The following is a 72,089-nucleotide window of genomic DNA, read 5'->3' on the forward strand; positions in this document are numbered from 1 at the left end:
TCGGAGTTATCATATTTATGAGTGTCTGACTTGTAAATAGTGTTTGACTTTTCTAAAAGCTCCGATTTATCTGACTTGGGACTTAATAATAAGGAAGTCCCTGAAAACCCTGAATGTGGTGTTCTGTAGCTGACGTGAACTCTCGTAGGTCATTAACATGGGAATCTTTCCCAACTTGATTGGACAGAGCAGGTCCATTTCACACACATTTCCACATAACTGTTATTTTTATACTATGTGGGATGTCTATGTTAAACATGGTGAAAGTTCCAAAACTTCAGGTGAATGTACTGTATGTGAAAACACTCCCCTGCATGCAAAAGCCCAGACTTCAGCCTGCTTTGAAGGCTCCATTTGTCATGTTACCTCTACTTCCTCCTCTGATGACATCAGCTTGTATGCACATGCCCACAAATATATAGAAATATTCCAGTAGGGCCACAGAATATAAATACAGACCTGGAAATATGCGATGCATCCTCTTTAACCCATTCTAGATATTTAAAGTTGAACTAAGCACTGATACTTTGAGATTTACTGGTAATGTTTGTTTAATGATCTCATTTTCTCTGCCAGTCATCAGGTTCTCTTATTGTATTGTATTTTATTGTAGGAACCAGTTTAGCTTAGTTCAGCTTATCTGGATGGGCACAAACTATATCTTGATAAACAAATTTAAAGTTGTGACGTGTGATCGAGTCAGTCATTCAGACTTTAGAAATGTTAAAGACTCTGCGCACCCACACAGGTGTTGTCAGTTATTAGCTGATTAGACGTCTGCTCAGGTTCAAGTTGGGCAAAGCCACTGGTGTGTGCAAGGAGGGATGGGGGATGGTAATTGGGGGTGGGGGAGGTGTCAATCAAGCTCAATGTGTACATGCCGACACCGTCCTGAGAGGAGGTCTAATCAGCTGGCTGTGGGCACAAAGGACATTTAATATGTAGCTTCTTATAGGAATTCTTTTCATTTTTTTGTTTGAGTTTCTATAGTATTTATAGTATGTATGTCAGTATCATTACCAACAACCCTGCAGTATGATGCCCTTGCAACTATGGTATGAAGTAGAAAATTTCATTGTTACATTTAAAGCCTTACATACAGTTTTAATTATGAGGGCTACATATTGATTTAAACTGTTTGTTTTTGATTTTATAATCAAAAAATGCTTATTTTTGCCTCTTTTCCTAACAGCTGCCCCACTTCTACAGGTTATTCTGTAGGTCTCAGTTGTTAAAAAAAAAAAAAAAAAGAGTGTGTGTGTAAAAGGGTCCACAAGAGTTGGATGCACAGTCTACTGTTTAAAGTGTAGTCAAGAAAGAAGTTAAACACTGTTGGAGACAGTTAATGTTAACTGAATGTTAATGAGTGAGGAGGAAGCAGCATGTGACATCTTTTCTAAGCTGTTTCTGTGTCTTTACTTCACTCGTCTGTCTGTTTTTGACTATCTCTCTCTCTGTGACTCTGTCCCATCTCTGTGAGGGGTGGAACAAAAAATGAACCAGAGTTCAAAGTACTGTACTTTTCTAAAAACAACAGTGACGTATAAACCCTCAAAAATAAAAGCATCAAAAGTATTACATTGATAATTATTCTATTAAAGTTCAACTTGTTTTGATAAAGAAATGACAGTAACATGGTTACATATTCTGAATAATCAATTACACACTATTCAGTTTCATTCATTTGCACTGATGTGAACATGACTGGCTAGTATGTCAATGGTTCCTCATCAGCGATCAGTTTGGTTTTTCTCATTATTTGTCTCTGTTATGTAGGTATTGAAAACTAGCTAGGTGGGCGTGCAACGTGTTTTTGGCCACTAACAACATCACACTTGTAATGTGAGTGTCCTGGGTGTGACTTTAAAGTTCAAAATTTTAAAAATGTATCCCTTGACTTTATCATGGTGAACCGAGCTGTAATTAATGATAAGAGGTTAAACATATGATATGATAACATGTTAAAATTTAAGAGTAAATTGATCAATTAAACTATACTTTTGTCGGCTCTGTTTCATCTCATCTCATCAGTTCTATCCCATATATCTCGTTTTTGCTCCTGAATAGAAATTCAGATTGTTAGTGATTATATCTCTATAAAAAAAGAGGACATTGGAATATTGATTGCATTCATTGATCATGTAGTGGCTGACAGGAGGGGCTGCAGCCTGGACTGACCTTTATTCACAGCCTCAAACAAACATTTTGTAAGAAGTGGAATTCCTATCAAATTTTAAGGTTAAAAAGATCTTAAATCCACAAAAACAGTTTTGTTATCTCTCGTTAACAGGCATTGTTAACTGCAAGTTATGCTGTATGTTACTGGATACAAAATCCAAAGATTAGCTATACTCTTATCAGTATACTGGCTTTATTTATGGTGCAACACTTTGATTCTGGCTCTCTTCCAAGAGGTCACAACTGTCAGAGGATCCACATGAAGAAAGTTCATATGGTGAAAAGACACTAGTGCATTTCCCCAATAATGAATTTCAATCCAGACCTTATAATACATCCACATTCAGCCATGTTTATCTTTGAAATCGTCCAAATGACTAAAATTATCCTGCAAACTGACTCCCTCTTTGTAGAGGGCTTATTGGTGCACATGGCACAAGGTTTGGAACCATTACAAGAGGAAGATGATGGACTGGGGACTTAATAAAGAATAGTGAATAAAAATTAAATTTAATCTCATCAAGTCAGAGGGAATTTAAGAGAAATCTGATGCCAGGCTGAACCCATGAGGTCGGATTGTGACCGATAAGGTTCAGGCTTTGTAACATTCTGTACCTGAACCTCTGTACTTTATAGCTCTTCCCATTCACTTGGATGGAAAATGTGTCCACACTTTTGACTGGTGCTGTACATGGCTACTGTGTAACTGAGCTGTGTCTGTACACATGATAATGTTGACATTGCAGTTTTCCATAGCAACCAATGTTAACTCTAGTCTTCTGATTCATGTCTGTGTCTAATTAACTGGTGACTTTTTGGCAGGAGATTTTTACATGTTGGTCTTCTCACCGTGGTGATGATATGAAGGCAGATTTTACAGGTGTATTTGATGAGCAGGACTATGGAACCTACCCTTCAGTCACTAAGCTTTTGACCTGTTTCTAAGGACAGAAGCAGTGTTTCTATAGCATGTCTTGAAGCTGATTTGAACTTCCTGACCTCTGGCAAGAATCAGCCCCCTGAGTGCTTCATGACAAAGAACATTCAAAGGAAACTGTTTATGGTGTACACAACGTTTCCTCTGTTAGAGTAGCCGCCTATAGCCAGTCAGTCAGGGAATGTGGGTGTGCCCATTGGAAACAGTTATCCATTAGCATGTCATCCTATATTTCGTTAGCCACAACACACACAGACACACATGGTAAAGTGCTCTACATAATCAGTTGTTGAAAGTAAGGAAATCCCCTCTAGCAAGGACAAACGTCAGCACTCAGCTGCTAAGAAGTACTGCAGAGGCATGTATTTTGAATTGATGTATTGACTCTCATAGTACCCAACAGCACACAGCTAATGCTTTAAAACGTTTTGGCAAACTGGCTACAAACACAGGCTGATTTGTCCTGTACTGACTCCTAGGATAAGAGTGTGGGTTAATAGACATTCAAAAACTGGATGATGAAGACACAACTATGTAGAAAGGTGCAGATACTTTATATGTGACCAAGCAGGTCTACTGAAATAACCTGAAAGGACAAGGACAGATCTGAGTACAAAAACGTGAAATTTGAAGTGGTAAAAATCATAATGTCAGATTTTAAAACTTGACAGTTTACACTTGTCTTTATGATAATACTCTTACATACACAATTATTAAATTTACCACTTTTCTCATCAGATTCATCAGCACTGAGGATAGACTGTAGCTACATTGAAGACTTACATGTCAGAAAAGAGAACACACTTTATACCATTGTGAGTGTTGGTGCAGCCACATCTGCCACAGAGCATCAAACATACTGTATTGATTATTGCTGTAGGGTTGTCACACTTTAAGACTCGTGTTTGTTTGTATAATCTGTGATCTGATCAGGATGTGCTTGAGTTCATACACATACTATTTGTGGTTGGGTGTGTGGGTTTTTCTGTGTGTCATTTTTGTGGAGGTTTGACAGTGCAACACATTTCAGCATTCATGCATCATTCTTTGCATGATGTGATGAAGATATGATTTTAGTAGAGTTTGTACCCAATAAAATATATTTAAAAACTTACAAAAAATCGACATTTGAAAATGGATATTGGCCTGTTTTAGGTGTGTGTCCACAATCTAAGGGGATGACATGGTCTTATGATCTAAAGGTCTTAAGGAGATCAAGTTGCAATAGCAAAATACTCAGTCCACTGGCTTGACTCAGTCTTCAGCTGACCTTAGCTGTGGGTGGAAGGAGTTTTTAGTGTTGTTACTGACAGAGGTCTGGGTGGTACAGCTCTGTCTCCCAGTGAGCTGATAAATGAATATTTTTGGTCTGTTTTGTAATGGTCATAATGTTGAAGCACAGTAAGGAGTAACTGATTGACAGATTACGTTGAGAAATCATGTCTGACTGTCTTTTCCTAGACTCTGGGTAAAGGATGGATACATGTTGTCTTGACACTGTTTGACATACAGTAGCCTATTTTTTGCAGTCTATAGGAACAACTGAGGCTCCACCTTGTCCTTATGATTTGATCCATTAATTATATTTTCATCACAATAACTAAAGAATCAGATCCCAAAACCACATTTATGATGCCTGTAGGAAAGTTTTCTTTACACTTGCCGTGGAGGTAGAATAGATTCAGTATCAGCAGAAAAAGGATGCTCGCTAGTACAGGGACTTACACCCAGGTCTTGTGCTTGCAGATTGCTCTTCCTACACCACCTGTCAAATATAGTTTGCGTTTTTATGGGTATTACATCTATGCCCTATCGCAGTTGAGAGATGACATTATTGACATTAGCCAGGGCTGAATGTGTCCCGTTTTGGACTGAAGTGAAAGTCTGGACAAATAATGTAAGTCACTACATGAAACATTCACTAAACATTGCCAATACTTTTTTTTTTTAATTGTAACATCAACTGAAAGAAAGTGGAAAACCACACCTTGTCCTCAAGAGAGAATCTTTGTTCTTGCTCTATCAGCCCATTGAAATGTTCCACTTCCTCTAAACTGAACCCAGCCCTGTTGTTCTGAGCCCTGCTGGAGGACAGTACAGGGTAGGAATGTTGTGGCTATAACATAAAACGTCCTGCTACTGTTGAACGTTAACTTGGAAATGCAGGTCTGTTTGGTCAGCATCACATTAATGATTTAATACATATGAAGAAAAACAATGAAATAGGACTACAAATAAACATGAACTATTGTGTGCTGACTTGCAAAGCATTTCTGTGTTAAAGAGCTGTAACAACTTTTTTTTTATTTTCAGTTTTGGTTGAAATGATTAGTCAGCTCTGATATGGAAAATGTCTGCATCCACAAATACAATGGCAACAAGCTACATTTGACGGGTGTAATAAAGAAAACGTCATTTGCAGTCCGACTTCTCCAGCCTGGTACCCACTTTGGAAATGTCCCCATCAACAGAAATATGTAAAACCGATGTTCTGACCTACTGTATAAAAGAATCATGTCATGCAGCCTGTCATATATTTTGTATGGACTGTACGGTTTGTTGTCATTAGCAACAATGTTTGGGCATTTGGATATGCTGTACTCCTACATAATGGAAACTATGACCTAAATTCCCTTGAATTGAAACTCCCCACATTTGCACCAGGAATCTGACTCAATATGTCCAAGAAAGGCTCGGGTGGGAAAAGACAGATGGTAGAGTAAGAATTAGAAAGATGAGTGTAGTTAAGTAGAGGAGAGAAAAAGAGGGCGGGAGAGAAAGAAAATGTTAAGGAAATGAAAGACAGTAGTGAAACGGAAGGTGTGGTGTAAAAAAACCAGCTGTGTTTTGATGATGGTAGAAAGTGAGTGGAGGTGTACATGACAAGCAGCAAGTCTTGAGAGTTGTGTGTGTGTGTGTGTGTATGTATGTATGTGTGTTTTGAAGAGTTGACTATTAATAGAAACAAGTTCCTTTTCAATGCTGAGCCTGCAGCCTCTTGAGTGATATGATTGTGTTGTTCTTTTGTCCGTCTTTTTAGCTTATCATCAAGCTGCCTCTGTGATTGATACTGTAGCTTTAGAATTTGCTTATTAGTTGATCCTTTACTAGATAGCTTAATATGAGGTGTCCTGCTACTGACTTTTTACAGTCATTGTTTCAGCATAATCTTTCCTGCCCTTTAATCATCACGTTTAATCAGTCTTCTGCCTCCTTATGTTCACGTGCTTTATGCTGCTATATTTACCTGCTTCTTATTGCATCCTCTCTGTGCTATTTCCTTAGATTTAAAAATACACTGAGTTAAGAGTTTATTGAGGGCAGCTGATGTCTGTACAACATCTTTGTGAAGCGAATAGTGTTCAGTTTTTGAGTCACAGAGGTGTTGATTGAACTCTCTGGTCAACTTTTACGCTGTAGTTAGTGAAGGTGTTCTCATTATAATGAAATCCAATCCAACACCACCATTATCCAATATTATTTTCCCAAAAATGACCCTTGAAAGCAGACTCTAAACCTTTCACTTCTCAATGATGTGATTTATGACGGGGCCGTTTTTATGCGGACTGTATTAGATTATACACATAATAAACTGAAAATGCAGTGTAAAGTGAAATCATGTCTATAATTATCTACAGTTGAGCATGTGGTCTGTTTATGAACCAGTCAGCCATCATGCAGATGAGTGTCACACTTTGTCTATAAATACTACTGCTCCACCCAGTGCCAGTGACAAAAGAGAGGGATGTTTCAGTTAAAGCGTGTTTTCTGTATATTTGTATCATACATATTCAGAATCATGCTGTATTAGATATGCGTTTTTTTATAGGTTGTGATTTATGCAAATTAACAGTCTTCTCCTCCCATCTTCCTCTTCTTCTTGCTCTTTCAGGTATGCTGTGAAAAACCTCTGGACATCCGTGCGAGTAGTTCTGGTTCGGCTGTCCTGTGCTGTTGAGACATCCTGACCAGTTTTGTGGGCTCCAGTCCAATAATGCACTCCAGACAAATCTAGTTTGGCTTTGCTCCGTACCCGTCTCGGTGGGTCCAGGTTTTGTCCATGGCTGGTCCTGCCTTAAATCAGTAACCACTCAGTGCCAAGCTGGACCCGAAGACCCCGCCTCCCCACACCTGGTCCTGCTCCTCTGCCCTGCCCCCTAAACAGCCATCTGATCATATAACTCCACTACACGACCCAGGGCTCGGATTGGCCGTTGAGGAGGAGGAGGAGTATGTCAGTGAGGCGGGTCTGCCGGCTGCACTCGAGGAGTTCACGGCCACCTACAGAGATGCAGAGACTATTACTGGTAATATAAAATACACATGTTATAACATAGGTAGACAAAACGCACTGGGATCCATCTGGCAATGTTGAATCAGCATTAGATGCATACATATATAATTCAACTGTCAAAAATGCTCTTCATCTAGCTGCACTACTGTATCACATTAATCAGGATTTAACCCAGAAGTTTATAGTAATAACAGCCCGCAATCTGTCATGGTTTGGGAATAAGCTAAGAAGAACATAGCAGTCTGAGGAAGACGTGCTGTGAGAAACTGTCCCTCTCTCTGACCCTTTTCTAATGTCACATCCTGTCAGTAAAGCAGCTCCAGGGGACCTCAGCTCAGTGTATAAGCCAGCATGTGAAAGAGAGAAGAGCTCCCAGTGGATAGTCTCTGTCAACTCTCTCGCTCATCTCCCTTTCTCTTTTTTTTTTTTATCACCCCTTCATGCTTCTCTCCCAAGGAGCAGAGGTACACTAATGTCTTGTCTCCAGTGGTCCCATCTTCTCTCTTTCTACAGTCTGGATGAGCCTATGTGGGCCAAATATGAGTGAAATCACATCAAATATAAATGGATAGTGATTCTAAATATTCTTTTGCAGTGATAATCATAGCAGCAGTCGAGATTGTCCCAACCCAGAAACCTAAAAAACAAATGACAGGACTGGAGTGTGCCATAGTAGTTTGGACTGCAGACAATACAGTTCTAAAATAGGTGTCCATGACAATAAGTGATGAGCCCAGCACATAGTCTCCTCCTCTGTCTCTTGTGGAAGAAACCTCCAAAAAAGACTGTAATAGTGCTAAGCCTCTGTTTTATAAGGAGCTTAGGACCCTGAGGAACAGTAAAGAGTTGGCCCAGAGGAAGGAAAAGTGAACTGAATACAGCCTGGCCAAAAGCCACTTCAGCAGGGCCATAAGGGTTGCCAAGCACTTGTACAGCACCACACTAGCAGAGTCAGTCTAGCAGTGATTAAGACTATGGGAGTTGCTTATATTCACATGCTAGAGGAAAAGACCCTCCCACCCTTTACCATGACCTCAGTTCCTTTCATTATTTTAAACAGCAAGGTCTCCTCATCCTCTACTCAGTAACAGCCAGGAAGCAACACGTAAAGACATGTAAAGCTTCTAATAGAGTTTCTCACCTTAGACACTCAGCTAGGCAGTGCCAGGACTGCTAAGCCACCATGCAGATCTGTTAGCTGGAATGGAGAGAATTTGCCCGCACAATTGTTTGTGATAGTCTGTTACACATATGTTCAAGCATCTCTCTAAAAACAGTTATATGTAACAGTATAGCACATGAATAAATTAGCAGGATCAGATTTCCTCAGTCATTTTCTTTAAGCCACTGACACCAGTGAAGTTGAGAACAGTCATAGTGAAAGTTTGCACAGATGGTACTTTTGCACAGTCGATAGTCAGTTCTAATGACTTCAGTAATGACTTCAGGGAGGCAGAACCTCATCTTAATATCTCATCCTCTGCAGCGGCTTCACCACGCAGCCGGTGGTTGTGGCTTTTTTCCCTAAAATAATTCTGGTAAAGCTTGACTTAACACCTCAGGGCTTTCTATGATATGCTTTTTTGATTTCAGTTTAATTTTCAGCACCATGACATCAGAGTTTCTAAAGGAGAAGCAGTCTGTCTGCTGAATCTACTTGTAGATTTGTGAATTCCTTATTGCTAAGGGGCCGCTTGTTCAGTTGAGACCTACCTGGAAGGCCCTACACCTGCAGTAAGAAGGCCCTGGACTGGGAGGGGGCCCTAACTTTTTCATGGTCACTGGATCAGTGCATTAATGGATATTTCCTTATGCATGTTGTTCAGAAACACTGCATTGTGCAGTCAATTACAGTAGCCCTGCAAAGCTTGTTTGAAGCCTACATCTAAGTTTTGGAGAAATTGATTCCAACCTGTATTATCCGCCACACAGACTCATACTTGTCCGCATTAGAAACAGGCTGGTAACATGTTGGTGCAACAACCCCCATTGTGCAACTCTTAACAGTGCAATACTTGTATTTTGTAAATGAATATGGTGAAATGCCATGCTGGTAATACCTGCTGTCGTCATATGTCTTAAGGACAGGACAGTTGAGGAGGTGCTGCCATCTACTGGTATCTTAGAATTACTATAACAAACCTTCCCATTCAAAATTAAATATAGATTAGGTTACATTTAAGGCATCTTTTACCTCCTGTCTCCTTATTTTTTCTCCATCTGTCTTTCTCTCTCTCTCCGTCTCCCTGCCTTACTCTCTTGTTGAAAACTTCCACAACGAGAAGGAAAGTTTTTATGGGAGTGTGTGTGTATGTGTGTGTATGTGTGTGTGTGTGTGTGTGTGTGTGTGTGTGTTTAATTTCACTAAGTCTAGTGGATGAATGAACACAAAGAGCTGAATAGAGCAGCTCATTGCCATGGGGCAGTTCCTGGGCGTGAGGTTAATTCTCCGTGGTTACCAGCCAGCGGTGATGTAAAGAGTTGAGTAACTGTGAAATTATGGGATGCTTGGTGAGGAGAGAGCGGGATCGGGAACAAGCAGGCCGACAGAAAAGGAGACAGAGCAGAAAGACAGCGGACAGAGAGCTTGAGTGAGACTGAGGCAAAGTTATGTAAGTGGACAAACAGAGTAGAATCCAAACTGCTGAGCTTGCTGCCTGACTCTAATTCAATCACTGCATGCAAGAACATCCATTGTGCTGTAATGTTTGGAAGAGGGCTTGGTTCTTGTTCACTGTTTTCAGTATCACACACACAGAGTAGAGAGAGAGCCAAGTAACATGGGATTGAAACTATGCTGACCCAGTAGTGCTTCTATAAAGTGTTCAAAACCGTGCGTACGCGTTAAGAAAATCACTAGTGTGAGCTATTGCAGCCAGTCTGTCGGTGTAGTTGACTCTATTAGAGGGAGTGTCATCATTTTATAGGGTTTTGACTGAGGTTGGTCTCACATGTAAGCCAAACACTTAAACCTACAGTGTTGCCATAGATACAGTGTTTTTTTGTACATGAACAGTCTGAATCATCCACAGCGGAACAGTAAGGAGCCTGGCTGGCTGCATACTTGACAGACTTAACTGCAGTATGACGCTGAATGATAATCTTGACATTGTTTAATAGTCTTTTTCCATCTGAATAGAATGTATTGACAACACCGATGCTTGTGACACATTCAACCTGATGCTGTTTGTTTTCTCCTGTTGTTATTTTGGCTTATTTTTCAGTGACGTTGCGTGTTTACATACTGATATGGTCACATGTCCTGTCATGTCCAAACAGTATTTTGGTTGTTTCCAGCTCTAGTATCGGTCTTTTACTTCACTACACAAGCTATTGTAGTTGAAACGATATTGACAACTTGAAAAAGTATGATGATATGAAGTATTCATATCATATTCCAACAAAGATATTTCACTCATTTCTGTCTTTTCGTATTGACAGATAAAATGTATTACTCTTAATTCACTGGTACCCATCTTATGCAACAAGCATTGAAATGACTCCAAGGAAATGTCTAACAGATCCAACTCATCAAAACCGCCTGCTAACAAACGTATCCAGACCATCTTGTTTGTGCAATCAGAAGCTGATTTTTAGATAGGTTTCTCTGTCAGGGTCAAATGGTCAAACTTTCTGTACTTCCCTCCTGAGCCACATGTACTTAGTGCATCTGCCAATACATTCTAGATACAGAGTCCAGGCCAAAGTTTTAGGCTGGTGTCAGCGTAGTGTCAGTTGACCAAAGAGCAAAGATGTGCTTAGTTGGTGAGTTTTGTAATGTATTTTTGAGAACACAAGAGACGATGTGAAGAGACATATATTTTGCAACAGAATGCAAAGCAAATTGTAGAAAATGATCTTACTTTTCTGCTTGTGTTGATCCAAATTTACTGGTGGTTATACTTTTTATACAAGGGTAATACCTTGATGTCGACGTGCGCACACTCACACAAACAGGGACTCAGAGATTTACAGGGTTAGTGACATTTGAACACCTTGGTTGATGTTGTAGGCTGCCAGTGATATTTGACCATGTTGATGTACTCTCCTGTATTTCATGTACATACCCTCTGTGACCAGTGGCAGCTTTCAACCGTAGCCCAGGCTAATTCTGGACAGGACTGCACTGAAGCAACATAACAAAAGCATTGCAGTATTTGATAGATGAGGCTTCAATGGGGGAACTAAGTGTAAGTGGATTACACTTTGCAACTGTACAACTTCAGTGACTTTTCTCATGAAAGATACACAGTGTCTAGAAAGCTGCATCTTCACAATAAAGCAAAGATTACAAAGTATAATACTTCACACTTTAAATCTGTTTAAATTGTGAAAAGTGTTTCTAGATGAAAGGCTGCACATGGAAGATATTGGCCTCTCACCAAGAATCCACTGTCTAAATTTGGAAATTTTGGAACATACTGCTGTTCACCCCCCAGTTTTCCAGTTTCCTCTCAGCTCAACTCAACAAAGTCGGATTGTTTCTCTGGATTTGATCATTGATTCCTTACTTTCTGCTACTGTATATGTCTAAACTACTTGTGAAACACCCAAACCTCTCAGGTTTAAGGAGCAATTTTGTACATTTTAATAAAAAACTGATTAGTGTAGCAGAACAAATTTGAACAAAAGTGAACAAATTTCCTCATAATCAGGCACCATTCCGTGACAAACACACTTGGATCCGTAGGATTACATGGAAAGTACACTGAGTGATATTTTTGGCAGTTTCTCAGGTGCAGATCAGCTCATGTTGTGCAGGCAGTGATTATCGCTGTAAATGGGCTAAATCTGTTTCCTAACCTGTTGCAGAATATTTTACACTCGCATATACTCTCTCACCACCACAATGTTAATGTTGTCTGAATGTTGTCTTCATCACCTCAGGGTGTAAAAACTGTCATGTCTCTTCTTTCCTCAAACAGTTGGATAGGAAAGTTTAAAAAGCAAATACAGCGTCTTAAAAGTATCGTTCATCAGGTCTGTGTCTCTCCGTGTACGATTTTAACATGAGGAACTGTCTGCTGGGTATCAAGAAAGTCAAACAGTAAATACAGCAGGAACAGCTTCAGGCTTGTTGTTAGCTACAGTGTGTTTGTACTTGAGCAAGATAGGAAGAGAGAGAGAGCGCGAGAGTGCAGTTAGTACAGCTAGTTGGAAGAGTCCAGCTGGGTTTGTTGGCTGTCAGGAGGGAGGGAGAGAGCGAGTGTGGGGCGGTCCATGTGGATATCATCATTGGCATGTCAGGCATGACGAACCAGTTTGGCTCGGGTCTCTTCTCCTCTTTACTCCTCCCTCCCCTCTTTTCCTCTCGGTCTCTTTCTGTTTCTTCCACCCAGCGCCGTCCTCTAACTTTTAGCACCCTCTCTCTCTCTCTCTCGTGCTTCCTGTCTCTCACCCTCCCAACTCTCTTTCTCTCTCTTCTCTGTGTTATTTCTTGCGACCTTGCTCTCTCCCAGACCAGTGGAAAATGTAATTGGTGGAGGGCAGGAGGGCTGGTGGTTGTCGGGCTTCAGGCACCATGAGTGAGTATGCTGTGCATGGTGTGGTTTTCTGTCAGTTTCAGATAGGTTTCTGATGAGTGTGGCTAACATCTATATAGAGTTTCTCTCATTGTCTCTATCTCTCTATCTTTGTTTGTTTTTTATCTCATTGTCTCTCAGTGAGTCACTGAGTTATTTCCTCCCTTTGAAAACTTGCATAGTTGAGAAATCCTCAGGGATTTGCTCTTACAAGTTAAAAATATTTGTGTTTTCAAGCTTATTCTGAATTTTGTCAAAAGGCTGATAAATATAAAAAGCTCAAACATTACAGTGGAAGTTGTCTGCTACAGTTAAATAATTCTGTAAAGGTTAAAGGTTGAATTGAGTTGAATTTATCTTAGAAAGGTCAACTTGGCTCTTTAACCTGGCCACAAGTAGCACTGCTGTACTGTACTGGTTTACAGGGGGCAGCCATGTTAGACATAGGAGGTGTAGCATTTGTTTAGAAATGTAGAAAAGTCATATCTGTGTGATTCTACAGTCTTACACCAACACCACGTGTGGTGGGATTGTATACCCTTCTCTTTTCAGTGACCTAATTTAGGGTCTCAGTTCAGTGATACTACAGTTCAGTGTACTATACTTGCAGTGCTTGTGCTTGTGTTGGTCAGTTTGTAGAAGACACTTCTGTTTGAACACCGGCACTTCTGCATGATCTCGATGGTTTCTTTGTTTGCTAAAAGAACAACAATAGCTCCGCGTAATCGTCCATGATTAGCAGTATGTCTGTAGCCTTCAGAACGACCTGATCTTGATTTTTGCTGTGTGTCTATCAGTCACACGTTTATTGCTCAGACTGACAGTGTGACAGTGGACTATTCTTATATTTGAACTTGAACTTTCTTCCTCTGGTGGCTGCTGCTAATGTTGGTATGACCCTGCAGGTTGTGTTCTTTGTTCCAGCAGTCTATAATTACACTTGGACTTGAAGCTTCTTTTTGGTCGTATATCAGCTTTGTCTATTGATCCCAAAATATAAATTAAAAAGTTCAAACTTGAATGAGGACTACCAGGTGCTCCTTTTTAATAGATTCATGCTGCTGTTTTTTAAGTTGACCCAGAGTTGCTGGTTATCGGTGGTCTGTTAAAAACAAGAAACAAAAAAACGAACCTTTATTGTCTCTAAGGAAATTCTCACAGAAAACAGCAACAGCAAAAACAGCGTCCACAGCAGTCAAGTGCATCAAGAAATACTCAGAAGTCAGCAGCACTCTGTTTGCAGTCTGTTTACTTTGCACTTTGAACAGTCCTGGGAAAAGTTTTTTGTAGCCTTTGAAACTTAGTGACAGTATTTTCCATTTGAGAACTCAGAATAAAACCTTTGTAAATGAATACAGTCACGCAAAGTGCTTCTATTGATCTGACAGAAAGAGATCATTCTAAAACTGAAAAAACGATGGTTCGTCTTTACCAAATACAACACGTACGCACACTTTTTGGTGTCTCCATTGACCTTTTGTCAGCACACAGCACAGAATGCTTGTGCTATTATTATCCTCCTCCACATCCTATCAGTACTCATCATTTGAGGCTAAGGTACATTTGCCATATTTGATATCAGTACTGGGGGGAAATTTAGTCATTCTGACCAGCAGGATCAGCTTTGCTCAAATCTCATGTGTGTTCGTTTAAAGCTGTGCTCACACAATTTTAAGATGTGTTGACACCTTCAGAATGTTGATATTAAATTTTACATAGCTTCAGGCTTTAAAGAGGCACTTCTTTTGAAAAAATAATCGTATTAAATTAGCTTCAGGGGTAATGGTTTTGGATTTGACATTGGAGTGGTGTACAAGATGTGTACTTTCATACTTTATTAAAAAAGATTGAGAAATAAATATCCAATACAGTGTAGATGGAATGACAAAAAAAGCTTACCAGAGCTGTTGGTCTTCTGCCATACCAGTTACTGTGTCTAATGAAGAGTTTTTATGTAAAAGAAAGACTGAGTCATCATCACACTATTATATGTCAGCAAAACTAATAAATACTTTAACTCAACAGTAAAGTGTCCCATTTCGAATGCAAGTGGAATTGGTAGATCTTGTAATTCAGTGTTGAATCCTCATTGGCTGTGCTTGTTGAATGATTCCCCAGCTGCTCTCTCTCTCTCTCTCTCTCTCTCTCTCTCTCTCTCTCTATCTGTGTGTGTGTGTGTGTGTGTGTGTGTGTCTGTGTCTGTGTCTCCCTTGTCTCCCTTTTTCAGCACAGTCAGTCTTTCAGTCTGGATTAGCAAACTGTGAGAGACAGCATTGTTAGAGAGACATACACAGAGGGAGACAGACAGCAGAGAGCGACAGAGCCAGAAATAGCGAGAAACAAAGGACATTATTTTTTTACTGTACGTTTCTTCTCATTTATTCTGTGCACATGCTAGTTCTGTCAATCCAAGAGCCTCTCTATTCCACATTTTTGTAGTAAGAGTGATTTTTTTAAATCTGAATTCTTGTTCTGAACAGAGAGAATATACTCTTAACAGAATCCTAAATGGGTGCTCTTTTAATAGCACACTAAACTGATTTGTGAACAGAGAGGCACATAGCTGAAAGCTTAGGTAAGGTTATTTAGTTTTCCACAGCAGCACACAAATGTGGTTCTCTGGTTGACTCATTAGTTTTTAGCAGAAGGCTGCTCTTGACTTTATTCAGTCGGTTTGGCTGCCATGTCAAAGATGAGTTCATGTGATGTATGAATGATTGTAGTTCTATTTTTTTACCCAATAGGAAATAAAGGTAAAAGTAACAGTAGCTGTTTGTTTGTTTTTCACCATGAACACCATTTTCCTTGTACTCAAGTGAGAATGCCATACAGGCTACAACAGTTTCCTAATATGAGACAAACCCATGTGTGTATGTTTGTGTCATTGTTTCTTTACTGTCCCTTGGGTTTTGACTTTTGAGTAAGTACGGGTCAACTTGTTATAAAACATGGTCTATCTAACATGAGCAGGGTTGCACTGTACAGCCCCATTCCAAGTCTAAGCATTAGATTTAATTTAACTGATGATGCAAATTGACTCAAATGAACCTAACCCTCAGTTGGTCTCCATTTTTGAGTGCTACACAGCAGATGCATGTAGCGGGGGGTTAGTTCCTCAATTACCCACTAGAGGGCGTACTGTGCCTTCAGTTCCAACAGACTGCAAACATCCTGTTGGATTGCTTTGCAAATGAAGAGAGGTTGTCCAGTCTATAATATTAAACAATACCCAGAACTGACACTTTGTCACGGTGTCACGACCAGCCTTTAGTCCCTGCTGAAAATTGTATATGTATTATGTATGTTTACTTATTAAAGTTATTGCCAAACAAAAAAAAACAAATACTATACAGCATCTCTCTTTGTCTCTGTGTAGATGTGTGTAACAGTACTGACTTGCCGGAGCTTGAGATTATCAGCCTTTTGGAGGAACAGCTGCCAGTCTACAAGCTGAGGGCCGACACCATCTTCGGCTACGACCAAGATGATTGGCTGCACACGCCACTGGTGGAGCCTGACTCTGCCCTCGACCTGACTACCGAACAGATAGAGGAGACCCTCAAATACTTCTGTAAGTTGATCATATATCTCTTTTCTGGTGATTTGGTGAACAAGTACAGTATCCAATTTTCTTCTAAATATAATGGTGATGATTGTTGCTGCTATGTTTGTAAAGCAATCCCTTTCCGCCCAGTTCTGTGCTGAAGTGTCTTGTGAGCCAACATCATATTAGTATTACAGCCCCCTTCTCAATTATTATCATCTCCCAAATGAAGAGCCATTATTTCCTCTGGGTAGACATCAACATGTCTGTTAACATAAATCCTATGTCAAAAAACTAAGGATAGACAATTAGGTTTCCAGATTTAACCTTCAGGAGCTTTTATGAGAGATTAACAATGCACATTAAAGGCTGAGATTTAAAATTTATACTGACCTTCAGTGGGTAGGAAGCAGAGATGAGAGAAAGTATGGTCACAGCAGCTGGTCATGGTTGCCACAACAAACATGGGTCTCTCTCTCTGTTGCTTGATGTTGCGCTCTCTCTTGCACTCAGTCCTCTATATTTTCATGCACGTGTCAGCGCTTGTCTTATCAAACTAAAAGCTGCCTCGCAGTTGTCGTCTCTGCCAGCTGTATACCAAACATACACACACACACACACACATATAATAAATAAACACATGTGCACACACTGCACGTGGCAAACCAAGGGAACGTAAAGTAGATTTTTTTTTTTCACCATCAATAATTCAGTTCTTGATTTATGTCTGCGTGAACACTGACTCAGAGTAAAAAAAAAAAAAAAACAGTTTCTAAAAATAGTTGAATCATCTTTATAAATAACCTTTACTGAGAACTGTAACTTCACCTCGTTGCCCCATGCCGGCATAGTCACATTGGCCTTGACATTTCTGTGATAGCCAGCCAGGCTAACAGGGTACGACAAGGTCATGTTACATAAGACATATTATGAGTTGTTCTGCGGGGGGTGTTTTACTAAACAGCTTTATTATCAAATGAATTCGCCACATGCAGTACTGTTGGTTTTTTTTTCTCTCCCCCACTCCACATTGGAGTCATGTTTCTCCTCATTATTGCCTCAAACAGATGGCCGGGTATCGACACCCGAGGGGGCCATGGTGTATGAGTGCTGATGGGTCATATTGGTTTCATCCTGGCAGAGAAGATATGTTTCACATACATCTTTACCTCGAGCTTCATTTGTTTGACAGTGTTTTAAAGTAACAGTGATACGCACGACGTTGCAGCACGCAAGTACTGTAGTGGTTCATTCATTTAAATATGTAACCTGCTGCATGAGAATGATATGTTCAAGGAGCTGATGACATGGAGGCAACTGACCAATAGGGAGCATCTCCATGTTGTGATGACATCACAGCCACATGTCTCATCAGTCAGAGGAGAACAGAGGAGACGGGTTGTCTGGTGGACAGACATTTGATCTGTCATGTAGATGCTGGTGATAATTATCAACCATGTGGAAGTTTTTTGTGCTGTTGACATAGACGAACTCTTTCTTTAAAATGTTTTTGTGTACTTTTGTGAATAACAGATGTATCTCCTTGTCATGCAAGTTTTGATATATATACCAGACAGGTGGCATTGTTTTTAAAGGTTAGTATTTTGTCATTATTTGGGTGTAGCAACTGCGAGTGTTGTGGATTTACTTCTATTCATACAATATAGTGATATTTATAATGTTGTCATCCATGTAGTGACCACCATGTAGCCCTGTACAATGGCACACATATGAACTGTAACTGAATCTGTAAGCGGAGGCTGATGTAACATAACAGTTGTTATATCAGCCTCAGTTATATGACCCTTCTGGCTCTTTTAACATTAAACCGTGTGAAAGTCGCTTTATTAGCAGGATTTAGTTTTTCACACATTATCATAAACATGTGGTGTTGAAGCAAACTTGCTCCCTGTAAGCACCAGTTTTGACAGTTTGATGTTAGCCTGTTAACTAGTGGTCCCGGCCTTCTGTTAGCTCCATCCTGCTAATATCAGTATGTACAGAGGTGTATTTTCCATAACAAGCATTGCTTCAGTCTCTTTCTGCTTTTCCAAGCTGGTTGACATTGAATTTGTTCCTATTGTCATTGAAATGACCCTTATTTGCATGTGTTTTTTTTTTTTTGTTTTTTTTGCCATGATGACACATCAGCTTTTTGCCTCCGGTGCACTCTGTGTGTGCTTCTTTCATCACTCCCCAGCTAAAATAACCAATCCCCGCATACCCATTGTGTTCATTCAGTTAGCCACGTCACCCCTGCCAACGCTACACTCTCCTGCTAACTGCTTTTACATGCTGCTCATCCTCAGGCCTTGGAGTCTGAGCCTGTTACTATAGCAACCACACAGAAGGACAAAGTAGAGGAGAGGAGGGGGGAGACGCTGACATACGAATGGAAGGCGGGAGCAAGCCGGTGATACTGCTCCCTCTGATTGGTTATGAGCACTCTCAAACTCCGCCCATCCTACTGTGTCATGGTTCTCATCATTTCTGCTGCAAAACCCGTGACTGCTGCTGCTGCTGCTCGCTCTCAAGCTCTGTATCTCTGTATTTATTGAGTCATTGTTAGAGATGCGGTGGTCCATGTGTAGAGCCAGTGCTGTCACTGAGCAAGGAACGTTACAAAAGAGAAGACGATTTTCATGATATGACCTCATGAAGACGAAACTCGGCCAGAGGACAGACAGGTAGGAGCAGAGGAAGATAAACTGACCAGAAGATATAAACGGATGGGGGCATGGGAGGACAGAAGCTGACATGTTTGCTGAAGGTTTGGAGTGACTGAGTGGAAAACTGAAAGATGGCCAAAAAAGAAGACAGACAGAGAGACTGCACAGATTGAAGGAAGACTGCAAATCTCAGCTGGCACATATTGCTGAAACTGTGAAGAACTAAATGATGGATGGATGAAAGGGCAGTGAAGTGACACTGTTTTTTTTCTAATTACAACTGATGACGCAAGTAACCGTTCTGGGAGATGACATGCAGAAATGGCACCTGCTTCACAGCAAATATGGAGCATAATACACTGACAGTTTGCCGTTAATGAATGCGGGACAAAAAAGACATATGATGACACTGGACAGACTCTCACCAACAATAAAAACTGTGTGCCAGCTCGTAACTGCTAAGCATGCTGGGATAACAGAAGTAGGCACTGACTGACTGACTAACGGACACTATTAGTGGCTGCAAGACCCCAGTTGACAGCTGCTTGTCTCTTGAGCATGCTGGGACATTGGATTTGCCAGAGATGTTACAGCTAAGAATGCTGGGACATTGGAAACAATACAGCTGTGTGTCAGAGCGGTGAGGATGAAGAGACGAGGCCAGAGGTTTGTCAAGGCAGACTACTATGAACTGGACTGGTACTATGAAGAGTGTACTGATGGTAAGACTATTTCATGCAGTGACATCTAGTTGTTGAAAGGTCAACTCAAACCAGCTACTGGACTGGTGCAGATGATAAGAGATGGATTTTATAAATACTAAAGTACTTTTTGTTGGGTAGTTGGACAAGAGTAACTAGAGTAAAAACTAGAGTAAAATAGTAGTTGCTGGCCTGCTATTACATGCTATGGATGCAAAATGAATTTCATCGTAAGCTGACATTAAAGTTGTATTGTATATACTGTATATCATAATGAAATCTAGAGAAATATTTACAGGAGGGATGGCTGTAGTGTAACAGTACAGACAAAACAAGACAAGAGCTGTCTACAAACTACTACTAGCATAATGATAGACGTTTGTGGCAAGTTTATCAGATCTTGACGTATGTATGATGTAGTTATGGCAAGAAATTCAGACAAATTTGCTTTGAGGATGGAGCCTACAGCATATGTTGTAACACTGTTTGATAACCACTGGACAGGTTTTATAACTTGTCCTCTGATGACAGATGGGCAGACAGAGGTTAGAGTGAAGAGAGGTGCTAGTGGCAGGATTAAGGTGGATTGGTCAATATTAAACAACATAATAGAAAAAAAGTGGATTAAAAGATAAAATCCCTTTATTTTCCTTTGAGTAAACCCCTTAATGCAATCAGCTCAGACTGACATTTTTGTGCAAGGTTTCATTCCAATGAAAACCCAGTTAATGTAACCTTGTGGATTATCTTTCACAACAGAAAAAAAGCATCAAGGCTGATGTTACAGACAGGACAAACAGCAGCGTTAAAGCTGTGGCTGCTGGATACAGGAGGTGTTGTAACAGGTGCTGTGTGGCAGCTGAGTCAGTGTGGCTTCAAAAATAGGGCCGAGGAGTAGCTTATGTGACTAGCTGTGGGTGTACTGTAGGATGTGGGACTGGGGATTGTTGTGTTTCCTCTTTTGTTGGATTCAGATTGAAGAGTTGAACTAGTTGATTATCACAGCTGGGAAACAGGGAGACTAGACAGGGAAATATGCTGACTTGGAGAGATTTAAAGTTGTGACAAGGAGCAAAAACTCAATTTTAGGTAGGCAGGTAGATAATCTAAGTGACAATGTAACTGAGCTAAAGGAAGGTAAGTCAGTCAAAGTTTAGGTCAAACTGGCAAAAATACTGACTTAAAAAACACAGCAAGCAATAGAAACAAGGATGTATTGGCTGCAGAGCTGCTGGTCATTTACTCTTATGCATGTATTATAGAATTTGGTGCAGTGATGTCCATTTATGTAACATACCCTCATTTGTTACAAAAGCTTGTGGTATTGTCTTGCAGTAGCTACAGTACGTCTAACTAACCTGTGTGATAATGATTGTACAGATTGATCTACACACACACAGCTGAGACATGTGGTGTATTGATGGTGCCCGGTCATGTGATATGTGTTACAGCAGGGGTTGCTTTAATCACCAGCCTTTTGGCACTGCCTCTGGCTCTCTCTGTACATCTTTCTACCCCAGTCTGTGTCTCTCCTCTCTTGTGCATGACATTTATGTGCGATATAATTAATTTCATTCAATACATCGATCACCTGCTCTAATTACTTTCCATTAGACTGAATGCGGGTGCATTTTTCTGAATGCAACGATGTGTTAGGCTAGTTATACACACTACTATGCATGTGTGTCAGGGATGCTCAGTGGAGATGGTTACATAAGTTTGAGGCAGCTCAGCACATCCTTCAATGTGAGCTGTGCAGCTTAAACGCTGCAATATTATTCAGCTGTGGCAGCTAGCCCACGTTTGATTCCCAGTCTTTGTTGATTTGCCTTTTTGGAGACAAATGCTCCCTGTAAGACACTTATAGAAGGATTTACAACTGTGCTTGATGCTGAAATTATCAAATAACCAAATGACAAGGGGTTTCTTTGATCAATCTTCTGGTGGAGTATGGAAGCAGAAATAGAAAGCAGCTGGGTTTGGTGTTATTCTGAGATATACAAGGGAGGGATGTGGAAGTGGGTTGGCTTATATTTAGCCCAATGATTTGCATGTCGCTCTTAGCCTCTCTTGTCGATAGCAGCCTGCCAAATATTCTTTGGCACTTTTTGATGCCTTCAAAAGAAATGGCTGGGTAGATAGAGGACAGTGGACTGTGGCTGAGAAAGAAGGAAATTATCAATAAAGATGTGATAGTTGTAGGTCACAGAATGAAGCTGAGGCACAAAAGATGTGCTTTTGAGCACTACTTGGATCCCTTAGAGATGTCTAATCTGACTTCTCCACGTGATGTCAGTGTTTAAGTTTTAACCTGGTTTTGCTGTCAGGAACCACTGCAAACCAATTATGTCTTTGTTTGTAAGTTATCACTTAAAGAGTTATCACTAAAAAAATTTCAATAAATGTTGAAAGTTTTTTCAAATATCAGTAGGAAATAACCTGCTGCGTTTTAGAAAAGTTCAATCTGCAGGTAGGACAGAAAGTGGTTCTCTTCCTGTTGCTCTTTTGTTGGTAATGTTGCTATAAATACAGTGTCAAAGGAGACACTGAAGACACAAATCACTACAAACCTTAAAAAAAAACACAACACCAAAAGTCTCCCAGTGGATTTCATATATGTAATTATCCAAAGTGTGTAAATGTGCAAATTCCTTGTTCATTTGTGTTGTTTTCTTCGATACTTAACTGTTAAAAATAGACTATTGAGGTGAAAGGTGGAGGGGTTGTGTATGAGAGAGGGGGGAAAGGACAAACAAGTGGAGTGTAAAGAGTGAATGTGACCAGAAAAGCAATGGGAGAGGCTCAGAAGCACTGAGTGGTGTTTGTGCAGGACTCTTTTGTTGCCTGCAGCATTGCATCCATAGGACCATTGAGTGGAGTTACTCAAGCGTGCAGGACGGTACCGAGCTGACATCAGTTTCTAGACCAATTACAGTAATTATAACAGTTGAGCCGTGACTAATGGGCAGAAAATTGGACTGCTTTGATGTGGCACATACTCATTTATGAAATATCCGGTCTTACGAATCTCACTAGCTCAGCTCAAATGGATATGTGACATACCCACTGACATGCAGTATAGACTGTACACTTACTCATTTAGTCTTTATTAATTGAAAATATCTGGGAAGTGTGAATATATATTATAGTAACACTGGGTTTATGCATTTTAAAAAACCAAACACTAAATACTTATCTTTTTATAGATGCTGATTAGCAGTAAGACAGTTTGGTTTCATACAGCTTAGCAGCATTTACATGGATGAGCAACCAGACCAGCTGATTACTGTATTTTTATGAAAAAGCATTATCAGTAGACCTTCAGTTCATGTTTAACCACACAGCCTCAAATGAACCATTTACATGATGTGATAAAGGTCACAATGAGGTGGTGAGTTTGGTGATGAGTCATCAAGTCATAAGGAAGTCAGTTGAACAGTTAACTAAATAGGAATAACAAACAAAAATGAAAATACTTGCTGCAGTGTTTATAAAACTTTATTTTCCCTGCTAATAAGTCCATACTTTTTATATTTTTCATTATGGAGCAACTGCTAGAGACGGGCTTAGAAATTTGGCATTGGACTTTTTGTGTCCATTCCTTAGAAACATCCGTTGAACATGTTGCACAATCTGGTACACTTGAGCCAGTTCTGTCGTTTTGTGTATTTAAAGTTGACAGCATCATTCTTTTTGTGCCAGTTTTCAAAGGCAGTCTTTTGAAACATGTTTTCAAAGTGGTTTTGGGAGGATATCTTGTGAAATCAGATCACTTGATTACAATGCACTGAGCTTGTAACCCATTTAATAGATTTTGGCAAAGAGCTTACCTCTTAGAGCAAGTTTCAGCAAGCAGGTCTGTGGTTTAGGGAAGAAGCAGATTTAATGGGTGAAATCACTTTGCTATCATATCACTTCTGTTCTGTCCAGTTCATGAAGAGCATGGGCGTTCTTTTTTTACACAATGAATTATTCAACTAATTATACAAAAATGTATGACATTCATTGTCTCAAAACCTCTGCCTCTGTAACTGCTGCTGCTCCAGAAATAGTTCCTGTGTCTTTCTAGTCTCCAGTGTTCATGTTCACTTTTATGTTTTAAGATCTTATTCAGATTCAGGCAATATTCTTTTTTATTGAAATTGTGAGGTAAACATCTTTGTTGGGTTAAAAAGTTTAAAAGTAGCATTCAGCTTTACATTACATTTACGAGAGAGAGAGGATGTTTAGATTCTTTTGATGTTTGTCCATTATCATGACTTTACAGTATGGTGCTTATTATTTATTGATGTATTTATCAGGGCCATGTACGGTGTTAAACATAAATGTTACCAGTTGATGTACTGTACCACAGTTAGCTTATAGCTAATTTTCATCTACAGTCCCTTAGGCAGGTCACAATTAAAACGTATAACAGCACAGTAACAAACAGTACAAAGCAAAAAACACACAAGAAACATAATACAACTTAAACTGTGGTTTGAAAATCCCTTTATTGATTTGATCAAATGCCTCCTTCCAGCCCAAAGTAAGCTTATATCTCATGGATCTCACTCAATGCTACAGTCCGCAGGTTAAATGTACAAAAAAATTCACCTGTGGAGGTTTCACTGTGTCTAGCCCCACCCTGGAAACAGGTGCATGTCTGTTATTGTTTGCGCTGCCCTATTGTCACCATAGAGGCTGAACGGGACTGTACCAAGTTACTTCCACCAGAGGGGGGGTTGGGTAAGGACTGACCTAAGAAACGGATCTCCCTCAGTTTGATTTTCTCCTGTAGGTTTCAGCCTGAACCATTTCAAAGCTTGAAATGAGACGAAAGGTTGAGGATTAAAGGGATAAAGATTAATATTATATTAAATGCTCTCATCTGTTGTGTTAAATCTATTTTAACCCAGTTTTATGACCTTAAAAAGTTGATGGAAAGTGTGTATGTGTGAGTCTGTCTACCCCTCATCTGTGGTAAAGTAGAGTAGGCCATTCACTGACCAGTCACAGAGGAGAAGGGGAGGAGTTGGGTTATCTGGGCGTCTCATGGAGTTGCCACAGGACAAATGATACACACACTTTAACAGACTCACACAGCAGACATTATTTTGTACTTGACAGATTTACACACACAGACTTTGCCTGTCGTACACAATGGAGTGTTTAGAGAGACCTACTCTATACACTTCCTCTCTTCTTTGGAACAAAAACTTTGTCCGATGTGTACTTTCACATCCAGGCACAGACAGATTAGGTATTGATTCATAGATTAAAATTCACACACCCACAAGTGCACACAGCGCAGGTACAGTAGGAGTCATGGCGTTGCACTTGCAGGTTTTGAATTTTAGTAGTTAGCTGTAGTGCCCGGAGTGGAGGATGGCGCTGCTCACATCTGCTGGTTCTGAGGATGAACTGGAGTACTCCAACCAGCCGGAGGAAGACGAGGAATATGTTTGTCTGCCAAGTCAAGGAAGCACAGAGCAGGAGGAGGAAGAAGAAGAGGAATATGTATGTCTTGCCAGTCATGGAAGTACAGAGCAGCAGGAGGAAGAAGAGATGGATGAAGAGCAACAAGTTCTGTGTGAAGGTAGTCTGCGGTCATCTTTACAATCAAGGGCACACAGTCTTTTGCCTTTCCTCTTTGGTTCTCACTGTGTGTAGGCTGTGTGTTGGTTTGCTCAGTTGCTCTCACCTGTGTTGTAGTGCGATTCTTCTGTCTGTCTTTCTGTCATTTGTCCTGTAGTGATGTGGATTTATTAAATGGCATCTTGTCTCCTGTAGCTCATTCCTGCAGGTGTCGTCCGTCATATTAGTGTTGGATCTAATCCCAACACAGCATGGTTGATCTGCCTGCTGGGTTGACATGTTCAAATATGGGCTTGGCTCTTTACCCCGGCTCTCATTTCAGTGTTGTGTATTCAATGCCAACATGCTACAGTTTCATATTTGTTTAAAAAATGCACAAATATTCCCACTTGATATTTCTGTCGTTAGCTTGTATTTGATCACTTTGGGTTTTGTTTGAGGGATGAGAAACCATCCTGAATTTTTCACAGATGTGATTAGATAGATTGATGGATAACAGAGGGACGGAGGTTGATGATGAGGCAGAGGAACGTGTAATGTGAGAGACGTGTACATAGACTAAATGTACAGTGCCACGGAACGAAGGATTCTTCTTCAGTAGACAGTAAACTGTGTCAATGAGGCTTTACCACAAAATAAGAGTGAAATGAAGAGAAATTCAGTTATTTGTCAGCATTTGCATGTATAATAATATTTTCTTGGACAGAAGCATTAGACTCAGTACATGATTTTCAAGAGTTACTGTGGCATAAACAGTTTTTTATAGATGTAATTAAGATGCTATCATCCAAGGTCCAATAAGGAAATTGGGCTCGATGATATGAACTTGCATTACATTTTAGCAGTGCTTTGGAGCATTAGTCAGAATAACGATCGCTCCTTTGTGTCTGTTGTCTCGGTGTTTGTTTGTTGTCCTTGAACCTGTATGTTGTCTGTTGCCCAGTAGCAGCCAGGATTATTAGGTCGTCTGTAACTCCAGACTTCTGGCTCCGTCAGCCCCCTGCTGCAAAGCAGACAGGAGAGTCCGTTAACGGCTTCACATCACAACTCAGAGTCACCACTTGAGAAATATATTCTGAGGGTTTTTTTTTTTTAATTAAGATTTAGCCCAATCATTTGACTTCTGTCTCTTCTTTAACCTTTATCTGACATGTTTTAGGTTACTCTCTACTCTCTCTCTACTGTAAAAAAAACACCAAGATCACCTTCCAATATTAAGTTACATATTAAGTTTTATCCAGGTTACAATACCCTACATTAATCTGCACTTTCCTTTTTGCGTTTGCAGCCCATGTATGACCAAAGTGGATTAATAAAGTAAATCAGTAAGGGAATATAACCTGGTTTCCTGATCTCATTGAAAGAGCAGGAAATCCCAATATTTTTTTAGTCAAATCAACACTCAATTCCCAAATTAGCCTCAAGGGGCTTTTCATTCTGTACAGCATACAACATCCTTTAACCTTAGACCCTCAATTCCAATAAGGAAATACTCCCCCCAAAAAATCTTTAATGGGGCAAAAATGGAAGAAACCTCAGTCCATGTCATTACTTATTTATACAGATTTGCTGGAATTTTATCTCTGTTACAAGTGTTAAGTATCAGTCTGCCAAGTTTCACAAACATGTTGTCATTTAGTCAACCATGTCTTTCAACAACTGTGCCTCCCTCTGAATCTTTATGCTTTCTTTACATAGTGCTAAGAGAAGTGATCTTAATTGTCATTATTGAGACTCTCCGTAAGAAATAGAAATAAGTAGAAATAGAAATATATCTATTTCCATATCTAAATTCTTCAACAGGTAAAACATACACACGCACAGGGTATGGCAGGTAAACTGGCTGCTCCTTGTGCTATCAAGCATACAATCTCATTACAGGCCAGATAACATTGCATAGATGCATTTTTTTGTGTGTGAGGTCGCACGCACAGTTCATGTGTGTTTTCTGTCGACCATTATGCTGATTGTTCCCTTAGTGACTCTGTGCCTTCACAACTCACCCAGGAGAGACTACACTGTCATTTGTGTGTGTGTGTGTGTGGGGTGGGGGGGGGGGGTGGTTGTTAATATTTCATTCATCATGATTTTGTTCTTTACTGTGTATATGTTTGTGCGGGAAGTGGGAAGGAACTCCTGTATGAATTAACTTTTTGAACTTTGACTAGTTTGTTTTCAAGTAGAATCTCTTTCACACTAAACTGAGATCTCATAGAGTGAAAATGAATGAGGAACATGACAGTGAGAGTCCCTTGTTTAATCTCAAATTGCCTCTCTGTGAAGCTTCTCATGTCATGCAGCCTCATTCAACTTTACCCAGGTAGAAAAGAGCACCATATTTAGTAAAACATTTTTTTTCCCAGCAGCAATACACTGCTTGCAATATATGGGGATATGAAAATAGATTGTTTGCATTGGCTAACTCTGTTTTGCATCCTGGGAGGCCTCTGAGTTAGCCCTACTTTGTTTGAGCCTGACATGACGTTTGTGTATTCATTTTTTCAGTGAAATCTGAAATAGTTCGATTTTTTTCTGTGTTGTAAGTGGATGTATCGTATTATGTCACTGTGCCTCCTACCGCTATATGACACATTATGATATGCTTGGTATTACACCTCCAGACAGTGTGACATCACACACTTCCTCTCTCCAGCTGACAGTGTTGACAGTGATAAAACTGACTCCAAAAATAAATATCCTCACACTCTGATGTATCCCAAACAAAGTTATTTCATCCACATTGATGTGCGAATGTGACCTTTAGAAAAACAGATTTACAAGGATTTTTTAAAAATGAACCAAAGACCACAATGCTGGACACCAGTTACTCTCAAGAAGAAGACAAAATAGTCGTTACTTTTGACATGGCGGTGATAGTCAGAGCTCTGTGTGAGGAGGGAGGGAGCTGATAATGAACTTGTGATGATACAGCTGAAGTGAATAGCAGTGAACAGGCGTGGCCCTTCACATTGACCGCTGTATCTGTGTTCAATAATTAATCTTCTGAATCACTGGGCAGGTTGATAAATAGTGGGGCTGCGTGTGATTCAGTGTTAAGGTGTGTATACGTGTAATATGCGGGTGTGTGCGGAACTTCTTAGGAATATAATATGATTCATGAACCCTGAACAAGAGGGAAGCAGTAAGATGATAGCAGAGGGAACAGAGAAGCATTGTTTATTTGTCAATCAAGTTACTTAGAGTGTGACATCCAACACGTAGCGGTGTTGTGTGGTAGAAACACTGAGAATCTTACATAAGACAGTTAGGAAATCTGGAAATCTTCTTTTAAGGCAGGTTAATATTTAAGATCTCATTCCCATAGTTATCTCACATTATACAATTGAGTTAATTTATTTACACATGATAACTTTAGAAGACAGGATCAACAATATCAAATTACTTTCCTATCCCTTTTCATATGCCATTAGACGTTTTATTAAACCAGCTGAAACTCAGATATTTATCTTGCGTTCTGCTACAGACATTACAAATTGCAAATACATTGCAGGCTCATGCAATGTATCAGTTGTGACCTTGGGTCAAAAACTCAAACCACATTTTGGAGTGATTAAAGTTACTTGTCTTCCAACAGGACGACCTGTAGTGTAATCATGGAGTCTTAAATACTGTAAAGAAGAGCTGAATGATTTTGTATTGACACTTTAAATATCTTTGTCTTCCTCTCTGTGTCCGCAGTGCTGTGTGCAGACAGAGTGGGCCAGATGACAAAGACCTACAGCGACATTGACGCTGTCACTCGACTGTTGGAAGAGGTAAGAGCATGCCAAGAAAAATCAGTAAGAGTAGAATAAATGCACAAGACTACAGTTAATACAGACTGTAAGGTACTTTTAGTCAAATGTTATGTGGTCTGATAGTCTAAACACCGGTTGCTTTATGAGACTCATCACAAAGGAGGTTTGATAGAACCACATTATAAAACCTGTTTCCAGGTCCTGATATTCAAATCAAACTGATCCACATCAGCTGCTCAGAGACCAACAGAATGTCAAGCAGGACTTTGCAAATGAAGAGCTCAGCTGGTTTTCTCTGCATAATTAAACTGTGAAAATAGGATGGTGTCATTATTAAGTTATTATTATTATTATTATTATTATTAAATGAACCATGGAACTCAACAGCCAGCCGTCCGACTGTTGACTAAACATGTTATTCAGAGATGTCGCACCATCAACAAACAGACCTAACAATGTGAGAAATCATTATACTGACTTCCATTACTGCAAATAGTTTACTTCCTTTGGTGCAGTGTGTTAATATTCACTATTCAGAGTTTTTTTAACACTCAGCTTAACCTCCCCTGTAATCTAATAATCATATTGTTGATATTGATTGAAGTCAGACTTGCTGAATAACAGGAGTATCTGGTAGTCATCTGCACAGGTTTATAATAAGCTTTTAATTACAGTTCAGACATGAGAGTTTTCTGGTGCTCCAGTGGGTTCACACTCAAAAGAGATTTATGCTGTTGTGGGCATTACAAGGATTAAGTGTCCTTTTCAAACTTACAGTGATGGTTGTTAGTGAGTGAGGTGTGGACATTGTGTTGTCTCCTCATTTCCCTCTTCGATGGGATGTTTGAAATTAGCCATTGAGTTTTAAACTTGAATGTCCTTCACATACTATATCATTCCTAGAGGACAAGTTAGCACTGCAGTAATTTTATTACCATGTGCTTTCAACTGTTTTGCTGTAAAGAAAACTTTGTTTCGGTGCAGAAAGAGCGTGACTTGGAGTTAGCGGCCCGCATCGGACAGTCGCTGCTGAAGAAAAACAAAGCACTGAGCGAGAGGAATGAACTGCTGGAGGAGCAAGTAGAGCACATACGAGAGGAGGTACACAGCGAGAGTGTCTTTGTGTTTGTGTATTTTTTATGTTTGATGGAGGTTGTGAAATATGACATAGCTTTCAGTAATGTATTTATAATTATTAATTATACATGTCATGCTTAAAGCACCATATTGGTGGCTTAGACCATCTCCTCAAACCATTACAGACTATTATCAACATCCAAAAATATGTATTTACCTGCAGCTCATGTATATTTATGCAGGGCCATATTAAAATTAATGGAAGTTAAGATATCAAATCAAACTAAAGTCATTGTTTACATTGAAAAACTGTAGGCACATATGTAAAATATACTGCAGGCTCTCAATAGATAATGTCTTAACACATGCAAAATCATTTTTATTGTCTCTCTGGTGTTTGCAGCATGCAACATTAGAATTGTAGCCACAATCTCATTTTTTACTTCCTGTATCTACACATGTAGGTATCTCAGCTGCGTCATGACCTGTCCATGAAAGATGAGCTATTACAGTTCTATACCAGTGCTGCCGAGGAGAGTGAGGGGGAGTCTGCCACCTCCACACCGTAAGTCTTCTTTCATTGCCTTTCCCCCTTACCTTTCATCACGTCTTGTCTTCTTTCCTTATTAATAAAATATTATACAAACAAAAACACATTAAAAACCACTGCTCTATTAATATTTCATAAACTGTGCAAGGTATGAGAGCATGTCCCAATAATTTTAAAGATCTGATGATAAAATCTCATGAGCTGTTTGAGCTGACCGACTGATTCTCACGCATCTCACGTGTGTCTGTTTACAGTGTGCGTCCCAGTGAAACCAATGCATCAACTCCAACATTTTTCCCCCTGGACTCCTTGCAGAAGAAACTCAAAGATCTTGAGGAAGAAAACAAATCGCTGCGATCTGAGGTACACACACAGACACACTCGCACACGAGCTCCCGGAAACGCACAATGTTTTTTATGAATGTTTAACAGGTTCCAGTAAATCAATGTGCTGCATGCATTACTTAACAAAGTAATAAATAGTAATATGTGAATATTATTTCCAAAAATTGTAAAACTCATGTAGCTAATACTGAACCTTGCCCAAGTTTCCACAAGAATATTGATCCTCACAATCTAATTTTAGTGACATTAGTTTAGTCACAAATGCCAAACAATACACATTCTTGGAGTCTGATGAACATCCTGTCTGTTATATTTAGTTTCCTGGCAGAAATACTGTTTGTTTTCATTAAAAAAAGATTTACTGTCTGAGCATTACCTCCTGGTTTTAGGAAAAGTTATTTATCAGGTTGATTAATAATGTCTACAGTGTGTGGTATTGATCAGTATTGTCCATTTATTTTTTTCCTCTCCAGGCCAGTCATTTGGAGACAGAAACTATCTCCTATGAGGAGAAAGAGCAGCAGTTGGTCAATGACTGTGTCAAAGAACTCCGTGAGTATTTAACAGACTGGGGTAATATTATGTCACTGTTGTTATTAAAGTGATGTCTTCACTCTCTAAAGTAAGTGAAGCAGCTTTTCTGGCAGATTCTCACTGTTGCTGAACACCTGTTGATGTTCTCAGGTGATGCCAACATACAGATGTCCTCTCTGGCTGAAGAGCTGGCGAGGAAGACTGAAGACGCCTCCAGACAGCAGGAGGAGATCACGCACCTCCTCTCCCAGATAGTAGACCTTCAGAAAAAGGCCAAGCTGGTATGTGAAGAAGACATTAGTCATTTATATTTTTCTCATTTGTGCATGTTCTGTGTGTTCAATGTAGCCGAGACTGATTATTTTAGGTACAGTATTTTTCATACATGTTTGGGTTCCTTGCAGTATGCTGTGGAGAATGAGGAGCTGACTCAGCACTTAGGAGCAGCCAAAGACGCTCAGCGACAACTCACCGCTGAGGTAAGGCAATCTACAACCCATGGCCTCATTATTGCATCTTCTGCAGTGGTAGCCTCCACAAAGGAATATTAATGGTCCAGGAAACATAGTCAGAGAGCTGGTATACATTAAACTGCAGTAACATCATTCTGGAGACTTGTAGTACTACCTACTTACAATATCAATATAACCTGACTGTCTTCAAAACATTACGGCACCACATGTGACATCTATAACACTGTAAAAGCACATTTTACAGTAGACCTTCACATAACCATAAGGCCTTCAAACCTGCTGGACTTTGGAATCAAGACTTTATAGCCATTAGATACATATGAAGTTATGGATCAAAATGAATAATGGTACAATATCAGATATCCCACATCTGGATCACCACCAGTACCTAAATAAATCTTTGTAATAAATTCTTTATTTTTTCCAAATTTTCTTCCTTTCTCCTCCACCAGTTGCGGGAGCTGCAAGATAAATATGCAGAGTGCATGGAGATGCTCCATGAGGCTCAAGAGGAGCTGAAGAACCTGAGAAATAAAACTCCGCTTAACACACAGAGGCGTTTCCATTCCCTGGGATTGTTCCCAATGGTGAGTAAACGAGTAAAGGTAGTGGGGAGGGGTTACCACCATAGATAGCAACAGCAAATGTTACCAGTGTCTACATTCATCATCACCAACCATCTTATGGATTGTAATTTTGAATTTTTCACTTCATTATGCAGGACTCTCTAGCAGCGGAAATAGAGGGCACCATGAGGAAGGAACTTCAGATGGATGATCCAGATGTAGAGGAGCAAAGGTACTCACAATTAGAAACCTGTCTCACCTTAAAAAGAAAATATAGATTAATGGCTACTTATGATTTGGTCTAACTTCATAATGTAACATTTGAAATGTATTTATCAAAACTCTCAATTAAGCCAGATATTTGTATGATCTCACTTTCTCTCCAGACTGCAACCAAAGCGAGTGTTCCAGACAGTGAAAAACCTAAACCTGATGCGTCAGCAGCGTTCATCGCTGGCCCCCTCCCCTCTCAACATCCCAGGCTCCAATCAGACATCATGCTTCACTTCGGGGCGCTCCAGCAGGGTGGGCACGCCGCGCTCCAACTCCATATATGGCAGCGAGACAGGGAGTGGGATTTTCCTGGACAACAGGACTAGCAGTATCCTGGAGACTCCAGATGATGGGTACAGACAGTTTGAGTTCTAGCAACACATATTTTTGAGTTTTATAATTTAGTGTTTGGCTCTCAATGTGATTGTCAGCCGTTCGGCTCTGTCTTGCTGTCTGACTGTTGACATAAGTAACTGTTTTTTTCCTGTGTTTGTTGGTAACCTTGGTGTTTGTTAGTGAGTGTCTATGTTGGATTTCTGTTGGGCTGGAGTTACTAGGCACCAAGAGGATACATTTTAAAGTTTTGGATTCCAGTCATTAGCTGTTGCATTTATTATCATCAGGACTGAGATTTACTAAATAATAACAGAGAGGGAGATGTACAGTGGTGTAGGTTTTCTCATTCTCAATAACAATGTTAGATTTGTTTGATATTTGAGTTTTTAAATTCCTGTACCAATTATTTTTATATAATCTATACATTTGCATTCGAGAAATTATTTAAAATGTTGAGAGCTTCCCCATGAATTTAATTCTTGTCAGGATGAACAAATACGTGAACAGCTATAAAAGTCCTTCACTGAAACCTTATAATGTGCCTCTCCAGGTCTGAGGACTCTAACAAGCGTCCCCCTGGCACCCCAGGGACCCCAGGCAGCAGGGACCTGGAGGCAGCCCTGCGGCGCCTGTCTCTCCGCCGCGACAACTACCTCTCAGAAAAACGCTTCTTTGAGGCGGAGAGGGAGAGAAAGCTGGCTTACCTGGCCAAGGAGGAGGAAAAAGGAGGCGAGGAGGGTAGTGGAGACCCAGGGACGCCAACTGAGAGCCTGCTGTCGATGTGCTCGCATCCCTCCTTTGGAAGTGTCTGGTCAGGATACTCGTACACAGCGAGATCCTACCTGCCGGAGAAGCTGCAGATTGTAAAGCCGCTAGAAGGTGATTATTCCTCTCAGAGCCACAAGTCCTCTAATCCTCTACATAATCAAAAAGAGAAACAAAATCAGATTGCCTTGCACAATGAAAATAAGATTTTACAGAACCCCCCAAACAATCAAAACCAACCAAATCCCAATTCACTCTTTCTACATACTCCTCAAAGTTACACTCAGATTGGTCAGACCCAATCCCAGAACCAGTACCAAACCAACCTCAATCAGCAACAGAATCAATATCTGATTTGTGACAACCGCAGTCAGTCCAAAATCTTTCTAAGTGCCTCACATGATCTCGAGACCCTCCAGAGTAGCTCCAGTCTGATGGAGCTGAGCAGCCAGACGAGCTCACAGCCTCACCTCGGAGCTCCGCTGGATTTAGTCACAGGTCTGCTGGAGGTGTTGGAACAACAGGAAGATAGTTTGAATCTCCAGCACTCATTTTATTTCAGACACACGCAGCCACGCTGCTGGTTTAAAATATAGAGTACAAGACAGCCTGCTGCGCATGTGACAGCCCTACTGGTTTGAATCATAGTTTGTGAAAAAGCCATTTGCACCCCTTCACATTTATATATATATATAGACCTGTGCTACACATCTTTTTAAATGCAGATTTGAGTGTTTTTTTCTTACATTTGAGAAATTCAACAGGTATGGAAATGTTTGCTATACAGGAATATATCTTGCATAAAATGCCTTCATGTGAGTTTAGTGGCTGTGAGAAAACACATATAAAACGTTTTATATGAGAACATTGCATGTCCCCTGCAAACACATCACAAAAGGTGAGCACTTTACACTACATGTGCACTACATGAGTCAGTATGTGGTATATTAAATGGCACTTACTGTATTTTTCATTCTTGAAAAAATGTTTTATGACTCCTTGTCTTTTAATAGAGGATCTTTCTATCCTATAATTATTTATTTTCATACTGCCTGAAATGTTTGCAGAGTGAGTTGTTAATATTTTTTCCATCACATTTTTTTTTTTAATCAATATGATACCATTACAAACATAGTGTATACCACTATTACATACAGAGCAACTGATATCCCAGCACTGTAGGGTTGGCTGAAAAATCACTAACTGCCTAAAATGATTTTGTTAAATTGTACAATATGAAGCCTTCAAAGCATTCATCACTTTTAAAGTTGTATTCGTTTGTTAAGAGAAAAATTGCGACTGTTGTCACAGAAGTATTTTCTGTTTTGTGGCACCACCTAGTGTTCAATCTCAGTTACACCACTTCCAAAGTAACACTGGTAAGCAATAGTACTAACATGTCTTTGTATATATCTAAACATTACATAATGTTTAGGCAGAAAAATAAAGACAGAAACATACACATATGACATATTAAAGCTATCCTTTTGTCATAAAGTGAATTAAGAGAAAAGTATGTGGTAATGTTTTATTTCAAGTCTAATGATGGTTGGTAAAGATCTCAGTGTTTATTTGCACGACACTCTTCTGGCTATATAACTAAATCATATAGATACATCAGTATGAGTGCAAGATGGTACATTCATGCCCTACTTTGTACTGTCCACTCCTTTCACTCCCCTTTTGTTCGCCTCTTTTCTTCATTTCACTTTTGTCTTTGCACTTTCTGTTCAACCTTACTGTTTCCTTTGTTGGTAATTTCTTGAATAAAATCTTACTAATTTTCTCACCATCCTTTTCTCTCATTCTTTTTGTGTTAGTCTTATGAGTTTGTGTACTGACATCTCTGAAAGGACCTACGTGCACCATACCAGAAAACAACCATTCATTGGACTTGAAATTAGACTCCTTTACAATGCACAAGGACACTTTAATAGCACTCAATATAATGACATTGCCTACAGTGACATTGTCATTCACTACCACACTGTGTGAGTGTGTAGGAGAGTGAGAGAGTCCTTTTGTACGGCATTAAGAAATATTGGCTGTATCTAAGAATATACCTTTGCCTGTCTACCCATGTCTGTGTACCTATATGTATGTGTGACATGGATGGTGTGAGTGTTTATGTCCAGATGGTGTCCCCTCAGGGGTGTGTGTGTGCATGTGTCTTCATACATATGTCTGCCAATAAACAGCTGATGTATATTTGGATCTATTTTCACACATTTAAACATAGAAATGACATTTACTGAAGAGATACATTTCAATATGCATACATATGGTATACATATGTTATGGTGCTTTTTTGGGGGGATGCAGTTTGTTATGGTCGTTAAACTTTAAATCCTGTAGCTGTTAGCTCAGACATCATCCTATGAAGCTGATGTGATTCACGTTTGTTGGCAGCATTAAGTTCAGTGAAGCAAGACTGTAATCCCTTTCTTAAATATTGTATAAACACCTTTTTAATAAGACATTTTTAAATATTAAATTTAGGGGTAATTGTTTAGACTAATGGTATGAACCATCACATTGTTTATTAATTGTCTTTTCACAGCTACAAACATTGTAAACTTTTGTGTGATATTTGAAGTTTCATGAATCACCTTCACCTGTAACAGTTTCCATGGTTATAACCAACACTGTGCCCTTACAGTCACATTGAAAAGGCATTTTAAGCGCATCCAGTTTGACATTTTTGGTGTTTATTTACTGGTATTAATAATGACAAACGTTGAAACAAGGTAAGAGGGCAACATAAATTTAGTGGGATGCATTTGTGGCGGAAAGCAGCTTAACATGGATTTAGATAACATCAGTTTTTCCTCTGTTTTTTTTCCCAGGCTCTGCTACACTCCATGCATGGCAGCAGTTGGCTCAGCCCCATATGGGCGCTCTGCTGGATCATCGGCCTGGTGTGGTCACGAAGGGCTTCCGCACTTTAGCACACGAGAACGAACAGGACGACAGCTGGCAACTGGACCAACCAGAGGAGGACGAAGTCTCATGTGACTCATTTGCCTGCTTGTCAGGAGAGAGCTTGGCTCCCTTGGATCCTCCGCGCTCTACCTCTTCTCCCTCTGTCTGCTGCAACAAAAACGGCATCGCTGACGACAATAGCCAATCAGAAACACTGCACGGAGAAACATACGGGGCTAGAGAGGCAATTCAAGGAAAAGACGGACATGTTGCAAACATGCCCCTTCCCTCCTCAAGCCCAACCCTCTCCTCTTCTGTCCCGTCTTCTTCCGAGATGAACGGGCACGTGGACCTCAAGGAGCTCCAGGCCTTACAGTCTGGCACACTGGACCGCATGCCTGGTGAGGGAGCCTCTTAGCTGGGGTCACAGCACTGCATCCATCCTCCCCACCCTCACTTTCAACCCTGGAGAATGGGGATAGAGGGGATGGGAGGGAAGTGAACAGGAAAGGTGGGAGGGGGAGGGTTTGGGGAAGGCATTCACTGGACATCTCACAACCCCAATGCGACGTCCCCTCCCACACGATCATGCTCATGTGTACACACCCGCAACCTCACGCACCCCATCAGCAGTACCTGTGTGTGCAGCCATCGAACCCCATCAAAACAGAGTACTTGGTTTTTTTTTGTTCTTTAATTTACTTCCTTCTTAGCTCATACTTTCTATCACTGCCACACTTTGCTTTAATTCAACCAATCACACTTATTTTTCAGTCTTTTGCAACGCCTATCCTCTTCAGCAAATCTTCTGAAGTCTTAACTTTTACCAGTAATCTCAATCTCTCATAGTGGTGACCTGCAGCAAAAATTCTTTTCATGTTTCGAAATCATTCATTATCATTAATCGAAATTTAATTCAGAAATATTTCTTTAACATTATTAGTGTTTATTTAATTCCCTCTAGCAGTCAACACTCAGAAACATACACACACAGAAATATCATGGCTTAGGTCCAGTATGTGGACACGTACGTGTATATTGGGTGTTATTAGAGCAGCTGTCCAGGTCACATGAACACAGGACATCCATGGCTGGTTAATATTGGAGTTGACCCAGTAGCTTTGGTGTGGGGTCACCTTCATACACACATACACACACACACAATACTTTTCCTTGGTGCAAGTATTACATGCATTTTTTTCTCCAATGAATGCTAAAACTGAAAAACTATTTAAAAATTAAGTTGTGAAAGTCCCGCATTGACTAACAGAGCATGCATCCTTAGCATTTAAGTTCTTACTATAGCTGCCTTCAGCCTCTACATACAGTACAGTCAGCCCTACAAGGGGTTGTGATTACTCCTCATCTTTCCCACAATATTCTGTGAAGGAAATAAAAAGCAAATTTGTCAGTGTATTTAAAAGAAAGTACTGACAGTTACCTTCAGTTTCACAGCTCTGCTATTCTACCTCATTGTGGTGGGCTGTATTTTTTCATTATTTCCTTGTTTGTGAATCATCATTCAGTCTATTCACTCAGCACACATTTTATGGGAGATCATGCCAGATTAATTTGGGTGTCATTCTGTGTCATTCTCCTCTTGGTCTAATATCTGCAATATGTGGGCCATACAGAAATAAGTAATTTTGCCCTCAGCGAGAATAAGGATCATTTAAAGAATCACTGTGAAATGTAAATAGTATAATACAAATTATAAAGCTACATGTTCTGACCAAAAAATGTGTATACCATCAATTCTTGGAGATAGGATTCAAGTTTACACTGTGTATAATGATTAAATCCATTTCATTAATTAAGTGAATTTGATGAAATGATTCAAAATTTTCTTGAACAATGCTGTTGGCAAACTTACCTAACTTGGGGGGCGTACAGTGCACCCATCATCATTTCAATATCAGAAATTGGGGTGCAAATGTATGCTGGTATGCTGGTGCTTTTGCTTTGGGCTTGAACTATGATTATGGGCCACTCTTCTCCTCTTTGTTGTCAGTGTTGTTAAAGTGTTGTTTGGTACCGTTTGTCTGAATACTGACAAACCTACCCCTCTGTTCTACCCCCCTTCTTTCCTCTGTCCTCTCCTCTAGTTAATTTCCCAGGGAAGTGTATGTCCCAGACTAACTCAACATACACCTTCACCACCTGCAGGATTCTCCACCCTTCTGATCAGCTGACCTCTGTATCCCCAAGGTAAAAAAAAATTTCACTTACCTGAAAACTTCATTTATTACTGTTGTATTTTGATAATGTCCTGTCTGTAGTTGTATTATTTTGTCCTTGGTGTGTATAATTGATATTTGAAAGCGTAGTGATCTGTTATTAATACATAATGGCAGATGGAGTAATTTTTCTCTCAGGATTCTGCAGGTTGCATTATTTATTTCCCAAATAGCACAATAAAGAGAAAATGCTAAATGTACCGTAAATATGACAAATAACAAAAAAGTTAATTAGACCTACATTGGTAACTGGACTTTAAGGCAACCATGCTTTGATGCCACAGCAACTTCCTGACTTTATACTCTCTACTATGTGTCCGTCCCTGCTGTCTGATTGGCCTTGGCAGGTCATGTGATGAGGAAGAGGAAGGGGGGTTGTATCATATGGTTGTCATGGCCGGCGTAGAGCAGACCCATTGAGTGCACCCGCTGGGTTGCACGTGGGTGAGGCGATGCATGGGAGTGCGTTCCTTAAGACTGTGGGTGTGTGTGTGACCCAAAATAACATCAATTTGCTCTCAAACTTAGAGGGCAGTGACGTGTGCAGAGCTATTTGAGGCAAATATAGAATTTCAGTATCAAGGTGTAATGCTCTAGTATTTGCCTCAAGTGTGACCTGTCAACATGTCTCTTAACTAACAACCCAGATTTTGACTCAATGTTGTGCATCACTGATCAAATCTAACTACGTCAGGATTAAAGCATGAAAGTTCATTCTTGACCTTTGGAATTAGGTTTATGGTGGAAATAATCTAACCACAAAAACATCCACCTTCCAGCGTCTTGTTTCAGTGAATGGAGCTGGTTCAGATGTTATTAAGTAAACTTAATCTGGTGCTTTGGTCACTGGTTGTCTTGTAATTCCTGTCTCAAATCAAGGCTGGCCTTTGGCATCAGATGTCTGGAATTCTGCGCCTACCGCGAGCCATTCAACACTTTTAGATCTCTGCTGGCACCACAGGCCAGCCTTGAATCAAGACAGGGGTTACAGTCCTTGTTAGCAATACTTGTTAACACATGTTATCATCTGCAGGAACAGATTAAGGTCATGTGCTGACACCTGAGCCAACTCCATCCCGAATAACTGTGAGATGCAGTTGAAAGCTAGGAAGTAGATCTTTGTGCGTAGTTTTATTTCACCATCTAATAACCAACTTACTGTGTGATGCATTTTCTTGAGGGGTTCTCAGTAACAAATAATACAGTGAGTCTATTTTTCTTAGTAAACCTAGATAACGCCTAAACTGATCTGCACATCTCTGTTGCCAAAATAGGAAAAAGGTTTAACTGCCGCATGGTTATATTTTTGGTAAATACTGTCCTTAAAAATTTTAATGAGTCTTGATTTTCAGTATTGAGGCTTGATAACTAATGTCCACCTGTTTCTGTCCCTGCACCTATACTGTTTCTCATCACCTTGCACACCCAATGCCCCTGTTCCTCCTCCTCTTTCCCCTTTTCTGTACCCTCCTTCATCCTCCTCTTCACCTCACCACCTTCAGCCCAGCTGTGGCCTCCTGTCAGAGCAGCACTCTCATCGGCTCTTCTACCCCCACTTCCTCTCCTATACCCTTCTCTGCCCCACATACGCCTTCCTACACCCCCTGCTGCACCCCGCGCCGCCTCTCCCTCTCTCTTTCCCTGGCTGAGTCCTCCACCAACCTTAGAGACTCCACCAAGACCACCAGCACCTCTCTAGGCCTTGTGCGCCTCCTGCTGGAGCACGGGATCTCTGCGTCAGTGTATGATCCGCGCAGCTGGGACCGAGGGTTGGACACCAGCGGTGCTTCGACACCTGTAGCAAGTGCGCAGACACAGAGGTGCACCGACAGACAAGGGGAGACTGAAAACAGACGGTTGAAGAAACGCCCGGACACACTCATCCTCCAGCCCTCCTCTCTGCCCAACTCTACTCGTTACTGCTCCAAATCTGCTTCTTTTACCACCTCTGGCCCAGTTTTTCAATTCAGCCCTTCCAACGACGACCCGCCATACTACGACACTTTCCTCGCCTCCAAGCCGGCACGTACCATCCTGAGGGAAGTGCTGAGTGAGGCAGAGAGGGAGCGAGGGGGCCAGACAGATGACGACAGCCAAACAGAGATGATGAACCTGAGACTTGTGGACAAACTGAAACGTTTCCGCACTGTATCGCCTCATGCTGCTTCTGTTGCATCTGGGAGTACTCTATTAGCCCCCTTCGGCTCCACTGGACTGGGAAACAGTACACTGGGTGGGGGCCTTCCAGGTTTGAACGCAGGACTGAGGAGGAATCGAAGCTATCCTGCAATGGTAGGAGCCAGTATGGCTATGAAAGACCCAGGAGGGCCCCCCAGTACAGAGATACTCATACCACATACAATGCAAGCCCCACACACAGTGCACATACAGGAATTAGGAAAATTTCAAACAACAAACCACACACTAGTCACACAGACCACACAAATACCACAGACACTACATGCACTGGAAACAGTGGCACCACAGACGATAACACAGAATCACGTCAAGCCAAACAATGGACTGCAGGATTCAACAAGCAATGATGATGAGACTGGGACATAAATTGGAAATATTGACTATATTAGACCATATTACAACACACAATCTCACATCTCAGAGCACCATACATGTCGTTATTACACATGTACACACACATACAAATGTATTTACAAAGCCAAATACCCTACATAACTATGTAAACATCCTTCAGTATGGAGTTTCCCCACAGAGTGAACAACTACATCCTCAGACTCTACTTAACTTAACTCTCTTTCCTAACAATAATCAGTCTAATCAATGTAAACTGAATGAACCAGTAGTGGCTGACACTGTTACACTGTGTTATACTCATATACTGTCAGATGAATGATGATGGAGTATGTTGCCTTCCTCAGTGTCCATTGTAACTGTATATTGTACGTGCAATATACTGTGTCATATATAGTATAATATTAAAGGCCCAATCTGGTGAAAGTACTGCAGTTTACTCTCCTTTTCCTTCTCAACCTGAATGAGTGCGCTATTGAAAAAGGCAACACACACATTTTTGATGTACCGTACTGGCCCGAATATAAGATGTTTTTATGAAGAAATGGGGGTCATATCTTCCAGGACTAAACAAGATGTAATCTGATGTTACAGATACTCTAAGAAAGTGCTGCATCATGGGTCGTTTGTAGCAGTAATGTTGCTAGGCTAGCACTTTTCTCTCATAGCAAAAATGAAGCCTCGGTAAAGATGGCTGCTTGTCCTTAGCTAGCTGGACTAGCCTATTACCAGAGCCTTTATTCAGCTAAAAGATTTGTAAATCATCAAAGAGCAGGTTAATGCTGATCCTCTTTTTAGATTGTAAAATAGAATAAATGAAAAAGTATGATTAAATTTTGGGATTTTTATTTTCTTACTCTATTGTAGATGTGACAATACATCTAAATATGGTTAATTTGACAATCCTGGATCATTAAAAATGTCTAAAACCTTTTATATTCAGGCCACTATGGTATTTTTAGGCCTTTTCATGATTTCTGTCCGCACTGTATTGCACTGAAGTTGAACGGAAGTTATAACATACAGTACAGTGGCATTAGAGATTATTTTCCACCAGCAAATCTTTTTTCTCTCTGTATGTATGTAATCAGCATTTAAAAAGAAAAAAAAAAGTGAGAAAATCCAGATTGGGTCTTTAATGTGTGCCCTTGCTCTGACTGAATGTTCTTCTGTGCCTAAAAACAGCTAACATACTGTACCGTATCTCATTGGAGTATGGGTTTGCAATTGTTTTGTTTCTTGTTACTTTAATATTTTAATTTGTCTCTTGTTAAATGTTATGCAGTAGAGAAAGAAAATGAGAATAATCTTGCAAACACAATTTATTTGCATCTGAAACATGCTCATTTCTGTCTGTTTTTGTCTCCCAATAAGTTTGTGTGAAGCACCTCCTTCTTTTAGACTCCACAGGGAACATGTAGCACATAAACAGTTCCACAGACCAGGTCCAGCTATACAGACACCTGGTAAAACACTGTGACAACACAGACCTGCAGAGAACAGAAGACCTTCTTTTCCCACTCTTCTTCTGCAATATATCTCTGCAACACTGTCTTTTCAGTACTCGTCAGTATAGAACAAGTTTGAGGAAGAGGACACTTGTAGCGATTTGAGTCTATCGTGACTGAGGCATGACAGACATGACAGACATGACAGACATCCTAATCCAAAAAAACACAAATGGGAGCTGCAAGATCAGAAGGTAAAGTTTACCATCATAGTTATACCCTGAGCTGTCACTCAAAACCAAAGTTACACCCAAATAAAGAGTGGGTGGGACCACAAAGACACAGAATTGAAGCATGTCACAGGTCACAGAGTCACTTTTTTCCCCATCATATGCATTCATACTGTCTCTATAGAATTTGTTTTGTCAAAATCAAACAAGCTGTGGGTGGAAACTGTAAAGCAATATTAGGCAGTATGAGACTTGTATGTTTCTGAATGTAAATGTAAAAAAAAAAGAAGTGACTTGAAATATCCAAATGTTGCTTTGAAGAGCTTTGAAGAGCAAGAGACTGAGCTTTTTATCTCTAACACAGTTTGTTGCTGAAGGGAAGTTTTGAGTATCACTGACCTAGTTGCAGCGTCCAACCTCAGGAACACCCATCAGACCTTGATGAAGTCTCACGGTTGTCCCACTTTGACATCAACAAGTGGTTGAAGACTCTTGTGCTGACTTTTTTTTAAGCACTTTCAGCAAATCTTTCTGTAAATCTTAAAAGGTTATATTTGGAAAGAGAGCTACAATCACTAAATTCAATACAAACAGAATAGGAAACACCTCCGCCCAGACAAAGTGATTTCCTTTATTATACACCATTTTGATCCCTTCCATCCATCTGTAATTGGATGCTTGTGATCATGCAGGTGACATCAATTAACATTTCGGGGCTCTTAGGTTGGACATGAGAACTGAACCAGTGTCTGTTTTCTGACTGACTGGCAGTGAATGAGTGGTTGGAATGGCTGGCTCTGAAGCTGGCAGTGATCTGTTGAAATCCTTAATGATTAAGGGGTTAAACTAGCAATGCTGTTATTGGGAGATTAATGATTATTAAATATATTTATTAAAATACTTATTAGCAGCACACTTATAATGGAGTATCTATTGTTTGTGTTTAAGTGAAGGACTTTTGCTGATTTTATGTATATTTTGAAAGGCCACATTGAGAGTTTGAATCATTTTTTATTGAACAGTTATTATAGTTACATTATAAACATTTCTGTGGCACTTAGTAGAAGCATTTCCGTTTAAAACAATGGTACTGTTAGCTGTCCACAAGCTTACATTGATGATGCCATTACTTCATGACAGTTGCACATTTTGGAGAGAGAAAAAAAAAAATCAAACAATTCACAGTATTTAATAATGATACCAAGTGCTAAGACTGAAGTGATAAGGAGCTGATGTGAGCGTGTGTGTGTGTGTGTGTGTGCTTGTTTTTCTGTGTGTCACTTGAATCATCTGAATGTAAGTTATTTCAAACAGTAATCCTGCTGTAGGGCCATATATTTGTGTACAGTATGTTGATTTAACGTTTATCAGTTTGTGTTAATCTCAGAATGGGAATTATTACATTGTAAATGTATGAAACACATATTCATGCTAACTTCTTTTTTTTTAATAAACTGTAACAGTAGAAAAGAGACAGGGAATTCAGCTGCTTATATTGAGTAAAGAGGGAAAGAAACTTTTCTGTTCAGGGACTGAAAGTGTTCTGTTCTGCAGAACAGACTGTACTGTCAATAAAACAAATGCATAATAAAGACTGACCTGTCTGCCTTTTTTATTAAACAATAATGTTGGTATTTGTGTATAGCAGCCAACTTTAAGTCCACTTTGACAAGATGAAATGTTTTGCTGATGTTATATCTGTGGTTGCTGTAAAAGTCTGAAATACTGTCTTGGCTGTCCCAAAAGCCCATAATATCACTTCTAGTAACTGGACTGGGTGATATGGTGGAAATCAGTATCGCATTAATAATTTTCACATATATGCCACAATATGGCAAATGCATCCAAATAACATAATTAAAATGTTCAGTTCAGTGAAATGTTTTCCAAGGTTTTGCATTACATCTGACAAAACTTCACACATAATCACAAAACTCCAAGAACTTTTTAATAAGTTTGAATCATTAAAATTTGAAGAACTTAATTATATTTAATTAATCTATGACATTATATAATCATATCGTGATAACCCCACTGAAAGAGGATAAATAATCACTCTACTTGTCCCTTCACTACACTGGCTCCCTGTCAGAGCTGGTATTCAATTACAGACTCTGGTGCTAGTCTACAGGGCAGGAAAGGGAACTGCTCCCTACTGTCCCCAAGCCATTATAAAACTCAATGGTCATATACTCTGGCAACATCCATTGCCCCCCTCTGCTACTTCATTGTCTATTGGGTTACAAAAAAAAAAAAGAAAAGCAGGAACATCTATCAAAGAGCTGACAACAACTGCTGAAAAGGTCACAGACACCTGCTCAGCACCACAGACAGTGACACTCACAGCTTTGTAAACTCAAAATTCCCACATCACATCATTTTTTTGAACTATGATAACAAACATAGTTCTTGTTTGTAATCACAGAAATATTAACTATTTAGAGTTAATCAGCACATCTCTGAAAAGATCTGCTTAATGATGTATGCTTTGTGATACATATACCTGCTAATTTGAACCATAATAACAAGATGGTACTGTGGATGCACTTGGAGATGGATTTAAGAATTATTTTAAACTGAACCTATCATAATGACTTGCTGTGTGTCCTTTCACCTATTATGTGACGTGATACATCAGCTATATGACAAGTACAAGATGACAAGATTTTGTGAGGTATTCTACCATTAACTGCTCTGAAAAACTATTTGCATGACCAAACTTGTAGATGTGTTCTGCACTCTGTATTTTAAGGATATCCATCATTTCTCATCATAATCTCCTTCTCCAATCTTATTCTTACCATTGATTATTATTTTATGCTGTTGTGGCAAACAGTGACATTTTAAGGTTCCTAAATGTATTCAAGGTGATATAGTTTTAAGTTTCTCTGAATAACAGTACAGACTTCAGAGTGCGTTGAGTTGCTTTTCCAATTACAGCTTTATTCCACAGGGAGGCAGTGTGTGTCAGAGAACACAATGGGCAGCAACATAAACACCAACCATGGCCAACTCAGTCTTACTGGTTTTTGATTTCTTTCCCAGACTTAAGAAAGGTACCCAGTGTTGGTCTAGCAAACTGAAATGTGCTCCTCTTCGTCTCAGAATGAAGCCCAGCAGAGCTTTCTCCTGTTCATTTCCCATTATCTGACTTTCCCACAACCTGTTTCAGTGAAGACAATTAGACACAAGACCACACTGACTGCACCACAACTCTTTCTTGCTATAAACTATCGTTAATGAAGCAGGGGAAATAGGTCATTTTTTGGGGGAGGTTAATATTGGAAACGCTTATAATTCATTAAAATGATATATTAAACAATGATTATGTCGTCTTTCTTAATGACAGAGTCCCAAACCAGAAGTTATGAAAGCAGAGAGACAGAGTGAGAGATGACAGAGAGGGGCAACTCAGGCAACGGAAAGTAAGAGTTCTCTTTATCTGGATGATGGACAGAGATGAAGATGACAACAAAGAGAGGGGACAGATGGAAAGGCGGCACAGGATGGTTGTGGAACGGTTTTTGATGCTTAATGGAGGACTAGCAGGTGTGTGTGGTCCCACGAGGGAAATTAGCACATTCTGGAGAGTTGGGGCAGCCAGAACAGAAAAGCAAACACACAAGAGGAGTGAGACGATGATAACAAGGAAACTTTTTTCCCTTATTTCTTTTTTTTGCCATATTATTCTTTATGGTTTCTACAAATAACAAAACATACAAACACTCCTAACCAAGTCACATGAAATCCATCTTATCATTTATCTTGTATATGAGACATTCCAAAGACGCTGTTTCCACTATTATTTTTGCCAAGTATTAAACCATTTTTGATAGCTTGGAGATCAATCTTCTCTCCACTGCCCAAGAATAACTCGTTTAGCTGTTGTGGCAGCCACTTTTAACCAATTTAAGAAGTGCCTGCTGATTTCTAGCCATGCTAGAGATATGGCTCTACGGATGGCAGCGTACAGACCTTCTTCCCTGAGGATGAACCCAACTCATAAATCAAAACTGGTTTAAGCTATTGTAAGCAAACTTGGTGCACATGTTTGGATGCTTGCTGCACAGTCCTGGGATATTGGGCACCACAAATACTAAAAGTTTATATCACGTACACAGCTTAATGGATTTATATGAAATTCAATATACACGATATAGGTTAACATGTCAGTCAATGCAAAAAAATCTGGTTTTGATTTATTAAAGTGAGCATGGCTTTTTACAACAAACCTAAATTTCTAGACATTTCACATCCCAAATTTCAAAAGCTCAAAATAAATCATCTGTTCTTGTTACGGACCTGAATTTTTTTTTCAGTACATCCACTGAACTGTGACAAAAGTTTGCCTCACTGCAACATACGGTCAATTCAGAAGTCTGTCACTCTATATATCTTTTTCAAAATATGCAAAATCAATTAACATCTGTGTCTTTACAAGTTGGCATTCATATGCTACCAAAATTGACACATATCAAGTGTTTCAAATGGTTTTCAGAGCAGTTGGATGGTGAGTCCATAGTGATATTCAGTATTTTGCTGTAATTTGGACTGTATGCACGTTTTCTATTTTAACAAATTTATAAACAAATTTCACTAGAATATTTGACAGCACTCCCAAAACCAGCAGAATGATGTGTGATTCTTTTCAGAATTTTCTCTTCAACATTTTGACTGTTGTATGCATTTTAAGTTTAAACAGACAAAAATACTCGTTTCACGTGTGCTGTCATTGCCTCAAGTCGTGAGAAGGGCTGTAGGAATTCATATCCCCCAGTGGTGCAGTCAGTAAGTCACCTTTTCTGGGGACATGAAGGTCCAGGGTTCAAGTCAAACTTGTCAACCATGTGGCAATTTATGCATGTGGCATGTTTTCAAATTCTTCTCAAGGTCATTTTAAGTCGAAGACTGCTGTTTGTACCCGGACCCCATTACTGCTTGTGGCCATATTTCTTGATTTTTTTACAGCAGTAAAAGTTTCCCTACTTATTCAATTAATTTAAAAATACTAGCAGGAACGTTTAATGGCAACATGGTTGATAACCATTTTAATTAGCTGGACCCTGCCTCACAGCAAAATTGAAAGCTTGCCCCAAGTTTTGAAAAGAAACTGGATTTTATGCAAGAAAGGATCAATATTCTGAAAATTGTTATTTATCCATTTAAATTTTAAATTTTGAGGATCAATCTGACAGCCTTGTTTTGAAAGAGTGACTGCTTCAGATTTTTTTTTCCAATACACCATGTAACCTGAAAACTCTGAAAACCTGTTTGCGTTCTCAGTCACCAAATGCAACTTCTCTAAGGTCTGTACATGGTCTAACGGCTTCTAGTAAAGGTTGAGTTACAATGATGAACAGTAGCGGTGATATATGACAACCTTGTTTTGTGCCCCTGCCCACCTGGCAAGGGGACAATCTCATGTTATTTGTAATTTCATTTGATTTAGGGATTCTAACAGATGACTTGAAACAGACTTGCACGATGCCTTGACATATCTGACAAAAGATAATTGTTTCCTTCATGTTCAGAGCTCTATACCTTACTGTAAGAAACAGAATGTGCTCTGGAAACTGCCCTTAAAACTGAAGAAAGTGTCTTTCTCTCTCACAGACATGAAGTAAAGTAAGTCTGGGTTTCCAAAGGGCTCAGCTACTTTAGATGCAGCACATGCTTCAAGCTGAGATTACTCAAGAGACTCTTGGACACGGAATAATTAACAGCAGCTCTGAGAGCAGGTCCACTTCAGGGAAGGGATGTGTGATCATGCCCTCAAGAGGTGAAGCATGACGGTGGGCTGCAGACCCAGCGTCCTTCAGCATTGATCCCACACACACACTGACCAAGAGGAGGGTTTTTTTTGGCTTGTGTAATCGACCTAAATAACCTTTAACGCTTTAAGAACCTCAAGAGTCTGAATTGGTGCTTCAATTGTATCTGTCTTATTTTGACAGATTTGAAGAAAATAGATCCAAGAAGAAGAGTGATGAAGATGAGGATGAGGAATATAGGGACACATGGTTACTACATGAGGATGCATTGGGATTATTACACTGTTGTTTAACAAACAAGCGACAGGAAGATCAATACAAGGTAGAAACAATATGAAACATGTGAATATGAAGTAGTTGTGATATTTTTAACTTTCACTCAACAAACACAGCACTTGATTTGTTGTTTTACAGGTCTATGTAAGTGTATTGTACTGCAATATTTAAGTGTATTGTAATTAAAAACACTTTGTTTAGATTTGTATCATTGTTCTCTGTGGATGGCCACTTCACATCTGCTATTCTCATGTATGAACCCATGTTAATTAAGCTGTGTGGTTACTGTGCTCACCATTGTTGAACTACAGTACCCACCTCAGCCATTAGCTTGTGATTTGTCCAGTTCACACATTTCTGGAGAATCCCTCCCACAGTGAGTTTTTGTATTTGTTTCTGCCATCAGTTCTCTCTGATGGTGGATCAGAGCTATAAAACAAGTTGAGCCTTCAGAGATGTGGGATATAAAGTGCTGCCATAAGAGGTTTTCTAGTCCAGTGTAAACATATCAAACATGTTCTCTAGTCAACAGGGAGTCATAAATCTGAGAGTGAACATGTGAGACAGTGTTACTTCGAGATGAGGCTAATGATGCATAGTTTATTCATACATGTAACTGTGTTACTGACACTGAATGTCAGTATAGAACAGATCACTGAACATGTTGCTTAACACCATAGTTGTTGATTTGTCGTGAAGTACTTATGCATGTATCAAAATATGGGCAAATGATCACATGGAAACACATGTGCACAAATATACACTATGGTTAGACATTCAACTGTAAAGTATTTAGTCTCAAGTAAAACATCAAAGTTCTTTTTATTCTGTTCAAGAAATCCATGAATGATAAATTTTGAATACATGCATGAACCTTTGCAGTACTACAGAGTCAATAGTGCTTTTCACTATTCCATTCACGATGCATTTCTCCTGTGTTTGCATATCCAAAAGGCAATGTTCATTAACCTCAGACAGAAATGCTTCCTCATTCATATTAATATTGACATTTTATGGATATGAATCTTTTATATTTCTCATTATGTAATTTTGCTGAAGAAATCTTCTAGCTTGGAAAAAAGTATTATTTTCATGAAAAGTAGATGATTTCCCCTTTGGCAGCCATTTATTATGAATACCCTACAACGCAATCACTATGACTTTGTTTGATTACAATATCATAAAACAGAGGAGTACCAGTAACAGATGTGCAAAGATTCATATAATACAGCCACTGAAGATGGGTGTAGTTGCATTATGGGAGTTTGAAGCCAGTTTTCAATCACCATTCAAACTGGTGGGCTGCGTCTTTTTTTATCTTAGCTATAATTACAATCATTACTAATTTTTCGGTCGTTAAACCAAAATGGTGGTCCTAGATCTCACTGTGACACATGTCCACTGACAGCCTATTTGGAGCTTTGGCCACCAAAGACATCCTGCGGCAAAAGACAGTGTCAGAAATTTAGGATGAATTTCTCACAATGTGACTGCAGCTACAATGTCTACCAACCAACCAATCAGAGTACAACATGAAATGACGTAGAATATACTGGCTGAGGTGACATTTCGTAAGTGCCATTTTTTAATACGTTTAGGGAACAAACATGATGTAGGTTTTCAGTCAGGCTGGTTTTAGTTGGGTTATTGTAAATCTGAAGTGTTTACTGTGTATTCGATTATTGTGTTTGCAAAAAATCACAATGATATCCTTCAAATATTCCCCTGCAGACACTTCAAGCCATTACATAGATTATTAATAAATAGTCCAGATCTAAGTATGAAATGACAATGTCTCATAAACATAAGCTATTATCCATTTCTTTGGAGAACATCTCTCACACTGTTATGTACCATAATATTCTGTAATATTCTGATTGCTTGAGACAACATGAGCACAAGATAACTATCTTCAATTTATTCATGGTTGTTTATTTCAGCAGCAACATCCTTTATGTGATTATCAGCATCTCCTGAAGGAACAACAAAATGAGAGTTAATGTCTTCCACTGCCGTGGCATGTGAGTGTGAAATGTGTGAGGCGTTCCCTTTCTTCCTCCTCTCCTCCCCTGTTTCATTACAGTTTCATTGTGACATTTTTAACTTTAACAATATTTACATTGGATTATTAGAATTTGCCAGACAGCAAATTGAATCAAGTCAAATGAAGTAGAATTGCATTTCTCTCAGTCTGCCTGGGAAACAAACATTAGCACTGTCTAACATCAGACAGCGTCAGCCTTATCAGGGAAAAACTGACACTTCCTGAAAGTTTGAATAATAACTACACAAGAAGTAACTACACAAGTGTCATTGTACAATAACATGTGTTTAAATAAAAACACAAAAGCTTTATGTTTCACCATTATACAAGGAAGCTTTTCTTCTCCATCACAGAGTGGAGTAATTTAATTAGATTTTACCTCATAGAAAAAAGTTAGAACAGCCTTTTGAAAAATTCTGATACTTTAACCTGGACGTGAACAGCATATAATTAAACAGCATGCATATAAAGGGCACTTCCTTGTAGGGCACGCTAAGCTCATTGCTGCACTTGAATTTAAATTTAGTGGTTAGCATTTATCTCTGGAAAACAAAGTTGGAGAAGGATTCTTCACTGACTAGTGGCTACCAACCAATAATTGTTGAGATGGAACCTTTACATAAAACTGAGACATGTATTTAAAAGCCAAAATGCCAAAATGATAAAATTCTTTAGATAGACAAATGCAGCAATGTTGTCACAACTGTCAAAAAATTGTTGACGCTTTGACATTAAATATGAGCACTTCTTCGTCATACAATACAATGAGTGCACAGCCATGAAAAAAGTAAAAAGGGATGTGAATCAAATCCTTCGGATTGCTCAAAGGTGGGCATGGATTAGCAAATAGAGTGTGAAACAGAGCTGTAGAGGATGGTTGGCCTTCACCCACACCTTCCTCAGCTGTGTTGTTTGATGTTTTTGCCAGCTGAAATCCAAACCCAAACCTTCTCCTATGATACTTCTCTGCTAGCTACCCACAAAGCAACAGTCTAGTGTGGTTTTAAACAGGGGTTAACTAGTCACCCCAAATAACATTTGACTGCAGAAATTTATGTAACTGTAATTTATTTAAACATACAACAAGAGATAAATGACCAATTGACACAGGATTAGAATTTAAAAAAGGTATTTTTTACAACTTAATATATTAAAGCCATTAGTCTGAGACAAAAGTTAATTAAAGTTTTTGTTGCTGCCTTTTTTTTTCTTCATTCAAGGCTTTATAAAAAAGGTCCAATGTGATGGTGGAGAATCTTCAGCACAAATGTAATGTTATGATATGGTTAAATTTATCATGACCAAGGTTACTGTGACAGTTAATGGTAAAATTAATTTCAGGTCATATCACCAAGTCTATCAGGTTTGTAGTCATCATTTTCAGTAGCTTATGGATGTGCAGTTTCCCTTTAAGTGTGTGTTCAGCTGCTCCAATGACTCCCCCCGATGTCTCATCACCGTACTGAGTCAGGAGTCTGTGACCAGGTTACAGTCGATGGTTATGACCCGGAGTAAGTTTGAAAAACATCTCCCTCTCTCTACATGATCTGTTGTTTCCAGTTGTCGAGTAGAAAGAATTCTGCTTCCCTTGAGACATGATTATTCATGGTTTGTTTGCCATCTGCTAATTAAATACACACTGCTATGCATATCTTGTATTTCACAAATTATTTAATAGTACACAGCAGAATGAGAATCAAGGAGACAGATGATGATGATGATGGTAGTGATAATGATATGAAACACATCTGCAAGATGGATTCAAATCCAAAAGTTTACTTTGAGTCATCAGGATGTGACCAGTTTATATTTGAAGATGTGGTGAGGTTTTTTATTTGGGAATGTGACAGTGATGACATTTTAAGTGCATGGTTATATTTAGCAGTCTGTGTATGTATGACCTGCGTCATCAGAAGGATGTAGAACAAGATGACATGACATGAAGAAAGAGATGTCGCTTTTATTTATTTATTTATGTGTGTGAGGGGGATAATGTTTGTCAGGATCAAGTATGTATTCGTTGCATGCAGTACCATATAAAGATCAAATAATGTATGTTCAGGCTAAGGTACAAATTGAGGAAAAATACTTTACTAATGCTGCAGGAAAGATTTAACTCTTTTTTTCCCATTAATTGAATTAATTTTTGTTTATTCTCAAACAGAGAGCGACATGCAGGCTCTTACTGGTAGAGAAAACAGATTTAGACTGAGGTGTCAGTTATATGTTTTTAAATTTTCATAACCCATTTAGAGCAAATGATGACTGAACCTGACGAAGTCCACTACGGGAACAGCATTATTGTTCAAGCTGTTTTTTCTTGCATTATGAAAAATTAACTAATAATATTATTATAATATAAAAGTGGGTCTTTGAGTGATGAAGCATTCAGCAACACACTTTGACTATTTCACAAGTGCTACAAATGTCCGTCTATGCTGCCCTGACAGATGTGTTAGCAATACCTAGAAAAGTATTATTTATGTGCAGCTCCAGTTTTGTATTTGTTTGACAACTTAAGTATTAATGAGTTAATTAGAGTTTATGTGTGATAGAGTGAGTCTCACTGGGATATTTGATTTCCTGCATTAAGTAATAACTCCAGCTGCAATTTTGTCTTACATCCCTACATTCCAAAACAACATCACACACACTCACTCATCATTGTGTTGCCATGACGGCAGGGCTGCCAGGTCACATTGTTGCTGTATGATTAGTAGTTACACAAGTCTGATGTGACAACAGAAGATTAAACAATAGAATCAGATACAGATGCTACACATCAATGTATAAGAGGGAAGCAGAGATTAAATCAGTGCTTTACAACAAGGTTGACAGATTTGGTAATACAATATATTTTTACTGTAACTGGTTTCCACATTTATGAAATTTCCTTCAATCTTTATCTACATATTGAAATATTTCTGCAGCTTGAGAAAATGTTAAAAGTTTAATATTTTAAAAAAGGTCCTTATCTTCATCTGTTGGACACAAACCTTACTTCGTCTAAATGATCACTGCCACTAGTTTCTGGGTTTCATGCCTCTTGAGGCATGATTTTTCACAATAATGTAAATTGCTGTCGCCATTTAGCTGCTGACACCTCTCACACCATCAGATGCAAATGTGGATGGACCACAAAAAACTTTGTGTTTATCATCATCATCATCATCATCACCACCATGTCAAAAACTGGCTTAGTGTTTGAGTTCATGTAAGAGATAAAACTAAGTATGACTGACTTGACGCTAATCCAAATAATAGATTATGGAAATGAGCGAACTCATTTTAGGTAGTTCTTATCACACTGATGTATGTTCAAGTGCTCATTTTTCAGTTTGTTTTTAAAAAGGGGTCTGACAAGACCTGGCCACAAGCCGAAACCTGTCGGTCAACTAATAAAGTTGTTCTTCATACTACAAGTGTTGCTGGAGTTCTCATCTTTCTAGACTTCTTTCCCTTCTCCGTGCACCTTGGAAGTAGGTGAAGTTGTGCCAGAGACCCTTACAAAAAGGGGGTCTGATGTCATGATTGACAGCTGTGAAAGGGACGGCTGGGGGGACGTGTCCTGTAGGCATCCCGCTTTCCGACTCTACTGCGCAGACTCTGGTTCCAAATGACATCAAACAAGCAAGATGGCAGCTCCCAGAAAGGAGATATTTTGGCTTCACTTTTGCATAACGGTAGGAAGTGGAGATGCGTCGTCCATATTTATATACAGTCAATGTTGAGGACTCAGGTTGACCAACCAGACACAGAGGGAGGGACATACTAGCCTCCACCACCATTATCATTTTGAAGCAGCCTTTATTGCTCAACTATCATGATAATACTAAAACAAATGTCACATTACTGAGAAGGAAAAAGGTAAAAACAAGCAATATACATTTAAAAATTGATTAATTGCGTGGTCTATAAAATATCAGAAAACAGCGAAAAATTACATGATTATTTTCCAGCGTTAAAAGTGATGTTTTCAAATGTCTTGTTTTGTCTGACCAACAGTCCAAAACCCAAAGATGTTCAATTTAATTTCACTAAAGAAAAGCATTAAATCATCACATTAAACACATCACATTATTGGTACTTTTGCTTTAAAATGAACTAAAATGATTAATCACTTATGAAAATAGATGATTCATTTTTTGTCGATCGAGTAATTGATGCAGCTCTAATGTTATTACATTTTTCATAATCAAAAAAGCAATATCAGCAATATCAGCAGTACACTTTAACTATTGCGCATGGAAAGTTAATTTTTGTCCTGTTTAATCAGTCAATGTCATCTGTTAATCACTCCAGATTTTGTATGCTGTAGTTAGTGAAGTTAGCAAATTAGTGAAGTTCTCTGGTAATAATATATCAATAAATTCTAACTTGACCCATTAATAATGATAACATGATATTTTATTTTACATCAAACCATTAACACACACACAGAAGTTCATGTGTACCACCAACACTATGATAATAACTGAATAACTGAAGCTTGTTGGTTCTCTTATCTTTCTCCTCTCTGGCCATTTGGATTTGTCAGATGGATCCTGCTGATTTGTGTACTTTGTACACATTAGGGCCACAGCTTCCACTGTATGTGTGTGTGTGTGTGTGTGTGTGTGTTTATGGTTGCCATCTCCTGTGGTTATATCCTAATGTCTTTATGGCTGCATGTAATGGTCAACAAGAGACGAAAGGAAGATGAAAGAGAGAAGAGAGGAAAAGCAGGAGAGAGGAAGACTGAAGACTGTGTGTGACTAAATGTGTGGTACAGTTAGTTACTAATCTCTCTTGTGTGTGGTGTCACATTTTGGATCTGTCCACATTCATACAAGCTGTATAACATTTACAGAAACCAATTAGCCCATCTCACTCAAATGTAACCTTAAATAATAATTTTTGTTGTTGTACCATAACCAACCCATTCAGAAATACTGTACAAGCCATCTTTTATAGATATGACAAAGAAAAACATTGCTTTCACTCAGATAATAATGATATTGACTGAAATATACAAAAGTCTTATTTTTATGCATGATTTATTTTAATGCAGTACTAGATAACAGCAACTGCAGCACTCAAAGTACTTTATAGAAAAGATAGATAGAAAAAGATAGAAAAAATGAAAATATGTTTTCTATAGATTCATTTTTGTGTTTTTAAGCAAAGAACATTTTACATGCTGCCTTCTTTTATCCAGTTACACACAGATTCTGATCTATTTTTTGTTTCATAATACAAGGTTGAGATGTTGCTTGCGTAAATGGATTACGTCAATGAGGGTCCTCACAAGTATAAAAAGATAAACCTGCGTGTGTGTGTGTGCGTGCGTGCGTGTGTGTGTGTGTGTTTCTGAGACAATAGCTGCAAGGCTTTACACAGTGATTCAATTAGAATATTTGCATGATGACTTTTGGCACTATGATTTCCATTTTCAGGATGCTCAACTCTAACCTGAAGTGGCAGTCTAATAAGAAATGTCCCAGTGCAACTATTGAACAACGTCCAGCCAACATCCCACCATCAATTTAAAGCCTCACATTGAATGAAATACCACTCTCTCTGAGAAATATTGGTTCAAAATGTTCCCCAACCATTTAGAAAAACAAATGTACCACACCTCTGGAGCTCATAGTTGTGAATATTGGGAAAACAATAGCATCTTAAAGGTGCAGTGTGTAGAATTTAATGGTATCTGGCAGAACAGACTTAGTATTAGTATAGTAGTATTATAATATTCATCAGCATGTTTTAATTAGTGTATAATCACCTGAAAATAAGAAAATTTGTGTTTTTATTACTTTAGAATGAGCCTTTTATATCTATGTAGAGAGCAGGTCGTCTTCCACAGAGTTTGCCATGTTGCACAGCCATGTTTCTACAGTAGCCCAGAACGGACAAACCAAACACTGGCTCTAGAGAGGCCCTTTTGCATTTTTTGCAAGTTTTGCTGCCACTGTAGGTTATCCCACACACTTGGAGGGGGAGGGGTATGTAGTTGGTTGCAATCTGAAACCTCACCGCTAGATGCCACTAAATCCTACAAACTGGTCCTTCAATGTTTAGAGCACAATATAGAACATATATTATCTTTAAAATGTTTATATTTTGAAGTGTTTATTTTTAAGTATTTATCTCACATATATTTACCTCTCACAGAACCTAAATGCAAAAAACAGAATACTCATTTGGATGTGTGTGTGTGTGTGTGTGTGTGTGTGTGTGTGTATGTAGGTGTGTGTGTGTGTGGTCCAGGTATTCCTCACATTGTGGGGACGTAAATCTGTTCACACAGGTTGTGGAGACTCACCTCCTTTATGGGGACAAAAAGCAAGTCCCTTTAATGTAAATCATTAATTTCAGGGTCGAGTTGGTTAAAAATCAAAGTTAGGGTGATGTTAAGGTTAGGGTAAGGGTTACAGTTAGGCATGTGGTGGTCATAGTCAAGGTCAGGATAAGTCTCCAGGAAATGAATGTAAGTCAATGTAATGTCCTCTGAAGTGATTGAAACATGACTGTGTGTGTGTGTGTGTGTGTGTGTGAGTGTGTGTGTGTGTCCAATCCCCGGTGTGAGTCTCATACCGAAAATCATGACATCATCTGCTACGTAAATTCATAAGCACCATGCTGACGCGAACACACTCACCCCCAGACCCGACACAGACACATTCATAGAAGCACATAAAAGAAACTGGCACACACACACATAAGCAGGCATGCTGCTGTGAGTTTTATTGCTCCATGTGGCCACTTGACTTTGACTTCATGACAGTTTTTAGTATGCATGGTCATGCCGCTTTGCTAATCAAGACTGCTCACACCCAGAGTGAATTCTTTCTCTGTCTCTCCATCTGTTATTGTAAAACAAAGAGGGTCAAAACTGCAGCCTCCATCATGCTCTCTTATTATGTCTGTCACTTTGTTTGTTTAACAAAAGTTTGTGGGTCTATCGTTGTGTCCTTGTATCTGTGTCTGTCTGTTAGCAGCATATAATGTAAACTAGAGATCTGTTCATTTATGCCACCCAAGCTTCCCATACTTCCACTGAACACACCATCATCATCTGCAAAAACAGTAGCCTTGTCCAGTTGTAAATGTGACGAAGCTTCATGATTTTCTCTACTTTGAAACTCCTCATGCATCATGTGAATAAAGAGCATTTGAATTATGAGAAGTTGGCTGAGTTATGATATGATATAATATTTAAAGTTACACCAATGTAGTGTCAGATTAAGGGGTTAGAACTTACTATTAGCTACAGTAAAGCAAAGATGATTAATAGTTTTAGCTTTTTTTGTTTTTGCTGAGTCAAAAATTACATTTTTGTTTATGTGAAAAAATGCAGTTTCTGCTAACATTCATAATACATAACACAGTAAATGACTGAACTGACATTAGTTGAGCTTTGTGGTTCAAACTGTCCTGTGTTGATGTTTATTTGGCTGTGTGGCTGCAACTAATTGTCATGAAGGTGAGTGAAACAGGTGGACCCAAATGCAGTAGACAGCAGGCAGGCAGGATCAGATGTGGTATATTTAACGATAAACATGAAACACTGAGACACAGGAACAAGGAAAATGGACCACAAACGCAGACGACTCGACAAGGACTGAACTCAGAACTGGACTATAAATACACACTAAACTAATCAGGGAATGGGGAACAGGTGACTAGACACAAGGGCAGGCTGGAAGTGATTGGCTGAGGGAAACACAGGGAGCAGGGCAGGGCTGACGAGACTGACACAGGGCAGGTGTGGGGAAGACACAGAGCAGGGCAGGGCTAACGAGGGCAATGCAGGGCAGGTGAGAGGAGTAGCACATGAACACAGGAGGAGAAAACACAGGGAAACCAGAAAACCAAAAACACAATAAGCACAGTCTGACCAATAAAGGCAACCCAAATGCCAGAAAGTCCCTCAAAAAGTCCAACACAAAACAGAAAAAGTCTGAGGGCATCTGATGGATAATAACAACCAAGGAATTCAAAAGAACAAAAACACAAAGGGTCCAAAAAACAACTGAACGTCCATTCAGGATGTGACACTAATGATCATTTTCATTATTGACTAATCTATTGCTTATGTTTTACATTAATTTACTAATTGGTCAGTTTATAAATTGTCAGAAAATGTGTGAATGTCTTCAAATTGTTTGTTTTGTCTGACAAACAATCAAAACTCAAATAAATTTGACTTACAATGATATAAAAATCAAGAATATCCTCACATCTGAGAGGCTGGAAATGGCACGTTTGGCATTTTTGCTTGATATGTTTCTTAAAAACAGCATACCGATAATCCGAATAGTTGGCATTTTCATGCGAGTGCACTCATGTTATAATAAAAACACAGGACTAAAATCCTTAAAACAATAAACTCTTAAAGATGTGTTAGCCTAAATGTACAATGTTTACTGTTTTAGTGGTCAATATTACATGTACAGTCTAAAACAATATTGCTTTGGCTCTGTGGCATAATCAACATTATAATATATTCAGCACAGCAGTGAGTGAATCCTTTACAATATATTCCCTCTTGAATAAATCTGTGTTTGCTCTCATATGCTGCTGTGGAGATGTCTGATACATGTGTATTTTTATAATCTGTCAGCTGGTGAAGACAGTTGTGTATTGATTTTTTTGTAGCAGGTCTGCACGATCAATCATTCAGCTGTATTGTATTGACTTTCAAAGCGCTCCATGTGGATATGATTCAGACATCTTTTACACACAATTCAGTCAAAACAGAGCAGGGTAACATAAGCTCCAAATAAAAAGTTGAAAATAATTGTTGATGTTTGCTTTGTGGCATTTGGAGCACATTATTTCAGATTTTATTTGACCTCTGGAGGAAGTTTTTAACACTGGGTATCGTCATACGTACAAGATTAAAGATTTCTCTTTTTTTCTTGCAGAAATTTACGATTAAAGGTCAGAAAATAAACCTGTCTTCTCAGGTTCAATTCATTTTCAGCTGATATCGTTGTTAGATTTACGGCATGTTGCACAAGTGGACACATGCAGTCTGGTATTGATTTTTTGTGTGTGGTTATCATTAATGAAAAGTTCAACAGTGTTAAATGTGATTTATGATCCCACTTTTTCTACTAATGACCCTTACCCATCATGCTGCTCAGCATTCTTACAGGAAACCATTATGGTAATAATCATAGGAAGCAGCAGGTGATGTGTGGAAGCTGGTGTTTGTGCTAGACAGGATGTATGTTCCCATCGATGCGTGGGTCAGCTGTTGTCAGCAGAGCAGTACTTGGGATTATAGATGGAGCTCATTATTTATATGCACATGTAAAAGGGCAAAGATACAATGTTTCCTGATTTGTGAATAATAGTAATTAATAGTGATTAATTACTTACTATCTATGTGTACCTGCGTATTTATGTGGATGTTTGTCTGTGTGTGTACTGTATATTGTGGAGTATATGCTCTCTGTTGGAGACGGGTTGATAAGAGGCTCCTGGCTGTATTTACTAACCAACAGAGGATATATTCATTATTTGATGATTTCAAGCTTTCCCTTTTTCCGTCCTCTAAAAATTCACAGATCGTTATTGGATCATATTATTAGATTCCAGGTTGGAAATTGACCAGATGGTGAAATGTTTGAGAAAGAGCAACATATATGTCAGTGAAACACTCTGAAACATATTGTCTGTTTCTCAGTCAAACTAAGCTCACTTGAGTCCAAAGAAGTGACACTGAACTAAAAATCTTGTCTGGCCCATTTGATCCAAACTATATTTCTCTCATTCTAGTGACTAGAATCTCTGTGGCCTAACACACAGGATATATCCTTGACACATCTCACCTTGTGATCAATCCTAAATTAAACTGACATTAACATTCATTTTTTCTAGGATTTCTTATTTATACTTGGTGTTTATTTTGACTTGTGTAATTATTTAGTCAAAATTTTAATTATCAATGAGAAGAAATTTTAAAAAAAGTTAGTTTTATTCATTTTTGACCAACAATAAGGGTACTATAATTTGATTGGTCCAATATCTGTTGGTACTAAAAATAGTTGCTAATTTCACTATAATATCACTACACTTCCAACAGCCACACAGACAGTTGACCAGCTGGGGCACCAATAATGCTTTTTGCCATTAGTCCCATGTGTGATTTGATCACTTGAGCACGTTACTCCGTGACTCTGCCTGGACTCCATCGTCCTCCATCGAATCTTGAAATAATGTACAGAGTATTGAGACTATAGGAATACCTGTTTATGTGAGTTTTCATAGTCTGTTTATTTTCCGTCACCACAACTGGACTCATAAAAGACAGACAGTTGACAGTAACTAGACACCCTCCTTTCAACAATGTAGGACAAACATGGCACTGAGTTTGTGAGAGATGCCAATGACTCAGTAGCAGCTGATGAAATAACAGGAACCAAAAGCAACGCCTAGTGGGAATTAGTGATAATGTTTCCAAGAGGAAACTATCAAGCTTCCACTTTCCAAGTGAAATACAAACTTAACAGCATGATAGCTCTGCCTAGAGTTGTAATGTTGTGAAGGACCAGATGTCTTAAATCACGGTACATAACAGACACTATGTGGGCTTGTTAAAAGAGGAAAAACCATATCACATCAACATTATCAACATAAGTAGCAACATGTGAGGTTCACTGGTTAGCACCGGATCAAGAAAAGATGACGGCCTTCCGAGGACACCAATCACTATGTTTTTCTTGTCACTACTTCTTGTCATGGTATGGATTTGAAAGACTAGATCCAGCACAGTTAAGTTTATTTTCACTGGCATGGATTATGGTCGCTCCTGATTTAATAAGCTGCTTTAAGAATGGTTAATCCCCACAGAGGGTATACAGAAACTACTAGCCTAATCACTGTATGTGTGTGTGTGTGTGTGTGTGTCTAAACCTGCCTTCAGAGACCAGGAATTACAACATTATGAAGTCAATTTTTATGGTGTCCTGGTGATGAATGGGCTAAGGCAATGGTTGTCTCATTAGTTCAACACTCCTGGGTCAAAAGTATTATAAATATTATCAGTGAAATCAGCTCCTACTGTGCTGGGCTGGAATTAAAAGATCTGAACAGTCATTAAAATGAACTACATCTGTCACTAACCAAACACACATCATAGCTTTTTATTTTATTTTCTCTGGTATTTGGTTTAAAAAAAACTATCATAAGCTGATTGTGCTATATTATTTTTTCTTGAGGCTCTGCAGAATACAATGTATGAGGCAGTCACAAAAGTATGGCCTCAGCTAAACTCATTATAACTGTTTTCACAGATGAGTTAAGCTGCTCATGGTTTAAATCAGTAAGCTGATTTCGATTGATGTGTCCGCTGAGGAGAACCTAACACTGCTTTTGGCTACTTTTACACAAATCTGACTTTTTGTACTTTGTTTCTCAGATGTGGTCATCTCACGACAGTCCATGTCCCACACTGTCAACCTGGTGTTGGGTTTGCTGTTAGAGCAGCTAAATGATGGATAGACAGATCCACTAGGCTGACTGGTGGATGATGATTGGAATAAGAGATAGAAACAAAAATGGGGGGGACGGATGATGTTCACGATGAATACCTTAAAGATTAGTTCCACACAGAAGGATTAGTAGAATAAATAGTTGGCTGAAATCTTTACTTAAGGGTGATGAATTTTCAGCTTAAAATTCACAACAGTCGAATGGAAGAAAATAAAAAAAATCAAAAACTTTATTTTAACTTTATTAAGTTGAGAATGCACACTTAGAACAGGGGATATCATATGTCCCCGAGACCAACACATCAAATATGGTTTTTATGTTTCAGGCCAGAGGACAGCTTCCATTACTCTCCTAATACTGATATTTTATAGTAGTTTGTTGATGTGAAGAAGCTGCAAGTCACACTTTGCAACTGGAACTGGGATCGTTTTCCTGTCAGGCGCCACCAGCATTGTGAAGAATCACTACTTAGTGGGTAGGGCTCTTAACGATTTCTCTGAGAAGATTACATAGTCAGATAGCCAGTCAGTTGCTAATGGTGAATCATAATATGTCACGGAAGTTGGCAGGTGGTAAAAGTGAAATGGCAGAGAAACAATTATGCCGAATGACAACAACTAGTGGATTCTCTTGAGAAAAGACCAGAACAGATGCTGTGCAAGACAGAAACCCCTTTGGGAGTGACCACCAACAGGTTTGTTTTGACGTCTCACTCCCTGCTGGCTACCAGGGAAACCAACACAATCACAGCTACAGGTTCAGGTGTGTCCAGTTGACCTAAATAGAACAATAAGTTGACAACCCTAATGCCTTAAATATTTATAACCTTGACAGATAGCCTGACTTTTCCCTTACCGCCACCAGCAGTTCAAAGTTTTCACCTCTCCAGTGAAATATCTTAACACCTACGTCCACTTTGTTGATGATCCCCTAATTTTACCTCTAGTCTCAACAACTATTGAATGGATTACTATAAAATTTAGACATTCATGCTCCCCTCAGGATGATTTCTATCATCAGGTTAAATTTTCAGATTGTCGAATACTTTGGTTTATGACCAAATACCTGCAAAGTTAATGAAATTGCTATAAGCCTTAACTGTACATTCTGTTTGGTGCCAATTAAAACTGATCTGGTGAACATGCTTTGCATATTAACCTTGTTATTGTGGGCATGTTAGTATGCTGATGGTGGCCTCATAGAGCCGCTGGCATGGCTGTAGTTTTACAGTCATTCTTGTTTCCTAGCAGTCTCTCGTGGCACTGCATTGCCTCTTGTTCTCTTCCGTTTATTTATGTCCACAGTCGCTCTACAAATAATTAATGTTACCTGTTAAATTTTTTTTTACACATGCTAAAAACATACACTGTCACTTTACTCCAAGGACATGTTGTAATTTATTTATGTCCATATATTGTGTTTTTCTATCCTTGCTTTATCTATTGGCTGCATCATATTTACACTGCAGGGGATTATAGTATTCTGGTTTACAACAACCTTGATTTTACCGAGTTCTCTTCCTTTCTTTGTTTCTATCTCTGTCTGCTTCCCCACCTGCTCTGTTTGTCTCCTCTAAACCACTTATCAGCTAATTGGTCATGGATTATGTGACTGAAACAACAATCTGATCCAAAATGTTGAAAACACTATTTTTGGCCTTTCTGTTCTACAAGAGGACGTCAGAGCCTTCCAAATAAGTTGTTCAGCAAACTGAAAGACAAACAAGGTCAACACACAACACTCCAAACTAATGTGGCAGCACAGTGATTATGCTGTAGTGCTTGTGTGTTTTAAATGAATGTCGCTGTCAGTGTGTATGTCAGATGTTAGTTTCTTTGGTCTTAATGAAAGACAAGTGACTCTGCAGAATGACTCACATCCAATTAAACCTCTCTCCTTCTCACTCTGCTTTTCTTCCTCGAGCCTCCCCAATCATCCATCTCACCAATCAGAACCTCAGACTGTGGACCAGGACTCAGGACCAGTAATCCTGCCTTTCTTTGACCCTTGAAAAAAAAGACCATGTCTGAATTTTAACAGGTTACATTAATGATGTGATTCGTTTAGACTTTGGTTACAAGTTAATAAGGGCCATGTGAAGGAAACATACCAACTGAATATTTGATGCCCACGCATGTCCAAAGGATCAAACCCCCTGAAGCGTAGCAGAAATATGTAAATCTGTTTAGTTCCAGTGACAGAAGACCAGATACTTTCAATTTGAGTCCAGAACGGTTAATATTTCTGTGTCCTCTGTTCTTTTTCCCCTTTATATTGACAAGTTGTTTCAATGGCGTGAAAAGTCATTAAGAGATAATAAATATCGAAACGTGAGATCACAGTTGTTGTGATGTATGAGATCACTGGTGGGCGATTCAATTTCACTCAAAACAAAAGTTACCTAAAACAACGGTTCACATTTTGACAATTAATCCACAAAGACATCCAAATCTTTTGAAATTTGAGATTTGAAACTGTTTTTTGCACTGATTAAAACAAACAAGATACATTCTTAATCATTGAGCTTAAAGGTGTGTTCAGACAGAAAGCAAAGCAAATTTTCGCCTCCCATCATTCTTGCAAATTTGACCACTCCATGTTGATTCGCCTCAGATAACCAATGCACTCACTTTACAGTCATTAACTGTATGTAGGCTAGTCGTCCCCATTGACATTGAAATCAATCACGCTGCCTCTCTAATTCTCCTTATGCAGTTTCTCCCTGTTTTCAGTCTTTATGCTAAGCTAAGCTAACACCCCCTGGCTGTGGCGTCATATTTACTGTACAGACATGGGAGTGCGATCGATCTTTTCATCTATCAGCAAACATCCCTCAAATGTAAAGAGATAGCGCATCTACTAATGCTGTAATTAAATAATTTTCTCCACTCAAAGAGCTGCTGTTAGTCACTGTGCTGTTCAATGAGCTGTTCAATCCAACGAGCACAACACACAACAAATCTAAACAGCACAACAAATATGATGAATCACACTGAAGCTAAAAGGAGTTTGAGAGTGTAAATGCTGAATGATAAACCATGACCTCATTCAGAAAACAAATTCACCATTCATGAGAGATCAGGATCATTGAGGAGTATGTGTGCGCTCATCCAGCTGCTCTCTATCAAATGACAAAAAGTAACAATAGGTTGTTGATCCAATGATTCACATGTCATGGTTGTCTGCATTATGATGACTGATCACCAAACCCACACTAATGACCGTACTGTTTGATTGGTGTGTGTCTGTTTATACATGAATACATTTTGTGTGTACATTAGTATTTGTGTGTCTGGCTTGCGTGTATGACTAGGTGCACCACTTATGAGCATGAGCGTATCTCATCCTCGTGGTTGTACAAAGGTCACAGAGAGTCTGTGTGTATGTCACTGTATGTGTGTGTGTGTGTACACTATTCTAAGAGTAAAACTAAGGCGACTCGAGAACTATCCATCAACACTGTGTCAATGTTGTATAAGACAGATAGCACCTGAGGGAGGACAGTAAACAGCAGGCTGTGCTGTATAATTTGTGTATCCATGTTTGATCCATGTGTGCAGAGCAGAGATCATTACACTGCAGTGGATGGCTCTGTGAATGTATATACAAACCATCTGTGGAGGTGGTTGGACTTTCCTCATCCTAATGGCAACACAGACAACCATGTGTACAAACCACAAAGCTACTGTGAAAGAAGTACCAAGTGTGTTATTCGTCACATCTACATGCATGTTTTTCTTGTGTGACTCTGTGTAACAAGCAGACCTTCTTACATTATTCTGAATATTAAGGCAGATATGAACCCGCCAGTGGTTTTCCATCACTGGCTGGAGACATAAGCAGGTTATGTATTGTATAGGAGGGAGCGAAGAGGGGATATCTGGAGAATAATTTTCCTATAACAATTTTCTCTCCTCAATAATGATTTATTCCATTCCACTTCAGTCTGTTTTAGATTTATTTCATTTACGCTTTATTACATTTCCTCTCAGCTGATTGCCTAATGAGTTCCTTTTAGAGATAATTCAGTGTTATTGTTTTTCAGTTTTCAGTGGAATTGTGTTGTGATAATATGATCTCATCATTTTACAAAATGATTTTGTCCAAATTAATGATTCAAAGCAAATTGTAACTAGAACTAACTAAATTAATTATGGAAGGTTTTGTTTTACACATTTGTCCTTTGCAATGCAAACATTCAAATATGAATATGACTATTTTACATTTGAATTTGAAACTATACTAATTTTGAATATCATATTGAGATATAAAAAAACCTCTTATATCATGATATTGATTTTTACCCAGCTGGAGCATATATAGATTTCATAATAAAATCTATTGTATTGTATATTACCATCTATATATACTCCAAAGTACTCGGATTAGACTGAAAGGTTGTAGTGTGACTCATGAGAGTGTGGCCCCATTTACACCTGGTATACACAATTGATCTGTGTCTGGATAATAACATCTGATCCATGTGCCTTTGCATTTACACCTGATATTAATAAGTGTTGAAATCATCTTGATTCTGCCCACATTGTGATCAAATCCATCATGCAAATTAGTTAGCCGGTCCTGGTGGTACCAGGGCAAGGGAGACAATGTAGTTTGAGCTGGAGGGAAAAGAGGTGGACTTAGGTGAGCTTTCAACTTTTTGGGCAGCTGTTTTTCTTAAGATGTGGTCAGGCTGTCTGAATTGCATTTACAACTGCAGATCTGATCATAATGTGAGCCAAAACACCTCCAGATGTGGTTTGATCATAATGCCTTCTGTATATATTTACACCTGCATTAACATGTGTTTTTCCTTATGCAGACAGGATATCCAGATACAGATCACATACAGGTATATGGTATCTGTGTGTTCACTCAAACCCCTTAGGGGGTTTGTAAATGTGTCACATAATTGATTGGCAACAGAAAGTGGATACTATACTTCATGTGTAGACACATGAAGTATATCCTCTTATATTTTACCACATTTGCTCTGATGCTTCATGCTGTATGACTGCTTCTGAACACCACTGAGGATTACTTACAGCAGCACAGCATAGAGGTGGACAGCAGGATCATTTAATAGTGAATTTAAAAAAAAAAATAACAGTAAGGGCAAAACAAAATGAGCCTTGCAGTAGTTTGGGCAGAAGTCATAGTATGGCCATCATGAAACAGCCAAGCAGTCCTTATGAGCAATTTGGTGCACAATCTATGTGCATACACCAACATCGAGCACTGCATCCTTGCTGCTACACCACTGCCTGCTTTCTGAAAATCACTAACTCCACCTCCCCAGATGCCTCCTGTATAAGCATTTTAATTTGACTCACGTGTTTCTTTCAATGCACGGTCATCAAATATGTCTGCCGGGGGAGATCCAGAGCATCACGTGAGCTGAGCTTCACAAAATGTAAATGTACATTATCATTAGATGGTTTAAACTTTGACGTTAAGTGTCCTGAGTGAACCATGAATCAATAACAAGGCAAACAATGGGACAGATTTTTTTTTCTATCATATTCCTCAACAGAACCATGTCTAAGCTCTCGGCCATCATTGAAGACAAGAAAAACAAGAGGGCATCACCCTACATTTTATAACAAAGTGCTGCAATAATGTTGTACCCATTTCTCTCCAAGCACTTTGTAATAAAACATGCATCTCTTTCTCTCTCCCTCTGGCTGGTCTCTAAGGTATTGTGCTATCATTTCCCCTTTTCAGCCCATCTGTTGAATGGTGTGTCTTTGTCACCTGTTTATTGGTGCCATGCTGCCTGGAGGAACACCACACACACACACACACACACACACACACACACACACACACACACACACACACACACACACACACACACACACACACACACACACACACACACACACACACACGTACAGATACAGAGGCACCCACTCACAGTAACACCTCACACACCCTGTGGGAGGTGAACAATATAGCCAGCCCCTGCTGGTTAATCACAGGATGGAGTGGTTTCTCCTCTCTCCTGTACTTTTGGTGGGTGTTGAGACTCTCATTGATTTCACACACATAGAGGGCTATAAGGAGAGATAGGAAGTTGTGTGTAGAGAGTGTATGTGTGAGTCAGTGATCTCGCTGTTATTTCATTATCCATGTGATGAAGGATCACATACTGACCAGGCTGACAGGATCCCTGAAGTAATCATTTTACCATATCAAGTACATTTTTATGGTTTGCAATCAGTAGAGCGCAGGCATTATGACCAAAAGCACCATGTTTTAGTTTGATTTACTTATGTAACAGCACATACATAGTTTTAAATGAAATACATTAAGTGAGGGTTGTGCACTCTCTCAAATCTAGATGTTATATTCACTGCACACACATCGAGTTACATTTATTTGTGGGTAAAAAAAGATATAATTATATTTGTTTATTTGACCGCTTTTGAGGTCTAACATCATTAAGAGCTGTCGTCATCATCATCATCATCATCATTAAAACATGACAGCAGCTGGGGAAAGGTTACTGGCCAATAATGACAAAAGGTCAAGAAGGGCAACTCTTATATTGTCGCCTTAGTTGAAATCTAACATGTCAAATTTTCAGGATAAACAACCTCGTTTAGAGCTTCCACCGCCAGTTATGCTATAGCAGGCTCACTTTATGTTATAATATTCTTTTTCATTTTATACTTTGTTGGATTTGATTTGAGAGAGAAGGTTGTTACAATCCTATTTTTTGAGAACTTTTTCATCAAAATACTTTAAAGCAAAGCAAAAAATATGTCAATAGTACAGCACCCAACATATAAAACACACTGAAAGTGCCACACAGAATGTCAGAAAATGGCAAATTCAGTCACTCGTTCCACACTATGAGCTGTCTAGCAGGGAGAGTAATGGGCCCCACATACTAGAGCATTTTGCAGGAAGTTGGTTCTCATAAACCTCAATTTTTCTGTATCATTAAGACTATTTCAGCCATCCACCTGTTAAAACATGATGGTGAGGAGGATTTCTAGTCCATTAAAATTAGTCTCTTGGCTGTGATCAACACAAGCTAGAGATTGTTGTATGGAGGTAAATTAAATGGAGCCACTTATGTTTAAATGCAAGGAAAATTATTATCAATTAGGAGTTGTCTGACTATCTTGTGAGCTTCTGTTTTTTTTTTTTTAATAAACACCATTTTAATGCTGTCAGGCTAAACAACTGTCTGTTAAAGACCAGCGAGAGACTGCAGCTGTTCAGTACATTTCAAATAACTAACACTACTAGTCAGGTGGTGCTGTGGAAGATAATAAAAGATAGAAATGACAGGAAGCGACATGTTAATAAGCACCTCTCTCATTTCACGATCATCAGTAACTTTCTGGTAAAAAGGATGGAACAATATTTCATTTGATAATCTGTGAAAATGAATGAACAGCTTTTCCCTGCTCACACAAACCATAAACTGTCACGCAGGTAATTTATTCTGTCACCAGTTTTTACAATAAATAGCTATATGTTTAATGTAACCTTGATTCACTTAATGTTCAAATCTTACACATTAGGTAGCTCATCTGTCCTGTTACTGTACCTCCCTGTTCTCTTGGTATCAGTCTTATTTTTCCTCAGAATATGTGTGTGAGGAGGCCTGACTGGAGTGGCTAGGAAGATGGTAGGAGGCAGACTCCGACTTAAATCAAATTAAACTGGCTCAACTCAGGATAACTCAAACTAAGGCATGATCACATGCATACAACTACACTTTCATCCTCTCATTTCTGCTCTCCCTAAACTTACATCTCTCCCGATAAATAGGCCCTCCAATCTACTAGGCAGAACTACATTTCTTGCAGGGGTGTCCTTTCCCTTATAGAAACTGGCATATAAAAATGCTACTTGTATCAGTCAATAATGTTTACAACCAAACACATCATCCACAGCATAATCCTCATTACAAGCCAAGTACAAATCATACATATACACTAAACCAAACATTTAACCACGGAAATTAAGTCCCCCCATACTTGGTCTAACCTATGCCATCAAAGGTGATGTCAGTGAGAATATAAAAGCAGGAGGTGGTTGAGTGACTTCCCTTTGTCTCCTGGAAAGCATGTTGAGTATGGTCGGAAACACAAGCTAATCTATAACTCAAGAAACTCAGGACTCAGATTAATAAACAATAAATGAACTTAAATACTTGTCTGTCTTGATTAAACCATAAATACAAGTGTAAATGTAACACAAAGAGAAACAAACAAAACCCGGGATAATATGTGAAAGCAATGTTACATTTACTGGCTAAACAAACAAATGACAAGTATGGAAAGAAACACAAAGTGTAATGGGGACAAATGGTGTGGTCTCACCCACTTTGTCACAATGTATAAGTACTTGCATCCATGTGTGTTTGCGCTGCTTCTCACTGTGCTGTTTCCAACACATTTTCTTCATTCAACCAGCAAAACTCCTCTATTTCCTGCCAGTGACAGACTGCCTCGGGCTGGCAATATAACTGTCTAAACTAACTGTCAAAACAAAAAGAGCAAAGAGAAGAGAGGAGAAGAGGTCTCCTCACTCTGTCTCTATTTCCAGCTTTGTGAGATACAGGATCGGGAACTTCTACCACAGACACTGTAGTGCTGATTCAGGACGTACACTGTATATACCGTAGGATGGGAGGGGGCATCTTAAGTAAATCAAATCCATCCCAGATAAAAGCAGAGCAGGAGAGGTGACATTGATCTGTACGCTGCCATCGATTGCTGTTACATTTGGACCAGTTGACTTCCTGAAAGTGTCTTTAAGGTTAGACTGAGGACAGTCTCCCAGGTTTTGTTGTTAAAACTGGGTGGAAACAATTGAAGAGTTTGAAAAAAACCTGCATTGCAGAACAAATCCAAAGTCTTTAGGGTGGCCCTTCATATTGGGGTGGTGATATGCAGTTCTCTACGGAGGAGAATGGGGGGAGAGCATCATTTCCAGCAAGGCGTGGCCTTTGACAAAATGTAAGGGGTGTTCTCACTGCCGTTCAAGCAACTACCATGCATTT

The 72,089-nt window shown here is 39.2% G+C and overlaps 1 protein-coding gene and 1 long non-coding RNA gene across 7 annotated transcripts; both read left to right on the top strand.

Moving 5' to 3' along the window:
• The first annotated feature begins 7,207 nt into the window (after positions 1 to 7,207).
• On the top strand, positions 7,208 to 44,933 carry trak1a (trafficking protein, kinesin binding 1a). Of its 6 annotated transcripts, none has more exons than XM_067602217.1 (16): positions 7,208 to 7,422; positions 16,308 to 16,502; positions 29,122 to 29,198; positions 30,165 to 30,281; positions 30,722 to 30,822; positions 31,062 to 31,170; positions 31,626 to 31,704; positions 31,837 to 31,967; positions 32,091 to 32,165; positions 32,612 to 32,746; positions 32,881 to 32,957; positions 33,112 to 33,351; positions 33,885 to 34,213; positions 36,946 to 37,422; positions 39,127 to 39,229; positions 40,761 to 44,933. In XM_067602217.1, the coding sequence occupies exons 3-16, from the start codon at positions 29,148 to 29,150 to the stop codon at positions 41,821 to 41,823; spliced, it is 3,087 nt and encodes a 1,028-aa protein (XP_067458318.1). In that variant the 5' UTR covers positions 7,208 to 7,422; positions 16,308 to 16,502; positions 29,122 to 29,147; the 3' UTR covers positions 41,824 to 44,933. The 6 variants fall into 6 exon arrangements, with proteins under 6 accessions (XP_067458318.1, XP_067458317.1, XP_067458315.1 ...); XM_067602216.1 differs by lacking the exon at positions 7,208 to 7,422 and adding an exon at positions 12,737 to 12,934; XM_067602219.1 differs by lacking the exons at positions 7,208 to 7,422; positions 16,308 to 16,502 and adding exons at positions 24,944 to 25,423; positions 39,606 to 39,702 and having other exon boundaries at positions 40,761 to 40,900.
• A 4,041-nt stretch (positions 44,934 to 48,974) lies between these two features.
• Positions 48,975 to 49,733, top strand: LOC137190598 (uncharacterized). The gene is made up of 2 exons (XR_010930250.1): positions 48,975 to 49,265; positions 49,441 to 49,733. It is a non-coding gene; the product is annotated as an uncharacterized lncRNA (long non-coding RNA).
• The last annotated feature ends 22,356 nt before the right edge of the window (positions 49,734 to 72,089 follow it).

The sequence above is a fragment of the Thunnus thynnus genome, chromosome 10 (genome assembly GCF_963924715.1).
Source record: "Thunnus thynnus chromosome 10, fThuThy2.1, whole genome shotgun sequence".
In the NCBI taxonomy this organism is placed as follows: domain Eukaryota; kingdom Metazoa; phylum Chordata; class Actinopteri; order Scombriformes; family Scombridae; genus Thunnus; species Thunnus thynnus.

Coding starts and splice junctions, on each gene's coding strand:
- trak1a (XM_067602214.1), top strand. CDS start 25,213: ATGGCGCTGCTCACATCTGCTGGTTCTGAGGATGAACTGGAGTACTCC. Junction 31,705..31,836: donor TGACTGTGTCAAAGAACTCC/GTGAGTATTTAA, acceptor TGATGTTCTCAG/GTGATGCCAACATACAGATG. Junction 39,230..40,760: donor CTGACCTCTGTATCCCCAAG/GTAAAAAAAAAT, acceptor CACCACCTTCAG/CCCAGCTGTGGCCTCCTGTC.